Source organism: Asparagus officinalis, chromosome 10 (assembly GCF_001876935.1).
Source record: "Asparagus officinalis chromosome 10, Aspof.V1, whole genome shotgun sequence".
NCBI classification, from domain to species: domain Eukaryota; kingdom Viridiplantae; phylum Streptophyta; class Magnoliopsida; order Asparagales; family Asparagaceae; genus Asparagus; species Asparagus officinalis.
The window spans coordinates 4,646,096-4,709,767 of NC_033803.1; the positions used below are offsets into that span (position 1 = coordinate 4,646,096).

The 63,672-nt window shown below is 37.1% G+C and overlaps 3 protein-coding genes across 3 annotated transcripts in view; 2 read left to right on the top strand and 1 right to left on the bottom strand.

Annotated features, from left to right (window-relative positions):
* LOC109825524 (10 kDa chaperonin 1, chloroplastic-like) overlaps positions 1-3,896 on the top strand; it is a 5,966-nt gene extending 2,070 nt beyond the window's left edge. The window contains exons 4-7 of the mRNA XM_020392375.1: positions 1,959-2,024; positions 2,114-2,161; positions 3,183-3,212; positions 3,605-3,896. Coding sequence (XP_020247964.1) covers positions 1,959-2,024; positions 2,114-2,161; positions 3,183-3,212; positions 3,605-3,673 — 213 coding nt within the window. The 3' untranslated portion in view covers positions 3,674-3,896. The remainder of the gene's footprint in view (positions 1-1,958; positions 2,025-2,113; positions 2,162-3,182; positions 3,213-3,604) is intronic.
* LOC109826250 (26S proteasome non-ATPase regulatory subunit 2 homolog A-like) lies at positions 12,055-33,404 on the top strand. The gene is made up of 23 exons (XM_020393259.1): positions 12,055-12,257; positions 12,355-12,455; positions 14,070-14,190; positions 14,267-14,326; positions 14,604-14,671; positions 18,019-18,061; positions 19,186-19,251; positions 19,405-19,443; positions 19,518-19,600; positions 27,992-28,106; positions 28,196-28,270; positions 28,559-28,717; positions 29,520-29,627; positions 29,720-29,821; positions 29,904-30,044; positions 30,453-30,557; positions 30,633-30,854; positions 31,040-31,153; positions 32,420-32,635; positions 32,811-32,870; positions 32,937-33,050; positions 33,142-33,228; positions 33,303-33,404. Exons 1-22 carry the CDS (start codon positions 12,147-12,149, stop codon positions 33,184-33,186), a joined length of 2,268 nt encoding a protein of 755 aa, XP_020248848.1. The 5' UTR covers positions 12,055-12,146; the 3' UTR covers positions 33,187-33,228; positions 33,303-33,404.
* LOC109825010 (regulator of nonsense transcripts 1 homolog) lies at positions 35,444-60,154 on the bottom strand. Its single transcript, XM_020391672.1, is given in 30 exon segments — positions 35,444-36,114; positions 36,187-36,303; positions 36,448-36,573; positions 37,306-37,377; positions 37,468-37,530; positions 37,615-37,991; positions 38,155-38,260; positions 38,397-38,471; positions 39,719-39,853; positions 40,656-40,733; positions 40,807-40,905; positions 41,005-41,118; positions 41,226-41,381; positions 45,260-45,388; positions 45,473-45,544; positions 45,626-45,768; positions 46,146-46,212; positions 46,300-46,371; positions 50,984-51,055; positions 51,138-51,260; positions 52,202-52,310; positions 52,651-52,769; positions 52,859-52,909; positions 53,075-53,170; positions 53,309-53,401; positions 53,545-53,595; positions 54,231-54,401; positions 54,478-54,729; positions 59,520-59,827; positions 59,830-60,154. Coding segments are annotated over 30 exon segments (3,744 nt in total). The 5' UTR covers positions 60,005-60,154; the 3' UTR covers positions 35,444-35,991.

Here is a 63,672-nt window from a genome sequence, read left to right on the forward strand (position 1 = left end):
GTGGGTGGTTGCAACTCGGGTTTTAAAAAATAAAGCTCAAACCACTTTTAAGTAGCGGTCAAAAAAATAAATTTTGCTGCAATCGCCTACTATGCTCCGCTATGGCGCGCTATTGGCCGTTTTGTGAGCGGAAAGTGCATATTCTGTAATATGTCACCATTGTTGGGCGATAGCGTAACGAGAAGGGACCACTAACGCTATTAGCGTCGTTGTGATATTTATCGCTATTTATAACTGTGATTTGTTCATGTCAAACTACATAGGACCGAACAATATTGTGGGACGTTGATGTCGACATACAACAAGGTGGAATATGTATCTCGTAACTATTAATCAAAATTAGAAGAATATTTGGAACGCTTATTTGATCTTTCATAATTCATCTACCAAGATCTACCTGAAAAATTCAAAGCTTCATCAAGAGAAAAAACCTCTTAACTAAAATTAACCCGTCACTGAAGAGGAGCAATAATAAGAGATATGTTCTCAATTTCTATTTCTCTTATGTTATTCTCTTCTTCTCATAAGGCTATATATGAACCCTATATATAGAATTAGACTTGCCTTATAAATTTTTTTAATTTCAAACAATTCTTAAATGTTCAAAACTCTTTCCATAACAATTAAAGAGAGTATTCTTTTTATAACAATTAAAGATAAAATATTCTTATCATAACATGAGATTTATTATTTATAGATGATATCTTAAATTCAGCCCCTCCATTATTATTTATTTTAGGCAACTCTTTTGAGCATGACAATTCGCCTATTTGCTCATGCCTAAATTGCAATTACCATGAACATAAATAAAAATCATTTTCAAACATCAAATTATTTTATTTTATAGGAAAATAAAATTAAAAAAATATTTTCTAAAACCACCCTCCGGTGAGAATTTAATAATTTTTTAGGAATGCATAATAAATTAACTCATCATAATGAGCATACTGGATTCTATCTTAATATTCATCATTTTCCTAAATAAAATTTAGCAACCCAGTATTTCAAGTTGTGTAGGGTTTGCTAAACAAGCTTAACCATCACATCAAGGTATCAAAATTATCAAATCAAAAATAATAATATCGTCAAGTCAAAGGGGCCATGTAACAATTTGAATATTCTGTCTCCTAGGTTACTTTTTCTAGAGAATTCAAATACCGTCTAGTGCTACACACATCACAATGTATGCTTATGACATACACTCAGGGCATCTCCATTCCCGGTGGTTGAAACCTACCACCACATCTCACATGTCGGTGTCATGCATAATAACCTGTTATAACAAAGTTATCATGTATTAGTTATAGGTTAAGCACGAATTTAAGAAATTTCTAAGTTAAGATCACATCTGCAAGCAAGTGACGTCACAGTGCATGTCTGACAAAAACAATTTCTAGGGATATATAACAATTATATAAATGAAACCCAAATTACATGTGCAACAATTAAATAATTTTATATTACAACAATATTACATAATTTGTATTGGATGTTCAAAGGTAAATTATTACTATTCCAGCAGTTTAACCACATAATTAGCATGTACAAATGCCATCTGTTTCTGGAGGTGTTTGTGTCTATAGAATAAAGTTGCACTGCACAAATGAAATTTTGGCGATAAAGAAAGTATATTTGCCTCCCAATATGGTTCCTTTCTTAATTCCCTTTTAATTATTCTGATTATTCTTAAGGTATATGAAAAAAGAGTTTGGAAGAATTATCTTACCAATGTGCTCACTCGTTACTAGTAGCATTGATAGCCGTACTCCACTTAATATTGCTGTTTGACGAACTTAGAACCTTGTCAATGATCAAACTCGTGATATATCATTTGATGTGTACATCAACACCTACACAGCTTCCATAGTTGTCATTAGAGAACTTAGTTGAGATACTGTCAGAAAGATAACTTCGTTTTTCTCATAAGCTATTTACCAACTCAAAGATTTTGTGCACAGAAATCTGCTGGTGGAGTATTGTTGCCTAAATCAGCTGTCAAATTTGAACGGTATTTGATGGGTGAGGTAAGGATGCAGGGGAATAATGTTTTATGTAAAATTATGCTGTCTGAGTGGTATTTGGATTTGATTGATGTTAATTTTCTTTCTAATAGGTTCTCTCAGTTGGTGCTGATGTTGGCGAAGTTGAAGCTGGAAAAAAGGTATGATCAAGTACTTGCAGCAGTATCTGAATCTTATTGTAATCTTATATTATAGAAAGTGTACATGTGATTAGACGCTCTTTTCTTTTGGGTAATTACATCACATCTGAATGGCTGTAGCCCAGTAGACAGAAAATTTGCATAAAGGAAGATAGTAAAGGGGGTAGATATTGAGATAACAACTTGTCGGTTGACACGTCATTAGTGGCCCTACTGAATGTAATCATTTCGGATAACTGAAGCATATAAAAATCTCTTATTTAGTTCTTACCTAAAAATTGTAAAGATACTGAATGTTATTTGATGGCCCCGTGTTAGTTTGTAATAATGTCAGGCTGGAGCTTGAGACATTATTCTGAACTAAATTGGTTACGATTGGACCTTTGCAGATGTTAAAGACTTACCCCGATTATTATATTCAAATGGGTCAACTAATAACGTTGCATGCATGAGATCCCTCGTTTAATAACCTGTTCCAACATGCTTATGATTTGTTTAAATTAGGTAGCTTGAGCTTAAATAATTTTTTGACTGAAAAACATTATCAAAATCTGGTCCGAAGTAGGCAGGAATTTCTTTTTTCAAAGCAAAGCTTGAGCATGTCTAGTTTCGAACGAGCCTTCGTTCATTCGCCATCCCTTTGTGCACACTTGATACTGTGTGTTTCAAGGATTTATTTCCTGACACTAGTTAAACTGCAAGAATATGTGGATTATGCTAGATTTGAGTGGCACAGTTATATATCTAGACCTTCGAGCTTCCTTTATGTTTGTTTTTATCAACTCAGGTTGAAGTATGGAGTTTTATTTTAGGGTTTTCCAGGGTCTGGTAACTGATGATTTTAGTAAGTCCTTCTGAATGTTGCTAATGATTTCATCAAATACATTTCAAGCGTTTCTCTTCGGACCTCTTATTGTGTTACTTAGATTGGGTGTAAGAGAAACTGCATATAATTCTCAAGTGCCTGCCTTTGTTCAAGGTTCTGTAAGGTTTATATTGATGGGCTTTGTTTTACTTGCAGGTTCTATTCTCAGATATCAATGCCTATGAGGTAAGCTTAAGTTGCTACAAAGTAATGCGAAGAGAAGTGCCCACCATTGTCACTCACAAAAGAGCATTTCATACGTTTTTACGTTGTTGAATGTGCAAAATCCCCTTTAGGCAAAATGCCCCTCATCCTAACTTGCATATGCTTCAAGTTTATCATAGAAATAGAAACTTTCCAACTTTGTTTAACCTTCCTACTTCATAAGGGCCACGTAAGAACGTGAGAAAATGAATTAGCTATAATTTATTTATTCTCCAAACTTAACTGTAGCCTAATATTTGGATTTCAACTGACTGGGACAAGTGATTGTGGTACAAACATCTCTAAGCTTATGTTCTTTGACAAATCCTCGTAGATGAATAAAGCCTGATATGTGTCGTTATTTTCTCGCGCAGATTGATTTGGGGACAGACGACAAGCATTGCTTTTGCAAAGCAAGTGAACTCTTGGCTGTTGTTGAGTAGGGTCAGTTCATAATCTCACCCAAAGCGGGAGCTTCTACTGAATCATTTGATAGTGGATGCGACTTTAGTTACGTGATGAAGTATGAAATGTTATTAGCAAGTTTTGTGGTGTTATCTGTCTTATTGTACTTTCTATTGTTGCGACACAAATTTTGACACTTGAATGATCTCTGAACATGGGAGGTTATCTATGCATCAAGGTGAAAAAGTTCGATCGCGTGACTGCAAATTCTTTTTTTTTTTTTTGCCTTTTTCCTGAAAGCACCTGAGTTATGGGTGAGGAGATAGTCTTGCTATTTGCGTTTTCATTTTGTCACTAATATGTGGATCAACTTATGTTGTAATTACATGGGTGGTTCTCAAAGTGCTATGGAATCTGTTTATTTTTTTCCTTCTCATGATATAATCAGGAACCTCAGGTTATTTGTATAGATATGTAGGGCTCAGTCGTGTAATTATACTATAGCTCAGGATATCTGAACGTAATTAATCCTTAATATGTTGCAGTGATCGGCAAAGGCTTGCGTCTGAGAGTTTCAGTATCTTCTCTTATTAATTTTTCATAATAGCATCTGAGAGATTCAGTGTCTTCTCTTATTAATTTTTCTTAATAGCTTTTTCAATGTTTGAGGATTTTCTCAGCGCCTTTTTTCTTTTAAATAAGAGTGAAAAACCTTTTGGCCATCTTTAAATCGCTTCAGCTCTGTTATATGTCTCGAAAAAATTATTCATCTTTAGTTTTTCCAGCGTTTGAGGATTTTTTTTTTTGAGTCTGTTTATTTCTTTGCATGATTTTAACAAATTATGATAAAGACCAAATTCTTATGCCACTTGTGAAGATTTTTCATATAATTTTTTAACACACGATTTGGTTTCTAGTTTCATCCTTTTTCATCTTAAAAATTCAATAAATAAATAAATAATTAAAAACGTACATGGATCTCCACCTTTATGGTTTCTGTGTGAGGAAGTTTAGGTGGTGTTTGTTTCACAAAAAAAATTGGCATTTGGTATGGATTACAAGTATTAGGATTAAAAAGTGGGTTTTTTTATTTTGGGATTCCATATATGGTGTTTGTTTTAAGAAATTTTTTAGAATATTGAATCCCAAAAGTAAAAAAAGTACCCAATTTTTAGAATTTGTTAAATCCTCTCAATTAGAGATGATTTTGACAAATCCCATAAACGAGTGTGCTTACATCTCAATTGGAGAGCATTTGAGAAATCCTAATTTTGTCTTTTTGTGGGAGGCAACCTCACCAAGATAGCATATTTATCATATTACAAAATTTTAGCATTTGGTAATGCTACAATTTGAGCTTGAAACAAATAAAATATTACAAATTGTAGTATTTTAAATCCTAAAATATTAATGAAACAAACAACATTTTAGAAATCCAACCCATAACAAAACATCTATAGATTTCAAATCCCATGGTGAAATTTATATCCTAAAATTATAGGATTTGAAACAAACACCATCTTAGGGGGTGTTTGGTTGCATTGTTTTTGAGAAATGTTTTCTCAAAAGTACTGACGCATGGCATTTATGTAATTAAGAGTTTTCTATACATTTCTATAAACTGTGTTTGACTCCAAAAAAATTTACAGAAATGTTTTCTGTAAAGTGTCCAAAAGTACCAAATTTTATGGAAATTGATTTCCTTCTAAAATGGGAGGAAATCTCTTGGAAATCTGACGTATTCATTATTTAAATATTAAAACTCATTAACTCTTTTCTACAAAGTTCTCACTTTTCTATAAAGTTGGTGGTGTTTGGTTACATTTCTATAAATTATAGGAAATGTTGCTATTTTTCCAAAAGTTATTTCTCATTTTCTTGTTTTGAACCAAACAAGCACAATACAAAAAATAAGAAAATTTGTACTTTTTAACTTCTCAAAACTTTTCCTATAATTTTTTTAAGAAATACAAGGAAATCAAATTTGGGATGGAAAACATTTCCTATAATTTATAGAAATGTAACCAAACACCCCCTTAGTGGATTACCATTGCTAAGCATCTACAAGGGCACCTCCAACAAGCTCCCACCCCACCTCCTAAGGTTGAAGTGGCAATGAGAGCTTGTTGGAGGTGTTGGTGCTCCAATAAGCTCTTAGGTGGCTTCCTTAGGCTGATGTGGCCAACGGGTAGGAAGTGGGGCTTAGTGGAGCTTCCAAGCACTCCACAAATTTGTGGAGCGCTTGAGAGCTCTCAGGAAATAATTTTTTTTTACACAAACACCCCTATCTAGCCAGCAGCTACACTATGTTGTTCTTTGAGCAAAAGAAAAGTTTGGAAATAGCCGTTGAGATAAAAAAAATAAAAATGAACAGTAAAAAATTCTGTAAATTATCAATTCACTACACAAATCATTTCGCACAATTCTCTCATAAAAAAACGCTATATTTCCTTATCAAATTACAACTCTCTCATCGAAAACTATGTCCAATGTTTAGGAATCAAATAAAAGAGGTTTAAATATAATTAAAAGTAATGGGTAACAAAAATAAAATAGAAAAGGGTTTTTTTTTATATTGTTGGAGCTTCTAACTAGGAGTTTGTTGAAGATCGACATTAGTTAGAAGGCCTCACATGTGATATGACATTGAAAACGGTGGGCCATGGTTTTGAGAGGTCTTGAGAGCTCTCCAACAAAGACTACCAACTAGGTCCGTGTTGGAGATGCTCTGAAACTAAAGGTTCATGAAAAAAAAGTCTTTCACTGGGAAGAAAATTTTCTGACGTGTTGATAATAGTGTATTGTAGTGGGTTTTAGTCCCACATTGCTTGGGAGAACAAACCTCACACTCCTCTACTTGTATAAATATATGTGCACACTCAATATTCAATTCAAGGGAAATTTACCCAAGATTCTCTCTCTCTCTCTTACTTTAACATGGTATCAGAGCTAGGGCTATTTCCCTTTCAATAAAATTTTTTAACGCTTTTGCGTTCTTTTGCCAAATCTTGGCCTTATTGCTTTGCAGCCGTTTAATGTTTTATTTTTTTTATTTTTATTTTTAATTATTTGGCGTTCATCTGCCAGATATTTTGGCCTTGTCGTTTTGCGGCTTCTTAACGCGTTTCGCGTTCTCGTTTAACCTTCGGGTTCTATTTTAAACCTTCGGGTTTCATTCTAACATTCGGGTTCTATTTTAAACCTTCGGGTTTCATTCTAACCTTCGGGTTCTATTTTAAACCTTCGGGTTTCATTCTAACCTTCGGGTTCTATTTTAACGGCATTGTCGTTTCAAGACCGTCTCTCGGTCTCAAATTAACGGCATCGTCGTTTCAAGCCGTCTCTCGGCCTCAAACGAACGACATTAGTAACAGCATCTCGACATCTTAACGTCTCAAGATTGCTGTTATGGCTCCTTCAGAGAAGATTCCCAAACCACCTTTGCCCCTCAATGATCAAAGTGACTGGGCAGGGTGGTCCACCATTGTCACCAATGCCTTGCGTGGCGCTGGTTTGCTTGATCATCTCACCAGTACGGGACCAGTTCCACCGTCCATCAGCACTGTTGCTTCATCCAGTACTATTGCCTCTGGCAGTGGTGATGTCGATCTTCAGACTGCTCGTGCTCTCTATGTCAAGGAGAGTTCAGAGTGGCAATTGCAGGAATTTCGTGTTATGGATTATCTCACTCGCTGTGTTGGCTCTGGTCTCACTGTCGAGATTGGCTCGCTTCCCTCTGCTCAGGCCATGTGGACTCGTCTCACTGAGCGTTTCACTGAGTGCTCGGGTGCACGGGAGGCATATCTTCTGCAACGCATTTCTCTACAACGCAAAGGTAGTTCATCTCTGCAGTCCCATTTTGGACAAATGCAAGCTTTTTGGACAGAGTTACGCTCCATGCTTCCTGGACGTAATTCCACATATGAAGACTGGCTAGCCTGGTACGAACGGCATGAGGTGCATCAATTGTTTCAGTCCCTTCCTGAATATTCAACTATGGCTGATCAACTACTTCACCAGCCTCAATTTCCGACTTTGGCCTCAGTTATGGGAGCTCTCACTGCTTATGAGACCCGGCAGCAGACAGCACGACTCAATTTGTCAACAGACACTCCTACCTCTTCACTCGAGACTGTTTTGTCTGTACCTGTCACTGCTCCTGTTATGAATTATACTTCTCCACAGGCTCCCTCTCCACAGGCTCGATCTAAGCTCTCTTGCAAATATTGTAAGAAGGAAGGACACCGCATTGAGACATGCTTCAAGCTTCATCCTGAGTTACGTTCCTCAGGTACTGGACGTGGTCGGCGACCCCCTCAGTCTCAACCCTCTCGTACACCAGGATTGTTGGCCAATGCTATACCTTCTACTACTTCAGACTCTACTATTCAAGCTATTGAAAGTCTTCGCCGTCAACTTGATGCTTTTCAACATATCACCTCTACATCCGCCGCACAACTCTCTGGTATGCATTTTGCTGGTTCTTCAGCTAATCCTTCAGTCTCTGGTATGAATGATCTCTGGATTTTTGACTCTGGTTGTTCCTTTCATATGACTTGTAATGCCTCACTTTTATCCTCTGTCTTTACTTCATCCTCTCTTCCTCCTATCTACACAGCTGCTGGACAACCATTGTCCATTACTCAGTATGGCTCTATTACCCCACAAAATGATCCATCTGGTCGTCTAACACTTGGTCCCGTCTATGTGGCTCCACAATTGTGCTTGAATTTAATTTCTATTAGCTCTTTATGCATGGCGGGCCTGTTTGTCTCATTTTCTTCTGATACTTGTATTGTGCAGGATCCACAGACGGGCAAGACGGTTGGGGCGGGTCGTAGGAGGCACAAACTGTATTTTCTGGAATATCTTCACCTTCCAGAGTCCATACGTCCACGTTCTCTTGTTGCTTCTCTTTGTTCGTCAAAACCCTCTACCTCGCTTCCTGCCAATTTATGGCATAGACGACTTGGTCATGTGTGTAATAAAAGGCTGGAGAGTCTTATTCAGTCTGGAGTACTTGGTCCTGTATCATCTAGTTCTAGTATTGAGTCATGTGCTGGTTGCAAATTGGCTAAATTCACTGCTTTACCATTTAAAATGAGTACATCTGTATCCACTTCCTTATTTGATTTAGTACATTCTGATATTTGGGGGCCAGCTCCTTTGCCTTCTTCATCTGGCTACTTATATTATGTTAGTTTTATCGACGATTTCTCTCGTTTTACATGGGTTTACCTACTTAAGAATCGCTCTGACGTACTTACTGCTTATCAAGCCTTCACTGCTATGATTTTCACTCAATGGCAATCTCGTATTAAAGTTTTTCGTTCTGATTGTGCCAAAGAGTACCTATCCTCTGCCATGCGCTCTATCATGTCCTCTCATGGGACTATCTTTCAACAGTCATGTCCCTACACTCATGAGCAAAATGGTGTTGCTGAACGCAAACATCGTCATATCCTCGATACTGCCCGATCAATGCTCATTTCTTACTCTGTTCCTCGTCGTTTCTGGGCTGAGGCTATTCTCACCGCGACTCATGCCATTAATATCACTCCATCTAGCTCTCTTTCCGGTGCTACTCCTTATAGTCGTGTTTATACTCATCCTCCCCGTTATGATCTAGTTCGCGTTTTTGGTTGTCGATGTTTTGTTTTTCTGCCATCTCACGAACGTGATAAATTGTCTCCCAGAGCAGTTTCTTGTGTTTATTTAGGAATTAGTTCAGAACATCGAGGTTATCGTTGTTATGATCCCGCAACTCGTCGAGTTCATATATCTCGTCATGTTCAGTTCGAAGAGGATTCTCCATATTATTCTACTTCTGATGACTTTAATTTCCTCCACTCTACCGATCATGCTTCCCCGTCCACTGCATCACCCACTTCTTCACCTCAATTTTCCTTTCGAGATCTCCCTGACATCTCTCCCTCTCCTTCTGTTGACTCTTCCTCACCTGAGTCTTCTCTTACACCATCTAATCCATATCCTGTGGACACAACTCTCACTCCAGAAAATACTGTTGATCTTCATGCACCTGCGCCAGCATCTCCCCCGCCTGAGGTTCCTCTTGCTCTTCGTCGAGGCAAACGCCCACATGTCATGCCTGCCCGGTATGCTTCTGTTACTTCTTATTCACCTATCTTTCATAACTTTCTTGCTGCCATTCATACTATTGTTGAGCCAAAGTCCTTCCAAGAGGCAGTTCAAATTCCAGAGTGGCGACAAGCTATGGCTGAGGAATTTCAAGCATTTCAGCAAACTCATACCTGGGATATTGTTCCCTGTCCTCCTGGGATCTCTCTTGTTGGCAGTAAATGGGTTTATAAGGTCAAGTTTCGTCCTGATGGCACCATTGAACGTCGAAAAGCTCGTTTAGTGGCTAGAGGTTTTACTCAGCAACAAGGTATTGATTATGAGGAGACCTTTGCTCCTGTTGCTCAGATGCCCACTGTGCGTACTCTCCTTGCGGTCGCTGCTGCTCATCGTTGGCCCTTATACCAGATGGATGTCAAAAATGCTTTTCTTCATGGCTCTTTATCAGAGACCGTATATATGCAACCGCCTCCAGGGTCAAATATTCCTCCGGGACATGTATGTCTCCTTCGTCGTGCTGTTTATGGTCTCAAACAGGCACCCCGCGCTTGGTTTGAGTGTTTTCGCGATGTTGTGCTCAAAGCGGGCTTTATAGAAAGTCATCAAGATGCTTCTCTGTTTGTTCGCACTACATCGCGTGGCAGGGTTTTATTACTCATCTATGTAGATGATATGATCATTACAGGTGATGATATGACAGGTATACAATACGCAAAATCTCAGTTGCAACAACAGTTCCACATGAAGGATCTTGGATCTCTTCGGTATTTCCTTGGTCTAGAAATTTCTCAAGGCCCGCGGGGTGTATTACTGTCTCAACAGAAGTATCTCTCAGATATTCTAAATCAAGCTGAGTTAACTGATAATACAACTGTCGATACTCCACTCCAGCAGAATGTCAAACTTTGCTCTACTGACGGTGAGCCTCTATCTGATCCTACCCGATATCGACATCTTGTTGGTCAGTTGGTCTATTTGTGCATCTCTCGACCAGATATCTCTCATGCTGTTGGTATTGTCAGTCAATTTGTTAGTGCCCCACGTTCTGTACACTATGCTGTCTTATTACGGATTCTTCGGTACCTCCGGGGTACTAGCACTCGCTCACTTTTGTTTCCTGCTACATCTAAGTTAGAGCTTTGTGCATATTCTGATGCTGATTGGGCTGGTGATCCAACTACCAGAAAGTCTACCACAGGTTATTGTATATTTCTTGGTGATTCCCTTATTTCCTGGCGAAGTAAGAAACAAGATGTTATTGCTCTTTCCAGTACTGAGGCAGAGTATCGTGCAATGTCCACAACAGCTAAAGAGATTATTCATCTTCGTCGCCTTCTCAGTGATTTCGGTATTTCTGTTACGACTCCTACTCCTCTCTACTGTGATAATAAGAGTGCCATCCAGATTGCTAATAATCCAGTATTTCATGAAAGGACCAAACATATTGAGATCGACGCTCATTTTGTCCGTCACCAAGTTATCAAGGACAAGACAATTCTACTTCCTCATGTTTCATCCGCTGACGAGCTTGCAGATTTCTTCACAAAGGCCTTACCTGTTCATCGGTTCCAGTTTCTTGTACGCAAACTCACTTTGTTTGATCCAACATGAGTTTGAAGGGGGCTGTTGATAATAGTGTATTGTAGTGGGTTTTAGTCCCACATTGCTTGGGAGAACAAACCTCACACTCCTCTACTTGTATAAATATATGTGCACACTCAATATTCAATTCAAGGGAAATTTACCCAAGATTCTCTCTCTCTCTCTTACTTTAACATGACGAAATTAAGAAAGCATTCCTATTTATTTTCACATTGATATCCTAGGGTTTACCCTTTTTACATTTTGATGCCGTAAGTGTTTTTTCAACAATTTGATACCCCAAGTTTCAACCCTAATCCATTTGATGCTCTTCTATACATGTTATTAGCTTTTTTGATAACTTAACATCACGTGCTTTCTGTTGAGCATGCAAATATCCCGTTCGCTACTACCGGCAACTTTTGATCGCTTGTATCCTTGACATTTGGTTAAAATGCGCCTCAATGCAACACAAGTATAACAAATAATAATAATAATAACGAAATTTGGACTAAGGCATCCAAATGAAATGAAATTAGAATCTTGGGCATTAAAGCGATTAAAATAAATGTTACGGAGTATTAAAGTGCAAAAGAGGTAAAACTTTTGGGTGGCAAATTGAAAATAAGCCTAACTTCGTCATTAGGATATTTCACTATATGTCCCAAAAATATACCTTTCTTGATCTTAAGTCCAAACCGACTTATAAAAGCCCACTCCAATAGTCTCCATTTTTAATTTTCCTCTTAATTAATTATTACCCCTCCATCGAACTCTGTTAAAAACCTCTCTAGGGTTTCGTCGTCTCTTCGTTCATCTCCTTCAATCGCCATGGCCGCTGAACAAAACCCTAGCAACTCCTCCAACGCCGAGCAGGCCGGCGCCAAACCGCCGGCGAAGGATCTCAAGAAGAAGAAAGACGAGAAAAAAGAGGAAGATCTGGTGAGTAATCGATCCCTTCTCTTGAAAGATTTTCATCTTTTTGTCTTCTCGTTTCTGTGCGTCCTTATCAATTTTGGATCTGTGGTCTCTTTTTCAGTCGGATGAGGATTTGGCTTTGAGGCAGCAGTTGGAGCTGTATGTTGAGCGAGTTCAGGATTCGGATCCTGGGGTTCAGAAGCTGGCTCTTGAGAGTATGAGGTATTTTTTCCCCATGAATGAGTTCTAGGGTTTCTAAATTTGGCAATTTTTCTTTCTAAGCCCTAACTGCATTTTGTTGAAGTAAGGATTATGTTTAATACCGATAGTTTCTAAGGATTATTGTTGAACTTAATTAAAGAGATCGTAATTATTCGTGCCTCTTTCATTACTTGTTGGTTGGGAAAGTTAGATTTACAATACCGGGAAATAATAAAGCTGATTGTTATAGGGTGCATTTTGATAATTTCACAACAATTGATGTTTTAGTATTTAGATTTTGAGTTATCATGTTTTCAGAAATACAATTCACTAACTGTTCGTTTGAAGTTGTTAAGCTATAATAGGTTAACCTAGCATAGCATCGTGGTACGATAGTGGTTAACTTAACAAAGGAGGTGACCCAAAGTAGAACGGAATGGAAGAATAGGATTCATGTGGCCGACTTTAAACATTTGTGATAAGTGCTTTGTTGTTTTTGTTGTTCCTGTATAGACGAGTGATGCAACAAATTCAAAAAAATTTCGAACACATTATCTCACAACTCACATACAAAAACTAATAATTACGATCTCTTTAATTAAAGGCGGCAGTAGTTGCACACATACAAACACACACCAAAACCATTTAATTTGTTGAACGTGAACTGAAACAGGTTATGTTTTTCTCTGGAATATGAGTTGACCAGGTACAATATTAGGATTTATAAAAGTGGACATATCGGGTATCACATCACAGGCTTAATATACTAAGAGATTATACTGGCACTACTTGTTACCACAGTGGAGGAATTGAAGTTTGACATATTTCATCAATGCAATAAGGTTTATACTATTCGTTGCTAGAGTCTCTTTAGTTGCATCAACTCCCATCCGTGTCCTCTTCCACTTCATCAAATTAATCATGGAATGTCAATTCCAGTGCACCTGGTAGGTTTCTATCAAGTCAGATGCATTTCGAATTACTACAATACTTCTCTCCATTTATTTGAACATCATTTATGTCATAGTTACCATATCATCTATTGGAAGGTAAGGTTGCCTCCTAGATGATCTTTTAACTACGTAATAATTTCTAGGGGATTATTAATATCTTGTTCTTTTTTTCTTCTTTTTTTCTTTTCTTTTTTAGGCAAACTTTTTCTTTGATTGTTAGCTTCTGAGAGCTAGTTATTAACGTGGATGTAATTATCTGTTTTTTGTTTGAACTTTAAATTGCCAAGTTAAGTCTTAGAGAGGGGAAGTAGGTAGGAGAAGATTGTGGGTGCGTGAAGAGATGTTTTTGACCCATAATTTGGTAGATTCTATGAATGATAATTCATTTAGCTTGAGAGTCACTTCCACTTTACACTGCAAAGTAACTCAAGTTCATTATGGAACTCAAACCCCTCATTTCAAACAAACAAATAGTGGACTTGGGAAAACATACTACTGTAATTCGTGGAATACAACCCTTGCTGTCCTTCACATCATTCTCGATTTCATGAATTCCATAATTTCATTATTCTACAAGGAGAGTGAGTAACCAACTTGTCTAAAGTTCGAAGCTTGGGTCTATCTTTATGCTTTTCTTGATTGACACTTGATCTCAGTTGTTGATGGAGTTGTGTTTCATCAGGCAGGAAATCCGTACCTCAACTAGCTCAATGACGTCTGTTCCTAAACCTCTGAAGTTCCTCCGTCCCCACTATGGGACTCTTAAAGCATATTTTGAAACTATGGCAGAATCTGACTTAAAGGTACATGGTGTTTTAGTCTGAAATTTGGTGTGATATAATTACTTGGTAATCACTAATCATCTGTCTTTAATTGCAGAAATACCTTGCAGACATATTATCTGTGTTGGCATTGACCATGTCCGCTGAAGGGGAAAGGGTATATGTCCTGAATCTTCTCTAGAGTTATGATTGTTATTTATTATTAGGCTTGAGAGAAGTGAATTTGGTTTATATTGATTACTATGAATGTAATGAAAAACAAAGTTACATTTGTTGGACTTTTCCATCTATTTAGTGACATTGTTAACAGCTTCATGAGGTATCCACATAGAACACGACAAACTTGTGCAGGCATAATACATCAGACATCTGAGCGTGTTGCATTTTCTTTCTATTTATATCTCAACTCAATTTGTTTTTCATGCCTCTTTCAGGAGAGCCTGAAATACAGGTTACTGGGTTCTGAGGGCGATATTGGTTCCTGGGGTCATGAATATGTGCGGTAAGCATCTCCTCCCAATTTTTATCTGCATTGCACATTGTTTGTTATTAAAGCACTTCTCATATCTTCTAAAAAAAGGGAAAAAAGAAAAGAAAAAAGAAACTATCATAATATTTGAAATACTTCTATTTTTTGGTTATAAGTAGTGAGGCATACTTAAGAATTGAGTGATAATTAAAACTATTTATTTGGAAGGGGGTTGTAACATACTATCTGTTGCAGTCAATGTTGAAAATAACGAAAATGAGTTGTGTAACGCTTGGCCTCCCGTTAAGGGTTAAGGAAAAAGCGAAAAAAATGTAATGCATAACGTAGGTTATATTGTTGATTAATTATTTAGATATTTATACTAACAATTCATAATAACTTTAATACTTAGAGTCGTCAAATTTTTCAAACATAACATCACAATTATCAAATATAAAAGTACAATATCACAATTTCTTGACAAAAGCTAGTCATATATGACTAACAATCATTCCAAAAAGCATCATAAAATGATCAAATACGTTAACCTTGTCAAGTTTAAAGCAATAAGAACAAGTCTAAAACCTTCTAACTCTTTGAGTTTTTAACTTCACAAAAATATTCTAATTCCCGATCAAGTTCACTACATCAACCAAACTGAACGTGATTATGTAACAACAGTAAGAAATTTGGCATATACAGAGATTGCGCGTGAACTTAATTTTACAAACTCTAGTATTAACTAAAAACTAAAAACTAAAACCTAATCAAGATCAAGTAATAGCTGAAAATAATTATCTAACCAACACAATTAACCCACTAATTAATCTCGGTACTATAATTGTGTAACAGATCTTAAAAAATTATGTAGAACGATAGAGTAATGGAGCAACAAGTTCGATATGATAGCAAATTGTCAATATAAAAGATAGGAATTTAGAAGATAATTTCAGAATCACTATTTATTTAAAGGATATAAACTGAGATGCCCGATACATAACTGAAAAATAAAAAAATTACTTCATCGGAGTCACAAAAGCTGCCAATAGCCGGAGGAGTTTCAGAGGAGCAAAGAGCTAGGGTTTGGATTGGAGGAGGCGAAGAGATTGCATATTTGCAGGAAGAGAATAGGATCATGGGATTAAAAGGGGTAGGGTTTAAGTGATTTGGACGGTGGATATGCATCAACGCGTTGCAATCTAACCTAAAAAACCTATGTTAACTGGTTATACAATGTAACACACATTTAACGCAATATAACATGTTTTTCTGGGTTAAGCAGTTTCATGATTAAATGGGTGTGTTACCTAACAAGAGGGCACCATCAAGTTACAAAAACAGGATATAACGGGTTATATAACGAGTTTTGTAAACACTGGCTGCAGTTAATAATCCACTAGAGAGCAAGCTTATGGCTTCTAGTATAATTTCTGGGATAAGCCACCGTCTGTTGTTAAGCTTGGTGTAGCTGATACTAGCAATGTGGTGATAAATTGTTATTTCTTTTGCTTTATTTAAACAATAAACAATATGCAATAAATTGTGAAGTTGCTTTTAATTTACTTTCTATATATACTTGTAACTAACTGTATACGAGTTTAAAGCAAGGTCAGCTGGCTTTTTTCTACATTTTGACATTTTCTGCAGGAGTTATCTTATAGCACTAATGAATGTTTTTCCGTATTATATATTATACAGACTGAATTGTTGCTTACTAGTTTTCATTTGACAATCGACCGTCAACATTGTGGTCATCATTCTCAGTTTCGTATCTGAAAAAACAATGAGTATGTCCCTTTGCGTTACAAATGGAAATATATGTTAAAATATATATATAATTTGAGCTAGTGATTACTGTAGCTGGAGGAAGGATTTTGAAATTGATGAATTGCAATACCTTCAATTTGAGGGTAGTTGGTTTTTTTTTGCGGTGGGGTGGGGTCGGGTTGGGTGTGGGGGGTGGAGGGTTGCAACTTCCAAATTAGGTATATTGGCTGCAGTATGCTGCAATTGAGACTATCTATGTGCTGCTCTTTTCTGAATGATAAATGGGTCTCTTAATGTCATGGTTGATCCGCTAAACTAAATAGAGAGGGGATTTGGCCTTCTTTCATTATTCTTTTCGAAAAGCTATAGCTGTAGGTGGTGAGACTGATGACAACAGTAGATGAAACTTGTGATGAGCTCAGTGTGACAGTGTTGAGCTGCTGCAGGCACTGTGCAGTCAACCCTTTCCCCTAGATCCAATTCTCTTAAAAGGAAGTCTTTTTCTTCTCACTATTTTCTTCTCCTTTCCTTCTCTCTTCTATACTTCTCTTTTTGCGAGTTTTCTGCGGTTTTTTTTCTTCTTCCTTTTAGTTTATTCATTAAGTTGTAGACTTGTGTGAAAGCAGAGAAGCAGTGCAGAATAAGTACTTATTGTTATTATTATTTCACCTGTTTAACCCCAACTTGCGAGGGGTTTAGCAATCAGACTGTAATTTTGTTTGTTTCATGCGCACTTGCCCAGTAAGTCATATCTCAAAAAGACCTACAACTCTCCTTATCTAGATTAGCTAAGTAATACCCTTAATTACGTCCTCTAACCTTGAAAGGTGAATTTTTTTTAAAACAACAGTATATCACAATCAAATGAATAAACATGTAGAATGTGCTTCCTGCAAAACTGTGGTCCCACGTCCACAGAACAACTTAATGCAGAGCAATTGTCGTTAAAATCTATGCTGTTGCACAGTTCAATATTCTTGTGTGTAATATGTGTAAAGAACTTTCTCTTGTAATGAGTGAGTACTGAGCCACAACATTAATTCTTTTAATGCATGAACATTCTTTTCCTTTCCCCTTTCTTTTGAGGAATCAGTATAGCCTTTGTGGATGTTGTTCTGAACGCACGGGATTTGAATTGAGACCAACCTCATCTTAGAGAGCCCCCTCTTCTGCAATTTCCTTGTTTTCTTAATTCTCCTATCAGTCCAGAGAATTTCAAGTTCTTTTATTATTCTAGCTATTAAGAAACTGTTGTATCTATTAAGAAACTGTTGTATCTTGAGACATAAGTACTTATTTTAATCATGCATGTGCTTCATCATCCATTTCCTTGCACATTTTTAATCATACATTTCTTACATATATATCCTCGTAATATTTTGTTCTGCACCCAGTAGAGAGTATAACACAAACTTACATGATATAGTCGGAAAATCTCGAATATTTCATCAGGGAAGTACTAATGTTAAGAACTAGTTACAAAATAAGTATGAAGCCTTGTTCAACTTTTCGATGAGTATCTTCTGTGTTGTGAATATTTGATCACATTGATGAAAATATGAAATATTGTATATACATTTCACCTTTCTAATATTGAAATATTGATATATTAGGAACCTTGCTGGAGAAATTTCACAAGAGTTTGCAAAGCGTCAGGTTTGTTTAAAGCTTTTGGATATTTTTTGAAATTCCGTTCTAATTGTACGCATTTAACAGATGGGACAGAGCTTTATGTTACTCAATTGGTTTCGTGACTATGAAGCTCGAACACTTGGCAGTCGTTCTGCTTTTTTTTGTCCAATATGTATTGGACATTGAGAATTGCAGGACACTTAATGCATATTTTACAAATGGAGCTTCATTGAACTCTATTCATATTTTCCACGTGTAACTTACATATTATTCTCACGTCCCTTGATATTCAGATGCATATTCTACATTTTTTGCTTCATATTAAACACTTGAACTTAATATTTTGCTTGTTTCTAGTTCCTTAGAAGTCATTTTCCAGAAACACTTTGTTAGAAGGGCAAGTTTCACACTTAATTATAATACCACGGGTTGTTTAAACGCTTGAAGTTTTAGACAAATTGAAAATGTTTAAAGACAATGACATGTATTTCTGATTCTTTCAGTCACTTGGACGCCAGACAGACGACTGTGATATGTCAAGTGCACTTAAATTTTTTTTTATCTCGAGTAGACATTTGTTAAGTTTTCATCTTTTTTTGAGAATGGTATGTAAATCTTTTGTATTTGTCCAACCTGACGAACTCTTTGTTGACTTTTTCCTCTAACCTGCGTAGTCTGTACATTTTCCTGATTTGATAAACTTTTATTGACATTCTTATTTGCATCCAGTAACTCAATGACTATTCATGTACTTGGGTACGAGGCATCTAAGAAATTTCAGGATTCGAGATATTTATAAATCACAATATTGAGATCTGCCATGGTGTTAATCCTGGTAGGATGTATTTTTTAGCTCCAAAGAGCGTGAAAGATGAATATCTGATGTACATGCTTTAGCTTGTTTGTCATGGTTGATCTAATTTATAACTTATTTTTTACAAAGAGAAGATGTACATTTCACCACTAATGTTTTAGAGATGATGTGTTATATAGACTAGCCAACATACATCCAGAAAGAAGTGCAAATAATTTAGTTCCATATTCCATTCTTCATGGTATTTATTCCAAATAGGTTGTGTCAGTGTCTGTGAACTCCAGATATCTGAATTGCGTATGCTGATCACCTTTCTTCTTCTTCTTAAAAGCAGTATGATGACATGCCCATAGATGCTTTGATGGAGCTTGTGCAACAGATTGTTGCGTTTCACATGAAGGTACAGCCTTCTTCTGGGTCTCAATTGCTTTTAACTTCATCTTTATCAAGTTTGATAATCTTGTTAGTTTTTATAGTCATTAGCCATTCAATTGGCATAATTAGGCCAGCCGGTTGATGATTCATTTATTAATGGTTTGTTAAATATGTGCAGCATAATGCAGAGCCAGAAGCTGTAGATCTTTTAATGGAGGTAAGTACATGCTTTTTTGTTCATTTTTATGTAAATTCAGCTGCATATATTGAACTTATTTTATACCATTGCAGGTTGAAGACCTTGATTTGCTAGTTGAGCATGTAGACAAAACAAACTACAAGAGGACTTGCTTGTATCTTATAAGCTCTTCTAGGTATGTGATGACACATATTCTCAAATTGGGCGTTATTTTTTCTCTCTTACTATTACCTGCTTTGCTTATAGAAGGGTCCGGTTGAACTGTGTAGTTTATTAATTTTTGGCAATGTTGCTCTTCTGACTTTTGACCTGCACATTAAAATATTGAATCAGTAAAATGTATCTTCACCTTTAAAGTATAGAACAAATCCTGGATCTGTTCACTGCAGGGATGTCTATGTTGCTTGATAAATAAGTGCATGATCATCTGGATGTTATTATTTCTTAGAGGGATGCTGGATAAGGTACCAGACTAGATTTGTGCATCTGAAACAACACAGTATCATTCTGTTCCTTGGCTATAACCAATAATTACTGTTTTAAGAATTTTATAAATATAAACTTTCTGATTTTCTTATCTTATGCTTTAAACTAAAGACTAAAAGGTAATGCTTACATGGAGCTTTTCTTGAAGGGAGACCTTTTGTTGAAAAGCTGTGGAATTTCAGTTGAGAAATTGTTTTGAGTATTCACAGTTGAATTATATGTCCCGTCATGAATTGGATCTACGTACTGCATATGCAGACTTTTTGTGCTGAGACTACATGTGACTTCCTGAAGCCTGTGAAATGTGTTGGAATAATGATTGTTCTTTTGCATGAACCTTGATAAGTACTAAACGTGTAATAAAAGCTTTACATCCATCTTGATAGGGAAAAAAATCCTGGTATATTCAGATTACCTATCATGCAAAGGAAGCTCTAAGAGAAATCTACGACTGTCCATGTGCTCCTTCAGCTTGTTGTCATATCTTTTCCTGTTGAGATGGAAGTGGACAATTGTCAAACAGTCATATCAGTGGCAGTTTGTGTTGAGTTAATTAGTTAATGTTGTAAGGACTTTTCTGTAAGAGTGCATTAATATAAAAGTGGTACCTCTCTATGGGAGAAGTAACCCTAATATTTTCCCCAAACACTACATGGTATCAGAGCTAAGTAACTAGCCGCCTCCCTCTTCAGCTCCAAACAAATCCGAGGGAGCGTGGACGAAGCTTACCTGTTCGAAGGTCGAGGTCGATCTGGTGTGGTGCGGTGAGCGTGGAAACCAGTGGTCGCGGTCGTCTGCACTCGGGATTTGAGAGAGGCCTTCATGATTAGTCTTCCTTTTTTTTGGGGGGGGGAGAGAGTTTTTGGGAGAGCAATTTCAGATTTGGGAATTTTGTTTAAGGAGAGAAGAGAGATGAATAGTGATTAAAAGATGGGTCTGTATTTTTCAGATTTGGGAATTTTGTTTAAGGAGAAGAGAAAGATGAACAGTGATTAAAAGATGTGTCTGTATTAGGTGATTGAGTAGTTTGGTTCCGCTGTTAGATCTATTTGGTTCTTGATTTGTAATAGTTTACTTAGGTTCCCTCGACAGGTCAGTCTTAGAACTGATGAGAGGAAGAGCTGATATCTCACTTTGTTGAGTTATCTTGCTTCTGATTCTTGTTTCCTTGGTGAAACATGAATTCTTGTTGATCTATCTATCTTGTTGTGCTGTCGAAGTGTTGTCGAAATTTTCGCTGCGCACAACAAGAATACAAGTTGGATCGATGACGGAGACTGGCAGAAATTCGATGGAGGAGATCATCAAGAAGTTGAATCCTGAGGAGATCTCAACTCTGATGCAACTGATGAGGTTGTCAGCGGGTGAGGGCTCGACAAAGCCACCACTGAGGAGGACCTACGATGTGGTGGGGAATAACCTGAGGGTATTCCAGATCGAGAAGGAGATCAGTGCTATAGTCCAGGGAGAGGACTATACAGGAGTACGCCACAGAGCTAGAACGTTTGTGGCTCGATCACGATCACTTCTCGCCCCTAGCGAGCTGCAAGGACCCGGAGTGCAAGGAGCGCGAGGCCTCTTTGCAGAAGAGGACCATGGTGTTTCTCCGAGGCTTGGCTCCAGCGTATGAGCAGAGGACGACGTTGCTACTAACTCAGACGAAGATCCCACCACTGGAGGAAGCAGTCTCGGCCATGATACAGGAGGAAAGCCGTATCAGACTACAGGTTGGAACAGGTGGACTTACATGGGAGAAGTCTGCACTGGTGGTATCCAACCCGAATAATACTGGATTCAGAAGGGAGACTAGACAGTGCTTCAACTGTGGAGAGGTAGGGCATCTGAGACAGATATGCCCTAAGCCACCCAGGGAAAGGAACTGGGGTGAACGTGGTCAGACTGGTGGCCGTGCAGGTCGAGGAGGCAGGGGGCGTGTAGGCCAAGGAGTTGCTCACCTAGCTGTGGCAGATGAGTCTCAGACTACTGCTGGGATGACTGGAGCTGAAATAACAGAGCTGGAGGAACTACGTCTGTTCAAGCTTCAGGCTGAGAGTTCGAAGGGCAAGGGACAAGTCACCCAGGATCTGGCTACCACTACATGCTTTGGTAACTTTATTGGTTATGCTCATGCGAACAAAGGTACACAGGTTCAGGCACTTGCATCCACTAAAACTCATGTTGATTGGATCATAGACTCAGGTGCATCTAGGCATGTCACAGGAACATCTAGTGAGTTTGCATTATATTATCCGAGTAAGCATATGCATCCTGAGACAGTTCAGACTGCTGATGGGACATCCCAACCCATCAGGGGTACTGGCTCGGTCCATTGCACTTCATATGTTACCTTGTCATCAGTATTGCATGTTCCTTCGTTTCCAGTTAACTTACTCTCAGTTAGCTCTCTCATTGATCAATTAAATTACACCGTGTTATTTGATCGAGATTTGTGTGTCTTTCAAGAGAAGGAAACGGGGAGGAGGTTTGGGACTGGTATCAGACGTGATGGTCTTTGGTATTTGGACAGGGAGACAGCAATGATTGTTGCTGCTGTTAGCGGAGGGTCAGAGGCGGAAGCGATGCTTCAACATTGCCGGTTAGGGCATTTATCTTTTGAGAGTTTAAATAGATTAGAACCTGAGTTAATGAAGAAAGTGGATAGAAAAGAGTTATTTTGTAATGCATGTGAACTTGGAAAACATACTCGTTCTACTTATAGAATGATTGGTCTTCAAAGTTTTGAACTATTTGCACTTGTCCATTCTGATGTTTGGGGACCATGTCCTACTACCTCTATCAGTGGTTTTAGATGGTTTGTTACTTTCATTGATTGTTATTCACGTATGACCTGGATATACATGATGAAGCAGAAATCAGAGGTTTACAAATGTTTTCAAGATTTCTCGGCTTATGTGAAGACACAGTTTGGAGTGCAGGTGAAGATTCTTCGAACAGATAATGGGACTGAGTATGTCAATAAGGAGTTTGCAGCTTTCATCTCTAATCAGGGAATTGTTCATCAAACCACCTGCCCAGACACCCCTGCTCAGAATGGGGTGGCTGAGCGTAAGAACAGGCATCTACTGGAAGTGGCACGCTCATTGATGTTGACAATGAATGTGCCTAAGTTTTTATGGAGTGAGGCTGTTATGACAGCAGCTTATTTGATCAACAGGATGCCATCAAGAGTATTAGGGATGAAGACACCATGTGAGATGCTTTTAGGCTCAAATGTTTTTGTTGTTCCACCAAGAGTGTTTGGATGCACATGTTATGTGAGAGATCACAGGTTGATGGTGAGTAAACTGGATCCGCAAGCAGTTAAATGTATCTTTGTTGGCTACTCATCAAGTTAAAAAGGATACAAGTGTTGGTGTCCCACTGAAAGAAGGCTGTTTGTTAGCATGGATGTGATTTTTCGGGAGTTTGAACCTTTTTATGGGGAGAAGACGGAGTTGAGTTCCTTGTTTGGAGATGACTCTACTGATGCTAGTAGAGAGGGGGAGAATGAGAATAAGAATGATATTGTGGTCGGGATGATTCCATGTCCTCTTGAGTCACCGAGTAGTGATGGTACATCGACGAGTAGTGGTGGTGACATAGGAGTTGGTAGTCAAAGTCAGGGGGAGCTGAGAGTATACACGAGGAGACAGAAACAGACCCATGAGCCGCCTCCCGTGCCTGTGTCAGTACCCACAAATGTTGATGACCCAAATCCCTCCTCTCCAGTGCCTTGCTCTTCTCCTCCACCTGAGTCGATAGGTAACGATTCCTTCCCTGATACCTCTGATACTCCTGTCTTGCCCCGCAGAACCTCTAGAGTCAATGCTGGAAAACCTCCAGCTAAGTTTGGTAATTGGGATACTGATATTGCGAATTACATTTCATATGCATCCATTCCACCTGCATATAAGTCATTCATTGCATCGTTGCATTCAGTGCCTGTACCTAACAACTGGCAGGTAGCTAAGCAAGATCCTAGGTGGTTGAATGCCATGCACGAGGAACTCCAGGCCTTGAAGAAGAATGACACATGGGAGTTGGTACCTTTGCCAGCTGGGAAGCGTGCTGTTGGATGTAAGTGGGTGTATACGGTTAAGCAAACTCCAGAGGGCAAGATCGACAGATACAAGGCCAGATTGGTTGCTAAAGGTTACAGCCAAACATACGGCATTGACTATGATGAGACATTTGCTCCAGTAGCAAAGATGAGTACGGTTAGAGTGTTGGTGTCATGTGCTGCAAACTTTAATTGGCCACTACATCAGCTAGATGTCAAGAATGCCTTTTTACATGGAGATCTTCAAGAGGAGGTATATATGGAGATTCCACCAGGCTTTACTACTTCTCAAGTAGCTGGGAAGGTGTGCAAGTTGAAGAAGTCTTTGTATGGGTTAAAACAGTCTCCGAGGACATGGTTTGATAGATTCAGGTTGGCAGTCTGTGGTATGGGGTGTACAAGCAGTGCAATGGTGATCATACTGTATTTTACAGGCACTCCAAAACTCGTATCACTATCCTGGCAGTCTATGTTGATGATATTGTAATCACTGGAGATGACGCTGAGGAAATCCTACTGTTGAAGAAGAAATTGGGAGAGGAATTTGAAGTTAAAGATCTGGGACAGTTGAAGTACTTTCTCGGAATTGAAATTACAAGGTCACGAAAGGGTATAGTGCTTTCTCAGCGGAAGTATGCTCTGGATCTTCTCTCAGAGACAGGGATGTTGGGGTGCAGAGTTGCATCTACTCCTATTGAGCAGAATCATAATATGAGTGCCGAAAGTGGGGACCCTGTAAGTAAAGAGCAATATCAAAGATTGGTTGGACGACTTATATATCTATGCCATACGAGACCTGATATTACTCATGCAGTGAATGTGGTGAGTAGATATATGCATGATCCCAGAGACTGAGGCCGAGTACAGAGCTATGACAGTTAGTCTGTGCGAGTTGATGTGGGTAAAAAACATATTATCTGAGCTGCGCTTGTTTAGAAGAAGCTCCTTACAACTTTGGTGTGACAACAAATCGGCGATTAATATTGCAAACAATCCAGTTCAGCATGATCGCACCAAACATGTGGAGATTGATCGGTTCTTTATCAAGGAGCAACTGAATAGAGGAGTTCTGACTTTGAGCTATGTGAAATCAGAAGAGCAGTTAGCTGATTGTTTAACAAAAGGATTAGGTTCTAGAGAGTATGATATCTTTTGTAACAAGATGGGGATGATTGATATCTATCGCCCATCTTGAGGGGGAGTATTGAGTTATTTAGATAGTAATTAGTCAATGTTGTAAGGACCTATTTGTAAGAGTGCACTTATATAAAAGGGGTATCTCTCTATGAGAGAAAACTTAACCCTAATATTTTTCCCCAAAACTCTACACTTACCTACCAAGATGCACGGTGTGTTATGAACAATCTGTTACATTCACATCAATCAACAGATTGTTAATATTACGCGCTTTGTATCTTACAATTTATGGAAAATGATATTCTTTTAGTTACATTATTAAACGACATGCATTTGTCATCACTTGGTGCATGACTAAAAGGGAAAAAATGCACAGTTTTTGGTTGAAAAAACTTTATAACATGTAGATCAATGTGAGTGGTGCAGCAAAATCCTATGAATATCATGCACTTTCATAGTAAGCATAAATAAGGAGCACTAGAGCCTCCACGTCTAGATGAGTTACCCACAATAATGATCTAACCTACATCTTGACAGGCCAAAACAAATCATAATTTAGCCCATTCTTCTATGAAATCCAAGATTCAACTGTCAGCTATTTTTAAGGTTCTCAGTAATGAGATGAGATATTTCCCCGACTGAAGAAACCGTTTGAATACTACATTCATCTGATGCACAATTTGTTCCAACGTAACATTCTGACCTGTTTCATTCCCTTGTTACTCTTTATCTTCTGAGAAGTTTATGTTGCCTCCAAGGATTAATACAGTTCTAGTAAAATTCCTTTCTATTTCACCAAAATCTGAAAACCAACCTAATGCAAAAGGCCTGTTTCGAACAGGGACCTTTTGTCCCCATTGTAAACAATTGGCAAAGAGTATGTATCAGCAATGTTTTTCACATGTTCCTATAATTAACAAAAGGTAACACATATATGTAATCCATAGCTTCACCTGTCTCCCCTTCATCTTGACATGATGATAGTTGATGACTAACCTAAGAGGAGAGATTTCTCCCTTCAATCACTTTCCTCATTACGAAAACAATTCATACTATCTAGGCGGTGGCGATACATTCCAAATTCGACTACAGTCATGTCCCCACGAATCACATTCATTCTCATTTTCTCTCTCAAGAAAATTATAACCCTCAACAAAAAAGGACAAGCAGTGACCAAAAGCAGATCCTCCACTACCTAGCTTCAAATCCGAGGACCAGAATCCATAATTTTCAAACAGTTTATCTACTTCAAGGAACATACTTAACCTGAATGAAATTCTATTAAAAATTAATGCTTAATTGCCCATAAGGATTCGCTGAATGGGAGCAAGAAACTGACCTTCAAATGGTGTCCTATCCATAACCGGAATATGCAAGCACCAAACATCAAATATCCTGCACTCAAATTTAAATTTTCATAAAGGAAACACATATAACTACTAATATATCAGAGTAAAAAAAAAGAAACAACAGGTTCCTCATGTTCATGCTTACTTTCCCAATCTTTGATGATGCCTAATAAGACCAAAACCAACGCCATCAATACCTACAAATCGTTGAAATAATAAGCAATCAAATCAGCTTCTCACTGAGAAAAGGTTCAAATCATAACTAAATGAGGAAACTATGGGCATAAATTTGAAGATGCAAAACTTATGTGGTTCCCAATTTCTGAAAGCCACAAAATTGTGATGCAGGATTAGGACCGGCAGGGGGAAACAAAGAAAAGGAGCGGTTTTTCAGGAGTGAACTGTAACAAGCAATTTTAAGAAACACGAAAAAAAAAGGTAACATCTCATATTTAATTTAATACTAGAAAAATCTCGTATCTTGGCGTAGCAAGAAGCAAGATGTGGTGGCTAGGTCTACAGCTGAGGCCGAGTACAGAGCTATGACAGTTAGTCTGTGCGAGTTGATGTGGGTAAAAAACATATTATCTGAGCTGCGCTTGTTTAGAAGAAGCTCCTTACAACTTTGGTGTGACAACAAATCGGCGATTAATATTGCAAACAATCCAGTTCAGCATGATCGCACCAAACATGTGGAGATTGATCGGTTCTTTATCAAGGAGCAACTGAATAGAGGAGTTCTGACTTTGAGCTATGTGAAATCAGAAGAGCAGTTAGCTGATTGTTTAACAAAAGGATTAGGTTCTAGAGAGTATGATATCTTTTGTAACAAGATGGTGATGATTGATATCTATCGCCCATCTTGAGGGGGAGTGTTGAGTTAATTAGTTAATGTTGTAAGGACTTTTCTGTAAGAGTGCATTAATATAAAAGTGGTACCTCTCTATGGGAGAAGTAACCCTAATATTTTCCCCAAACACTACAGTTTGAAACCTTAATTTATTGATAAGTATGCCTTAATTTATTGGTAAATATGACTTGCAGAATATTATTTCACCATTTTGGGTTCTAAATCTCATTCGCAGGATGCAAGGAGGAAATTTAGCAAAGTGAGATCATGTGCATTTCCATGGTTGTTTTGCACTTTGCTGACCATTTACTTTTTAGCGGCTATTAGGACTAGCCAGTTTGCTGATGTCAAGACTGAAATTTATAATGAATTTAAATCAACACACACTTTTAAGTTTGTTTGCTCAAGAAATGTCCCACTTATCCTAGTTGCTATTTCCATGTTATATTCTTAAATTAAATAACCTAAGGATAAATTCCCCAAACATCTTCATATTGTTTGATTAGGTAGTTAACTAGCTGCACATGTTTACTGTTTTTTCTTAATTAAACTTATGATAAGATCATTCACAGTGTCCTGCCATGTTTATGTTAAAGTATGACATGTACCGTTTGAATATTGTGATTGTTGAATACATTTTTCTGTACGAATCATATGTTTAATTATTTGTGGATCATCGAACAGCTTCCTTCCCAGCCCAGATGATATGTTAGCACTTGACATAGCATTTACAATTTATATAAAGTTTGAAGACTTGGCAAGTGGCCTTCGTATTGCGCTCTTTCTTGACAATCTCCAGGTCAGCTTGGCATTTTTTTCTCTACTCTTCTTGCTGCTGATAAATTTCAATGTGATGAGAAATGATCCCCTAATTCTGTCTTATAACAGTATGTGAAACAAGTATTTACATCTACTGAAGATCTCTTGCTGAAGAAGCAATTTTGTTATAATGTGGCTCGACATGTAAGTATAACACCATTGATTACTACTAATATTGAGTTCATCTGCTTTCAATCCTCAAAAATTCTTTTACCTAAAATTTATTCAATGGTATCTATATTTTGAGACTTAATGCTGATACTATACTGTACCATCGCACGATAAAATTGTGTCAATTAGTTAATTTCTATATTGATCATGTTGTATGTATAAACATAAATCTTTGTTATGGTTAAGCACCTGTCTGTTTACTTCTCATGAAGTAATTATTTGATGCTTTTGTTCATTGACGATGTTTTTTGGTGATTCCAGGGTTTGGTGCTGGAGCTTGATGATGAGATGGTTGCAGATGATGATGATAGAGAAGCACTTCAGGATATAGTCAACAATGTTAAATTGAGCGAAGGATACCTCACCCTCGCCCGTGATATTGAGGTCATGGAACCTAAATCTCCTGAAGACATCTATAAGGTACTGGATATTATACAAGACTGATTTTACTTTGGCTGATTTTCTTAGTGAATAGTGAGGTCAAGTTTGGCTGTGATTTCTGCAGAATGCTAATGCATACCGCTGACTAGTAGGCAACATTTATTAGATGGATATTTTATATTTCTGTACGCAATATACATTATTAGTATAGAACTGTGCCTTTTCTGGTACTGTACAGAACTGTTCTTGTATTTTAGCATTATTGGTCTAAAGTGAAAAACATCCATGACATGTCACCCTTTGTACATATCAATGATATCATGGGTTGATACTGTGCATGTGCCACTCTTATGTTTGCTTAATACATGTTACGTTGCTGAAGGGCAATAATCTCGGTTTCGTGGTTCGCATTTTGGTAATATTGATCTGTTCAGTTAATGTTTACTGATTCATGTACAGGATCTTCTGTAAGTTTAGTGTATGTTTGATTATTGATCTATATTGTTGTTTATATTTTTTTATTTTCTTTTTAGATACTTCTAATAAAATCCAATATTTTTTAAAAGATATTTACTGACACTATCTATTAAAAGATTACATATATATACCAGCCAAATTAGCTAGTGAATAATGATATATTTATTAATACTACCATTTTGTTAAAGTGCATGCACATGCACATGCCAGAATATTTAATGGGAAGTTCTATTGGAATAATGAAGAATAAATGCCTAAATGCACAATAGAAATGTATGTGGTTTTTGTATATCGAGATTCTCTGTTTTTCACTCTTTTGCACTGATGCTCTTAATTTTGGGTGTTGACACATTCTAAATTTTAGGCTCACTTGATTGATGGCCGTGGAAGTACAAGTTCTAGTCTAGATTCAGCGAGACAGAATTTGGCAGCTACTTTTGTGAATGCATTTGTGAATGCAGGATTTGGACAGGTAGACTTGATTCGGTTAATTACGCGAAAATTATATAGCTAAAACCAAATATATTGAATCATCCATCAATCCTTTTTAACTCCTACGTGCAGGATAAACTGATGACTGTTCTGTCAGAATCTTCAAGTGGATCATCTGGAAGTTGGTTGTTTAAAAACAAGGAACATGGGAAGACAAGTGCAGCAGCTAGTCTGGTAAGGATTATGCTTTTGTATGTCATATGATATTAAGCTCTCAGAAATACTTGGAAATTAATGAGCTTTGTTATTGTAACAGGGAATGATTCTTTTGTGGGATGTTGACTCTGGGTTAGCACAAATTGATAAATATCTTCACAGTACCGATAACCATGTTGCGGCTGGAGCTCTGTTAGGTGTTGGAATTGTCAACTGTGGTATCAAGAACGACTGCGATCCTGTGAGTTAAATTTACTTCTCTACAGGCACAAATGACCTTAGGCTTGGTTTGGTAGGAGATGAGGGACGGGAGGGGAGGGTCAAAAAAATATATGTTTTGTTTGGTAGAGGGTTTTTTGAGGGGAAGGTATAGTGAGGTGAGGTGAGGTGAGGGACATGTAAAAATGAACTAGACATGAGGAGCGAGAATAATCCCCCCAACTAGGTGGACACGAGGAGAGAGAAAATGAACTCGAAAAGGATGCACCCACTTCACTCCACTTCCAACCAAACATGAAGGCCTAAAGGGATGTCTTTCCCTGTAACTCATTGCACCTCACTTCTCATACCCCCAACTAGACCACATGCATAAGCCTAAGTTCACTTCTCACTTACAGGGTCCTATTACTAATGCATATATCTTTTGCAGGCACTGGCACTTTTGATTGACTATGTTCATAAAGAAGATACAGCCATCCGGATTGGGGCAATTCTGGGACTTGGCATTGCATATGCTGGTTCACATAAAGAAGAGGTAAAGCACCTGGAATTTCGTTTGTAACTGGTTTTATTTTTATTATGGGCTGACTATTGTACTTTGAAACAACAGATTAAAGTTCGGCTTACACAAATCTTGGGAGATCCAAAAACACCTCCTGAAGTTCTTGTTTTTTCTGCAATCACCCTGGGATTGGTGTATGTTGGTTCTTGTAATGAAGAGATTGCTCAAACTATTATACTAGCTATAATGGAGCGTAGTGAGGCTGAGATGGCTGAGCCCCTAATTCGCTTGCTCCCTGTTGCCCTTGGCCTTCTATACCTTGGAAAGCAGGTAAATATTATTTGCCAGCCAGTATTATTGTTTTTATTTTATTTTTTCATTTCACATTTTATCCCATACATTGATGCTTGGGATCTGCTTAAACGTGCTTACTATGAAATCTTGGCTTCTGCTTTTTCGTATTTGGTTCTGTTATTTTCTTGATGGAAAGGATACATGTTTTTGGTATTCTGCAGGAGAGTGTTGAGGCTACAGCAGAGGTTTCTAAAACATTTAATGAGAAGATTAGGAAACATTGTGATGTTACCCTGTTATCTATGGCATATGCAGGGACTGGAAATGTACTCAAGGTACATTCTTGAACTTAATGATCTACATTGCACCGCATGGATATGTGACAAGTTCATGACAGTTTATGGATATGTGGGTAAAAAGAATGTTAAGTAGAGCTAGGAGTATGGATATATAGTAGGTACTATCTGTGTGTTCGACAAGTAACAAAGCAAATCCTCGGAGATTAGGACATGACATAGTATTAATATATTATCTTCTTACGTGACAAATATCCATATGTTTGTGTAGAAACAGTAGTTGACAGCCTTTCATTTCGTGTCTTTCATCATAGGAGTCTAATAATTTCATGTTACATTTAGACATTGTTATTTATATATATTCAAATGTTATGATTTAACATGTAACTTGTACAAAAAGATCCAGTACATCTACAAATTCTACAAGGGTCAAAAATGGACGAATTTTCAAAACGAACCTATTTCCACATTAATCAAAAAAAAAAAAAACCTGTTTTGAACTTATTTTCAAAAACCGACCTGATTTCAGCCCTAGCGCTGAAACCAGGTCGGTTTTTGAAAAAAAAAATTCGAAACTTCACGGGAGTTCGACTCCCGTGAAGTTTAGTAAACTGCTGAACTTCATGGGAGTTCAACTCCCGTGAAGTTTCATAGTTAAAAAAATTGAACTATGAAACTTCACGGGAGTTGAACCCCCGTGAAGTTTAACAGCTTTACTAAACTTCACGGGAGTTCAACTCCCGTGAAGTTTCGGAAGCTTTTTCACAAAAACCGACCTGAGTTCAACTCCCGTGAAGTTTCGGAAGCTTTTTCACAAAAACCGACCTGGTTTCAGCGCCAAGGCTGAAACCAGGTCGGAAGTTTCGGAAGCTTTTTCACAAAAACCGACCTGGTTTCAGCGCCAAGGCTGAAACCAGGTCGGTTTTTGCAAATAAGTTCAAAACAGGTCGTTTTTTGGGATTAAATGTTCAAAGAGGGTGGTTTTGAAAATTTGTCCGGTCAAAAATACCTTTTAGAATTGTCAGCAGAGAGTCCGGAACTAAATACACATTAGGAATAATATCGTTGTATGTCAAATATGTGGTGCTCAATTGTAGACACATGGCAAAGATGTCCTTAGGACCTTAACTTAGGACACTCCAAAGGATTGTCCTGCAAGGATCCAATGGGAGCCTGAGAGGTGTCATGTAAGATGCATCAACATATGATGGACACTGTCACAGTAGAAGCACCAGTGCAATGTAGCTGATGACTCACTTCCGAAAAAAATATTCAACATGACATATTAGTAACTTGTCCTTTCAGGTTCAAAAACTTCTAGGATATTGTGCTCCACATCTCGAGAAGGGGGAGACCCATCAAGGACCCGCTGTTCTTGGAATAGCTCTAGTTGCCATGGCTGAAGAACTGGGACTTGAAATGGCTATCCGATCACTGGAGCACCTCTTGCAGTATGGAGAGCAGAACATCAGACGAGCAGTGCCTCTTGCTCTTGGCATGCTCTGTATATCCAATCCCAAGGTATTACTTGAAGTTTAAATGTTCATCAATTTTTATTTTGGTCACGTTTTAAATTTTTAACAGCTAATTGGAATGAGTGAGAATTTACGGATATTACACAGGGTATTCTGTTGCTAATAACACCTCAAAGTTATGCTGACGTTTTAAATTATTTATTTGTAACTTGTTTTATTAGGTGAATGTAATGGATACATTAAGCAGGCTGAGTCATGATGCAGATGCAGATGTGTCTATGGTATGTTTTTCTACTGGGTGCATTATTTTTATTTGTCAATACTCAAATCTAACTTGTGAGCTGCAGGCTGCCATCATCTCCTTGGGTTTGATAGGCTCCGGCACCAATAATGCTCGAATTGCTGGCATGTTGAGAAACCTTTCAAGTTACTATTACAAAGAAGCTGGCCATCTCTTCTGTGTAAGTATATAATCAGATTCCTTACTTTTTCATGAAATCATCTATAATCTTCAAGTTATTCAATTGTTTTGTTACTTATTTATATACACAGGTAAGAATTGCTCAAGGGCTTGTGCACATGGAAAGGGGTTACTGAACTCTTTCCCACTAACCACTCTGACCGATTCTTACTATCTCCGTAAGTAACTTTTATTTTATAATCCTTCAAATACTATTTCAACCCATCAGAACTTATATGTTGTTTCTTTACAGCACGGCGCTTGCTGGTTTAGTAACTGTGTTACATGCTTGTTTGGATATGAAATTTATCGTCATGGGGAAATATCATTACATGCTCTACATCCTTGTGTTGGCTATGCAGGTCTGAACCCAACACTTGTTCTCAAGTTTCACTATCAATAAAGATTTTTTGTAGTCAACTTAGTGGTTGCAACCTCTTTAACTTCCTGTAGACACCGTCATGAAGTAATAATATTATAACCTATGGAGAAAGGATGACTGGAGATAGCCTAGGAGAACTTGGATGGAATCAGTTGAGGAGGATAAGATAATGATTGTGGTTATTTTTACTTTAAAACCCCCAAAGCGTGCCCATTTTTTCACTTTGATACCACAAAGTTTATCCATATTTTCATTTTTATACCCCCAAAGTTTACCCATTTTTTCACTTTGATACGCGTAAGTATTTTTTAACGCTTTGCATACCTCCAATCCCATTTCACTTTGATACCCCCAAAGTATTTCTTTGACACCTGGGGTACAATGTTTCAATCGCATTTCACATAGATACCATCTCCAGTTTCTGTTAGATTTTCTGTTACAATTATTCATGGACTTAGCATGTGATACATTTATAACCATTTTACCTGGTTGCTAAGCGCATGATACAAATTCAACAAAAAAATCTAATGGGATCTAAACAGGGATATCAAAGTGAAAGAGGAGGGTAAATTTGGGGTACCAAAATGAAATTAATCCTAATAATTAACTTAACGGAGGAGGTTGCCTCAACGGAATTGAATGAAGGGAACAATGGGATTCATTTAGCCAATACAAAAAAAAATTAGGATGAAGGCTTTATTGTTGTAACTGTATCTGTTGATTTTATATTGCAGCCAAGGATGTTGATGACTGTAGATGAGAACCTGAAGCCACTCTCCGTCCCCGTACGCGTCGGACAGGCCGTCGATGTGGTGGGCCAGGCTGGACGACCGAAGACCATCACTGGTTTCCAAACCCACTCTACTCCTGTATTGCTCGCAGCAGGGGACCGAGCTGAGCTGGCTACTGAGAAGTATGACATGTCAAATTGGTTATTTTTTTTTTACTTTTTTAAGTTGATTCCTTTCTAACAGCTGGTTTTGCTTTTCAAACTTTGCAGGTATATCCCGCTCACACCTATTCTTGAAGGATTTGTTATCCTGAGAGAGAATCCGGACTATCAAGATGATCATTAGAAAAGGGAGGTATGCTGGGTGCTTACAGCTGTTCATGCTCGTGAAGAGCAATGCTCCTTTGGCGCCTGTATGCTTCGCGCGGTGCTTACATTAGTTCAAAACCATGTTGCAGGTTGTTCGGCGGAGACTGCGATATAAGATTTAGAGATGTACTGTGATGATTAATGTACTATGCCTAACTCTTGAAAGGGGTTAATATTCACTTATTTACGGACTGGCCTTTTCTTTATTATACTTTCAGCTCTTTGACGTGTATCAGAAAGGACATAGTGAGCTTTCATTCTGTGCGTTTTTAGCTTTTGCGATTATTCAGCATGACAATATCAATGATGACTTAGAGCAGGGATGTCGAAGCAATTAGAATGAAGTTACCGTTACCTTGAAGTATTAATTCCTTTGTTCCCTATACTGTTAAAAAAAATGTATGAGAAATTCTAATGCGTTCTCTCTTTTTGCTAAAATTAGCAAGTCCCATGTTAACTGTACAATCCACATCTTATTGCTGGGACGGCAATGGGTGCAATATTGGCAACAGTACTGGCTAACCGAACAATACGTGTCAATCATTCCTTTTAGTTGGCTCATTTAATTGCATATATTGTGAGCAATAATTCAAACCTTTTGTAAGACTCCCTAAACTTATATGGATATAAAAAATGACCTTTATTCTCTTATAAATACTTTCTAGGACGTTATTAATTGCTGAGCATCATATCCGAGCCCAGCGAAAACTTCAAGTTCCCTCTTCTGACTATATGGAGTATTGAACAATCTAGCAGGAACGGTGGCGTTCACACTGCAGTGAGCTTATATATATATATATAACCAAGCTTTGCCAGCTGAACTGTGTTTTTTTTAAGTTTAACCAGGCATTTTATTTGCCAAAATAAATTTTAGCTTACTAGAAGAGGAAAATCATTCAGCCCTCAAACTCAATAGACAAACTGCCGTTACTCTTTTTAGAATTCAAAAGTAGAAAGAGGATAACACCACATATAACGAATTCCGCTTGCTATGAAACACACCCCCCAAAAAATCTATCTCGACCGATCAACCAACCTTTGCTATGTGCTGAATAATGATATTAGATTATGTAAGTATATGGCAGCTCCTCTTGACTGTATACCACACAAACTACTCCTATATGTGCACAAAATGACTGACCATCTCCTGCTCAGCCTATAACGTTTCTCTATACAGGATCAGAAAGAATTCAGAGCCCTTACAGTTCTTGCAGCGATCCTCAAATACCTGAAACCTTTCGATGACAATGGTGATATCTGTTTTGAGACTGGTATAGTATAATCCTTTCCTCAGCTTTAGCTTTACAAGCCTGTCCCCATTCAATTCCTTGAATATGATACCATAGGATCATGGGGGAGGCCAACACCGAAATCCTCCTCCTCCTCTGGACATTTCCAGAACCATACCGAGCGTTGCAAAAATATGGCCCAATGCAATCGAAATAACTTACTTAGTATATTTCATCCATTATAGCGAACTTTCTGCTTTGAAGAGCTCTGGTTCTGCTGCTGTGGAGGCTGAATATTGATAGGTTGAGAGTTGTATTGAGGGAAGGGCTGAGAGTAAAGAGGGTTCATGTGGCCCTGGAAAGCTCTTTAAGTGTTAGTTCTTCTTTTTCTTTATTTATACCAAAGTTGATGAGACTGCAAAATTACCTGCGACTGAAGAGGAGGTCCCGACACACCAAAATGGCTCTGTGAAGATTCATCTTGTGATGGACCATTAAACCCTGCTTGTGTAAATAAACCTTGCGATCCATGAGACATGTAATCCTGAGTAGAATGGTTGAGAAAAACTAAGCCAAGGTAATTTTTTTTTTTTTTAAAAGAAGAGGAGGAGAAGAAGAACACAATATGTGCACTCATACAGAACTGCAATTTGGTGTGAAATATGTAAAATCTTAAAGAATTTCCCACCTGTGACATGAAATCATTTCCACTGCCTAAATGGGAATATCCTGGTTGTGAATTCTGGTTTAGGAAGCTTCCGGTAAACCCTGTATGAGGTCCCGGGTAATCAACACCATATCCACTTTGTGACGCCTGTAAATAGAATATCGAGTTGTTTCAAGTTTTTCCATACACAAGCTAGTTGATAGAGGTATGCCAAATGGCATGAAAGAGAGACCAGCTAAACGCGATCTCATTTTTTAAAGATTTGGAACCATTATCAAGAGTTGTCATTCTTTTTCTTTTTCTTTTCTCTTTATTATTGAAGGGCAACATCGACCATAATCAAAGAAGCCCTTGCAAATATATTAATCATCATCATTAGCATATACAGTTTAGCAATACTTGAAGAAGGAAACTGGGTCACGGACAGGAATCAAGAGGGTTTCCAAGGTGAATAATGAAAAATCAAATGCCAATTACAGTACAGGAATAGTCTTGGCATTTATTAGATAATTTCATAACAGAACCACAAATCAGATAATGACAAAAGGTAAAAGTGAATAACATAAAAATATAAACCATACGACTTGCTGAGTGCTAAAAATCTTAAGACATCAGCATTTTCCTTACAGGGTAATATAGCCGATTTCCTTCAATTCAGGGAAAAACATGTATGATTTTCTGTCAATTTTAGGCATTAGTTGTTGATCTGTCTCTTTGCAATAATAACATGTGGTGAACATGGCTAGTGAAAATGCATTAGAACTATGAAGAGGACAATGGAATTTATTCTAGTAACTTGAAGATCAAAGAAAGTCTATTAACAGTCACAGTAAACTAAGAGGTAACAGGACGAGACATAGCACAAAATGACTGACACACCTGAGTAGAAAAATCAGCAACATTATATGCAACATGTGATCCCTGGCTTTTGAAGTCATCGCCAAGGAATTCCTAATAAATAAAGGAAATGTCAAATATGACATAATTAGTCTCAAAAGTAGATAAGAAAGGGAAAAAAATAAATCATGGAACGGATAATACCTGAGACATACTATCAATAGGAAATCCTTCTGGAAATGTTTGGCTAAGCCCATGAATTGGCATCTGTGAAAGAAATGAAAGCATGTCAAACAGCCATCACAATATATTTGTAATTTAACGCTGAAATCAAAATAAAAGCAAACAGACCTGTGTCATAAATCCAGTTTGGGATAGGGGACCTCCAACAGAAGGCTGACTATTAGCGTTGTCCAAAGCAGGGAAATTAAATGCAGAGCCATGGTTACCCGCAGCTTGTTGAGAACTTTGCTGATGAGTAAGGTGACCACCAATAGGGCCACCAGCATTACCACTCCCAGCCCCAAAACCTCTATTTCCTGGATGAGGGGCCTGCGGAATGGCTCCAATAGGTCCATGAAGAGCTCCACGAGTCGGAATTGCATACGGCTGAGAATGAGGGCCTCCAGGGAAAGGAGGGAGAGGGATTCTTGATAGAGGATATCCTGATGGGTGCACTCCAGGCTTATGGGTGCCATTTGGGGGAGCAAATGACATATATGCATGACCTGGTACAATTTAATAATAGATTAGCAAAACAAGCATAAAAGTCACATATTAATGTCCTCTTACTTGATCTGAAAGCATGAAAAAGATCTGGATAGCACTGGTGGCTATGTCAGAGATGAACTTTTTCTATAGTGTATATAAAGTCAACTGACGAAAAAATACCTCTATTGCGGCTTCCTCCCTTATCGGGATTCGAACTTGATGAGTTGACAGGCCCAAAGTTGTCACCAGGAGCTGCTCCATATAGAAACCTACGATCATTGTAAACCTGCTCAATGTGAAAATATCATCCAAAGGGATGTTAGAGATGAAGAAATATCTATATAAGGTTGTAAATGGATGCACCCAGTTAGAGAGGAAACAAAAAAGCATGCAACAGAAAATGAACACTGCCAGCGTTATACCTTTTTTGGCTTTTGAAACTGTACCATACTTTGCTTCAAATTGTTCAAAGGCCCTTCAACGAGGCATTCATGTTCCTGAATGTAAGGAATAAGGAAATAAAATAACAATTATATACAGTATTTTGACAAATTGTTATCTAATATCCAAAATAAGCCATGCCAATTCTTTAGTAATCTAATGATAGCAGAAAAGTCCTCATGGATTAGGAGTCAATTGTAATGAAAAAGCCATGGTGATTATGTTACATCTCCTTAGTTAAGGGTGTCAAGTTTCAGTTTTCAGTCTCTTCAACATTAACCTATAATTTTGTTTGTCCATCTGTCTTCCATGCTCAGACAGAAGCCATTATGCAAGATTTGTGGAAAGAGATATAGCCACACAATACACAAACATAATATTGAAGATTGAAGCTCCCTCTAAAATCAAACATCAACGAGAAATTTTCATATTTGGCCATTTATTCTAAAACCAGTAATTTTTAGATTGTTCTCTGATTGCAAACCCGAGAATAAAAGTACTACAATGATTTACAGTTTAGTGCATGAATGAATATAAAATTAATAAAAGAAAGCTGAGCAAACATATAGTCATCTCTCCACTGAGACCTCTATTCTTCTCATCTTTCACAAATTTGCCCCATCTAATATGGAGTACACAAATATCTATTATAGTGTGACACTGTATGAATCCATAACCTATCATGATCCAACCAATAATTGATATTGTAGACACCTCATGGGATCTTATGGTCAATCAGCCTATAAATTCGAAGCTACCATCCAACATGGTTAACTTGTGATTGGTGGATAATGCGATAATGTCAATGTACCATACATGAACAATGAAATAAAATCCATACATGAGTACAAGGCAATGTGTGGATCAGTGTTTCTTTTTTCCTTAATAATATCAACCAGTGTCTTCACTATATTGAACCCTGTATTCAAAATCAATCATCTCTTTAGTTATATGTACTGAGCTGTTATTTGTATATGAATAAAATTAAACGTGTAATAAAAAACCATAAAAATTATGTTCCGACAAATTGCACACAGAACACATCCATCCTCTTAAGGTGAAAAACATTGCAAATTCTTCAACATACTTCCATACGTAACAGGATGACTGTGCAGTCAAGTTGAGCATTCCAATTAGTGTTGGGAAGTAATTTCTATACATTGTAATTATAAATTACATCACATGAATTTCCAAAAAAAACAAGATTCAGAAAATCAGAAGTTAACTGGACACATGTTGAATGCTGATAACAGAACGAGTCAGTCATGTAGGAGAGCAGATGCTGTAATAAAAATATAAGTACCTTATAATGTGTTAGTAAGCCATTCCATAGTGGCTGCTTGCTTAAGACTTTAGGATTCCCCAAGATAACAATGCCGTAACGAGCTCTAGTCAAGGCCACGTTTAACCTACGTGGATCATTAAGAAATCCAATACCCTGAAAACAAACGTAGCAAGTGACTTTTTGACCAGGTCTTTGAATATCATAAAGTAAGATTATGAAAGGGCATGATAGACATTCACAGGCAGGCATAAAGGTATGAGCAAGTGACATTATCCTGAAGATTCTAATTAGCGACCTTAATAGCAATCCTTTTCCTCATAAACAACAAAATCTTATTCCAGTGATCATTCTTCTTGTCAATTCTACTGGAGAATAATCCAGATTATCTACCTTCATCTTTGGACCAGCCATGGCATCAGAATCCCAAAAAGCTTTCATTTCTTCAGAAACATGATTTTTAGTTTAAAAAGGAGGGACATATGAAAAAGGTGAAGATTTATGTCATATATGATTTTGAATTACACTAAAAACATAAATACATATGTTTCAAGCTAGCTAACCATTGACTTTCTTCAGGAAATATTTCCATTATAAGAAAATACTTATGGTGTTCAATATAGCATCCAACAGAATGCAACTTACAGCTAACTTACAGCATCAAACAGGAAATGTTTCCATTATAAGAAAATACGTATGGTATTCAATATAGCATCCAACAGGATGTAACTTACAGCTAACAAACTATCTATTTGGCAAATATGGAACTTTAAAGCAGCTACTTCCTCCCCATTCGGCAAATATTTTTCAAGGTCAATGAATTGAATTTAATTCAAAATTATTGTGAATGGTTAGAAAATATAACAGGTGCCTTTCACATACAGTGAGTCAGGAGTAAAATTTAAGTAATAACAAGTATAATGCACACAGGCAATTATATTACAACTATGAGAAATACCTGATGCTCATTGCTCCGCACACAAGACAAGATGATGTAATCTTTCTCTCTTCCTTGGAAAGAGTCAACACTGGCAACCTGCAACAAGTAGACAGAATTGCAGTAATAATATCTAAGAATAGCTACTAATACAGCTAAGTTAGAGTACAACCTCAATTTCCTTATACAGCTGTTGTCTCAGAGAGCCATTCCTCGACATATAATTTACAATATATGCTCTCTGTCCTTCATATGGTGTTATGACTCCTATCTGCAATGTTCAAAATTTTGCAAGGAAAAGATGCAAGCATTACATATGCAACAAAACAAGTATGTAAAAAAAGTGAAATCACAGCACATCCAAGGGTACCTGACTAGGTATGACACCACTCCTCAAAAATGTCGTTACAATCTTTTCAACGTTTGAAGCCTCAGTTCTATTCAAATATGATGTTCCACTTGCACTAATCTCCTCTTGCCCCATCTTCCATGATCAATGGAAGCATAAGCATATATACCACAGAAGGAATTCATATGTACAAGTAGGCAGAGGATAAGAAAAGACAAATTAAGAAAGAAGATGTCAGATACCTGGACATAGAAGAACATAGGACGTGTAGGAACTGGCCAAGGAAAATCAATGCCAGATGTTTGTCTTTCATTTACGGTCACCCCATTCTGAAGGGTACCTTCATAGAAGTTATTTGAAGGAAATTCAGATAGGGAAGGATGCATGCGATACTGGACCTGCAAGTTGAATGATATTTGCATGTGAATGATGGATTATCATGAACAAAACACAATAACCTGAAAACATATAGGACCTTTATCTACTGCCAAAGAGAACAGAACAGATCTACCAAAGAATAACATCATAAGTAACGTTTTAAGTACACAAAACCAATTTGAAAATAGCGATAATGCATAGCGTAACGCTCACCTCCGGTTAACGTAAAACGCAAAATAGCATACTCTTAACGTAGGTTAAATAATTTATTATTATTTAAATCTTTTATAGATACATACTATTCAAAATCAAATAATATGAATAATCATCACAGTTTTCGAGCATATCATCATAAAAATACTATCACAAATCAATATATCATCACAAATTCACAACAAAATCAACCATGTATGCCTTAACAGTCATTCCAGAAGCATAGTCATTAAAAAAATATACATCACACATTATCACAGTAAGTTCTAATAGGTAATAGTACATCATAAATCTAAAATATATATAATAGTAATCCAAGTGAAGTTACAACTTTATTTTTGAAAGAAAAGTACCAGTTTTTATTACTTCTAAATCTAATTAATTAGAAAAAAAGTAATTAGTAATTCCTTGATCTCTTTTTAATGTTTTTCAGTGCAAAATCTGATTAATTAAAAAAAACTCAATCATAGCCATCAAAATTCTTTTAAAAATCAATCCCAGCCCTTGAATAATTTAATCTAAGCTATAGAGCGCTACGAAGATGTGTTACAAAGCGTAAGCTATTTGTAAAATAGCGTACGTTATTTTGTTTCTGCGCTATTTTCCAGCGCTACGTAACGACAGGGTGGCGCTAAGTTACGTTATGCGCTATTTTGCGCTACAGAACACGTTATTTTCTACACTGCACAAAACCGATCAAAAACGAAATACACAAAACACATAAGGGATCGGCAGTCACTTAGTCACACAATATGGAATATATGCTTCAAATTCAACTCCACAAAAATACCAATATATAATTATAATTCCTTGTATATTAGGTCATGGCCCATGCATTGATAATTGGTATCAAAAGTACAATGCATATAGAGAGCATTTCAAAGACATCTCAAATGTAACTCCATGACAAAAATGAGTAAAAAGTCCATTTAATAGTCAGTAAACATAGAACTATATACTATTTGGACCAGATTGAAGGAATAAAGAGAAGATACGGTAACGAGAAAAAGAATACAGTGGAGGAGATGATCTTGGTAAAGAAATTAACTAGTTTACTCAACAGGTTATGACACGAACTAGAAATTAAGTGCTAGAACAGTTAAATGTGTGCGCTCTGCAAACATATTTTTTATATCAGTCTTCAAAATAAACGATATTACCCCATAAGTAGGCTGCTTAATATAATTATACATGTTGATGAAAGAAAAGCTGACACTTAACGGTGACCAACTAAAATGATAATACTTAAAATTACTGCCCACCCTTTTTCCTTACAAATCCTTAGCATTTCAAAATCTCCTAACACTATGGTTATTTTAAAAATTTAACCTAATTCGTTGGCAATTGGTGAATAACAGCTCCATTAGTTGTTTTGTGACAAGTAAATGAAGACTGAAACATTTCCCTAAGGTTGCGTTTGGGAAGTGGAATTTGGATTTCATGCCTATATTTGAAATCAACAGATCTTAGATCTAAGATTTCAAATCCATGGTTTTAAACTTTTAATAAATCATGTGTTTGGATACTTTGCTAGATGAAGGAATTTTAAATCCTACATTTCGATATATTTTTCTGACAGACTAATTATATCCAAAATCAATTAATATGGGTTTGTTTGATCCTTCCGTTTTCTTGTTCATTTTTTACAACTTCAAAGTAACTGTCCGTTCTTCACCTCAGGTAGAATTTCCACTAATCACGGAAAGTTCGTAATTAAATAAGCACAAGGAAAAAGAATATGGGCACATTTATAAATACATCTCTCCGTTGATATAAACAAAATGCTGATATATGATCATACATTCATAAGAATAAAAGTGACTTTGATTCTTAATTACATACATGAACAAAGTCAATAAGGTTTCATAAAGATTATTATTGAAGTATAACACTCGCAAAATGTCAAGAAAAGAGGTGATTCTACATGGATAAGATTCCATCGCACAAAATAATCAAACAATACAGATAGCATGCTAAATTTAGCCACAAGCTCAAACTACAGTTTTAAAACCATTATCTTCCAAATTTGATCCTTTCATAATTTAACCCCTAAAAGTTCCAATCTTGGCAAAATTATAATACTCCATATAAGAAAAATCCCCAACTTTCTCAAAATTAAACAACTCATATCGTCGACCACAAGCATGAAAATGATGCAAGCTCCCCAAACACCGCCAACAGATTGCCTGGTATATATACAAACCTCAATTCAGAAGTCCTTGAGGATTATGGAAAATCAAGGGTGCGACACTCGAGCATGGACTGCCTCTTGAAGCTGAAGTAATTAGCTCGAGATTGAAATCAAGAGTTCAAGGCGATGGTTCGGGGCTGCGAACGGCCGGAGACAAAGGAAAGAGGGATGATAGGTTCGGAGACAAAGGAAAGAGGGAGGATAGGTCGCCGGAGAAGAGGGGCCGGAGTCGAAGGCGAGGCGTTGGCTGGAGGTGGCAATCGACTGGGTCTAGGGTTGTGTGTGTGTGTATGTGTGTGTGTGTGTGAGAGAGAGAGAGAGAGAGAGAGAGAGAGAGAGAGAGAGAGAGAGAATCAGGATTTTGAGGAGACAGAGATCGATGAGATATTGAGATGAAGGGGATTGGATTTGATGAATCATAAGGGTCAGGGTGAGACTTCAAATCCATAATATTGCGCTTCAAAATCCAACTCTACAAAATCATCTAATTTAAAATATAAACCAAATTTGAAATCCAAACGAGATATTTGGATTTGGGCTGCCCTGGATTTCAAATCCAGGCCCAAATCCAAGTTCCCAAACGTAGCCTAAACAACTTAAGTATGGTTTGTAATCCATACAAAGATATAAAAAGAAGAAACACTTTCTGTTTCTTTTTTAAATAAAATAAAGTAAGAATTTTTTTTATAATTGCACATTTTTTATGTAACAATACCCAATAGAATCTAATGGATTTTTTTCATGCAGCGACATCAGTCACATAAGTAACCGAAGCATTGTCATAATAATGCCAAGTAGCCACTGAAAATCATCATTTTGTATAAATGGATCTTAAGCAAAAATGACGACTAACAAACAAACAAACAAAAAATCTTCAAGCAGACACCATCATTCGAGTTAGGTCAATCATCAGGAAACTACACTTAATTGTCAGAGAATCTGAGAGCTAGAAATACCAATAACTATATAGTCTAGCTCCATAATTATTCAGCAGCAGCATTTGGTTAAATATTATATGGCAGCAGCATTTACTCCAGTTGATTATGAAGAAAAAGGTAAGGTAGGTGGCTTGGCACATTATAGATTAATTCCGTAGGTAGATTTGAAGCTTTCCCACCTTTTCTTCCGCATTACAAGTTAACAAACTCCCTTGTCTTCATAATCTAAATAGCATTCCTTTTGTATTATATTACATACTGGCTCTGCAAATTCTTATTTTTCCTGCACTCCATCATGTGCTCCAAATTTTGAGTATTATATGTTCCTTCTTCACAACATAATAAAGCATAATACATGAGCATATGCAATTAATGACTTCTGCACAATTAAGCGCACATTACAAAACCATACACTAGGTCTAACTTGCAAGTGCATTGAGGTAATCAGGTGCATAATAAAGATTGATATCTGATGACTAAGAAATTTATGGCTGCCTAGCTGCTAAGAGAACTTTTCAAGATTAGAGAAATATTAAAGTAAAAGCACAGTTATCACCTGAAGTCTTATGGGTTTCAGTCCAAGAAGAACAAGGCGCTCAAAAAGAGATTGAGCTAATCCAGCACGAGCTGCTTTCTTACACATAATGACTGGGCCAAGCTGGCAATGGTCTCCAACAAGGACAACCTGATTTAAGATAAACGCCTGATCAGACAACAACCTCCAACAAAGAACAACATAGTTCTACAAAGATTTTATGGCACCACCTACCTGTTTCGCACCAAGAACTAATGGAATAAGACATTCAGGTTCTGTTGCCTGAGTAGACTCATCAATAAGAACCTGCAAATAGAGTTATAATCTTTAGTAAAATTGAGAGAATCTCAGTTTCGAGTTAAGGCTCATATTTTATAAGTTATCCACCTGGCGGAATCGGAAATTTGATAGTCGAGGATCGCCCGCACCAACACAGGTGCAACAAATGACATCAGCATTCTGTAATATCTCTCTTTCAGTGGCCCTTTTCAATGCCTTAAACTTCTTTTCATCATTGCTTGACAATTCACCTAAAAACGAGTCATATTACTCTTTTCCCTTAGGAACCATATGTAATTGAGCCAATACAATAAAAAGCAAGAAACCAAAAGCTTAAGATTGAAGGAAAATCCAGCTTTCCTCTCTAAATATTTTTTTCCTGGAATCTATTTAAAACATAGTATGGAAACCAAAAAATATAATTCAAAGAGGGACGGGTCTATTCGTATCATTATCCAATGAATTTATGACAAGAAATATCATGACATAAGCCTAAACACGATTCAAAAAAAGTAAAGGGGAAGGGGAATTATCTAAGTAGGAACTAAGATCCTAAATATCATAATGTTGTCCTAAAAATGGTAAACTAAAAACAACTAGTGAGCGTTTGGCAAGAATCATTAAGTACCCTGTTCATCTTTTAATTGCTGGAGTTTGTGAAGTTCACTTTTCTCAGATGTATCTAGATGTCGAACCTGAAATAGATATATATGCCATCAGTAATACAGCTGGGACTGGAAATTTACATGATATGTGTACAAGAGATTAGAAACCCATGTAACCTGATAGTGAAGTGTTAAATGCTCCACAGGAGAACTGACAGCCTCTCTTGATTTGGCACAAAGCCTAACAACCTGGAAGGTGAACAATAGAAAGAAAATAAGCCTATGTCGTGAAACAGGGAATAACCAAAGTCCTAATTGGGGAAAATATATAACCAAACCTACAAACCAATATTCACAGGATGGAAAATATTTAAATATAATGATAAAGATTTTTGAATGTTGATACTGTAAAAAAAAACAATGTCTTAGTATTATTGTGATATGTTTCATGATAACATATATTATGCGGTTTGTCAAAGTTCCAAAATTTTCTGATGAACTATAAGGGGTTCTATGGTTATATGTCCTCTTCTTATATTTATACATCTTCTGTTAACATGGTGGCTTAAAATGAAAGGTTGTTCCAACCTGTACACATTCAACATGACAGGATAATATTTACAATAGTAAGATCATAATTGCACTTTGAACTAATCAGAACATAGCACCATTTATGCAGCAATCATCCCCTGTTACGGTGTCCTAGTTTCTTGAGCATACCACAGTACAGACAAATGTATCATAAACTTTGATGTCTACCAATGATTGCATGTTGCTTCTGCTGCACCATATGTAATTGACAAAACTGTTCATGGATCCTAGCAGGTGTGTGATATATTTTTCGTTTCCTTGAGACAAACCATGTCCTGATCTACAACATGTGATTTTTTTTTTTGTTTCCCTTTTCCTTGAGACAAACCATGTCCTGATCTACAACATGTGACTTACTGTCAACTAGGGATGTCAAATGGGTGGTTTTGGTTGGGTCTTGGTTGGGTCATAAATGAGTGGGCACATTTATGACCACTTAACCATTTATGACCCATTTAGCATTTGCTAAATGGGTCGGTTCTCAACCACCCATTTACTAAATGGGTGGTTCATGGGTGACCCAATAACCTATTTAGTTATGATTATGATACTTCTATATATATGTAAGTTTCAGGGATCTACTTGCAAATTTTTAGGGGGTTTTGGCAAACTTTTAGGGGGGGTTTCCTACAAACTTTCAGGGGGTTTTTTGCAAAAAATTTAGGGGGTTTTTTGCAAACTTTCAGGGGGTTTTCTGCAAACTTTCAGAGGGTTTTCTGTAAACTTTTAAGGGTTTTTTGCAAACTTTCATGGGGTTTTATGCAAACTTTTAGGGGATTTTCTGTAAACTTTTAGGGGGTTTTCTGTAAACTTTTAGGGGTTTTTTTGCAAACTTTTAGGGGGTTTTTGGTAAACTTTTAGGGGTTTTCTGTAAACTTTCAAGGGATTTTCTGCAAACTTTTAGGGGGGGTTCTGCAAACTTTCAGGGGGTTTTCTGCAAACTTTCAGGGGTTTGGTAAACTTTTAGGGGTTTTCTATAAGCTTTCAAGAGATTTTCTGTAAACTTTCAAGGGGTTTTCTGCAAACTTTTAGGGGGGGTTTTACAAACTTTTAGGGTGTTTTCTGCAAACTTTTTGTGGGTTTTCTGTAAACTTTTAGGGGTTTTTTTACAAACTTTTAGGGGGTTTTTGGTAAACTTTTAGGGGGTTTTCTATAAATTTTCAGGGGGTTTTCTACAAACTTTCTGGGGGTTTCTGCTAACTTTCAGGGGGTTTCTGCAAACTTTTAGGGGGCTTTCTGCAAACTTTTAGGGGGTTTTCTGCAAATTTTTAGGGGTTTTCCTGTAAACTTTCAGGGGGTTTTCTGTAAACTTTCAGGGGTTTTATGTAAACTTTTACTGGTTTTATGTAAACTTTCAGGGGGTTTTTTGCAAAATTTTAGGTGGTTTTCTGCAAACTTTCAGGGGGTTTTCTACAAACTTTTAGGGTTTTTATGTAAACTTTCAGGCGGGTTTCTGCAAACTTTCAGGGGGTTTTCTGTAAACTTTCAGGGGTTTTTCTGTAAACTTTCAGGGGGTTCAAAATCCATGAGCTATGAGCGTAATTGTTCATTTCTTCATATTTGTTGTTGGTTAAAGTCTATTATTTTTTTCATGTTTGTTCTTAATTACAGAGTGTCCCCAAGTAATTCTCCTTGAAATTTTTTTATCACGCCGGATAACAATACACGCTCTCTTTCTCTCCTGTTTCTCGCGCAATAGACACAAGTTTTGCAAATTACACTTGGCCGCACACGCATATATCTCCTGCCGACGAAGAATTGTGAGCGCCTACTTTTTATATTTATATATCCTTGAGGGTGTTTTTTGCAATTTTTAAAAGTTTGAGGGTGTTACTTGCAAATTTGATATTTATAGGAGACTACCGAAATTTTTTAGATTTCATGTTTCATTTGCAAGTTTAGAAAATTCTAAGATTGTTTTGTAGTTTTGAACTCTTGAGGGTGCTTTTTGCAATTTTTAAACTTTGAGGGTGCTTTTTGTAAATTATAAATTTATAGGGGGCTGCTAGTAATTTTTTGATTTCATGTGTCATTTGTAGGTTTTGAAATTTCAGGATGGTTTTGTAATTCTAAACTATGGAGGGTGTTTTTCTAAAAATTTAAAACTTTGAGGGTGTTAATCGCAAATTTTAAATTTATAGGGGACTATTGAAATTTTTTAGATTTCATATATCATTTGCAAGTTTAGAAAACTCTAAGATTGTTTGGTAATTTTGAAGTCTTGAGAGTGTTTTTCTCATTTTCTACAACTTTTAAGGGTATTTTTTGCAAATTATAAAATTTCAGGGGGCTGGTGGTAATTTTTTTTGGATGGTTCATTTGGCGGGTGGGTATGGGTGGGCAATTGGTTTTGGGTCCATTTTGCCATCCCTACTGTCAACCAAAAATCCTTGAGAGAAACCATGTCTTGATCTACAACATGCGCTTTTTTTCCTTTTCCTTGAGACAAACCATGTCCTGATCTACACCATGTGACTTCCTGTCGACCAACAACGAAATTTGCCCCTGAACCAGATCATGGTGGCTATGAATATACATTTTGCTTGTGCAATGGGTACCTATTGATTGTTTAGATAAACCAAATTCATATCCTGGTCTAGAACATGTGAATTCCCATCGACCAACAACCAAATTTACCCCTGAACCAGACCTTGGTGGCAATGGGTATATATATATTTTTCTTGCGAAATGGAAACTTATAGAATTTATAGATATTTCAGATTCATATACCATGCTATGGTCTACAAATATTTCCTTGTCCTTAACCTGGAGTACTGCTTCTCTGTCATGGTTGCAGCAATGCAAGTAATGCACGATTATAGGGCAACAAAATATATACAACTTAGCCCGTATTTCATACTAACCATAGTTAAAACCTACAGTGTACATGAAGAAGGGAATAAAAAAGTAGACAAGAATTCATTGTACACATCACTTAAGTCTAATTACCAACAAGCTAACCTCCAAAAAAAACAAGCTGAAAATAGTACCAAGTCTTGTAGAATGTAGAATGCATAAGTGGAATAGCAGAGAAGTTCTGCTAAATTCTAGTTTTCAAATGGAAGCCAAGCACAATAAATTTCCAATAAAACTGAACTAAAAATCATTAACCTAGCTCGTACCTCACTACCAAGCTGTGACTTTGCAATTATGCATGTAAGAAGAAACCTTATTACATATTATTTTCATTTGCAGTTAAAGAAATATTAAACGACTACAGCAGAAAAATGGAAATATCAATACTGTGAAAGATTTTTTTTTCCTTCTGCAATCTGTTTTTCTTGGCATATATGCCCTTATTTACATATTTTTCTGCAATAGATATTCTGGACCAGATCTTGGTTGCTGTGTTATACTTTTTGCTCAAACATCCCACAAACCCCCCAACAACCCCTCCCCCCCAACCTAAAAATAAAAAAGCCGCCGCCACCTACCTACCCACGTCTTTGTCAAGAAAATACCACCAAATTAGCATGTAGGACCATAACATGCAGATGTGTAGCCTAAGTTGCATGGGTATGGGTACAGGTGCAGTTATGGCACACGGCGAATTTGCAAAAGGGGTGTGTGTGTGTGTGTGTGTGTGTGTTATGTATATTATATGTATTGAAATTAATAATTTATATAAGATCAATATATAAGAAATAGATGTGAACATACATCCAAGAAGTGTATAAGGAGAGTTTTATATTAAATCAGATATTATAAAATTGAGTATATGACCGAATAAACAAATGCATATATTCAAAAAGTGTCCAAGAGGTTTGGGTACGGGTACAGGCACGTGTAGGGTACAGGTACGGCTTCCTAATAGAAGTACCCAAGTAACATAGTGTGTAGCAGACTATCAGACTTTTTTGCGTGCTATCAGATAGGCATGCTCCAATTCTCCTAGATTGGACCAAATAAGGTTCATGTGTACAAGTATCAGTGTCTATTTTTAAAACATTGGGAGAGTGTGTAGCGTCAAGCAAATTTCAAGAATAATTCAATGTAGCATTTGCCAAGATTTATGAGAATAAATTCATTAAGATCACTAAATTGTGCTCTTTTATCAAGTGGGTTCTTCTATCAAGTGGATCAAGAAGCGAACTGCTTGACAAGATATTATCCATGTAAAATTTTCCAATTTTTTTATCCTCGAGAATCATTAAACAGCATCAGCAAAGGTGAAAGAGAAAAAGCAAACAAACACACCAATATGAAAATAAAAATGAAAAACCAATACGGGATAGAAATAGATGGAAGTAAACAGTCCCAAAATTATTACCTTTAACCCAGTTGAGCTTATCTTTTCAGCCAGTTGGTCCACAGCCACATTGCTCGGAGCACATACCAAGACCTGAAAAGCGATGAAAGAGTCAACTACGCAGGGTATACGACTTCTAACAATGTGATATAGGTTCTCAAAATATGCAGCATACCTGTCCTTGTCCTTGTTTAGCCATGTGGTATACGATTGCTGCAGATGTAACTGTTTTCCCAGTGCCAGGAGGCCCTTGTATCAAACTAATTGGTTTCTGAAGGACAGTCTTAACAGCAAAAACCTACATATTAACCAGGCCAAGAGGTCATTTCTTAACAGACATAAAAACAATACTTCGCCTAGAGATCTAGATTGAAGAATTACAATATTAGCATCCTATGAAAAAAAATGCAATCTCTACACATAAGCTAGTTAAAAAGAGAGTATCCATGTAAATAAAAAGAGCGCAGCATAAAGAAAAGAAAATCAGCACTCTTAAAGAATTTAATGCTGAAATTTCAATTGAATAGGACGAGGGCAAGTTTCTGAAAATCATAAATTAAAAGGATTTGGACATTAAAGGCCACAGAAGACCAAAAATCAGATAGTGAAGAATAGGTGAAAAGCACTTATCAGAACTGTGATACAAGGAGAGTAAAAGTATTGTTATACAACCATCAAAACTCAGTGCTGAAATGACAAGAATTATTCAATCTCTTGGCAAGGTCTTTAAGATGGCCATTGCCGAAGGAATGTTCATGTTGTTTCACAAAATTCCAAACTATTGACCTCAGTTAGTTCATTGCTTAAATGAATGATTTCTCCCAGACATATATCTGATTCCATATTCTAATAAAGTGGTAGCTCAAGAAGAAATGAAGAAAACATACAATCAAAATCAGGTGTTGTATCTGACTATCTTTCTACATGGCATTCTAGTCCATGTCAAACATATCCAGTGCAACCTCGAATACAATATTTCAGAAACTCCTAATTATCATTTCTGGGAATTTCCATGACATTATATCAAATGAATTTGATTGAAATAAAACCACACGACAATGGTTATATCATCAAATATGTGACACACATCCAAGAAGAGACTTAAAAAACCATTGCAAAAGTGGCTAGAGAGAAACTAAACATTATTTTCAGGCCACACACAATCAATAATTTTGATGTTATCACGTACTAGTAGACAAATACACCAGAAAGGGGAAAAAAAACTATAGATGAACAAACCTGAGATACATTTAGTTCAGGAAGACCTGGAGCACCGAAACGACGAGGTAGTGTATTGCGTACAACTTGAAGTTCCACTTCATGTCCCAAGAGGTGATGGTATATGTATCTGATTGTCAAGATGGATCAGCAAATACATTAATAACATAGGTTGCCACACATATCCATGATAATTATTCACCGCTATTGCTATTAACACTACATGATGTTTCAGCGCCAAAATTTAAACAAAATTAGCACAGCAGGAACATATGTTGCCCATAATATCGCAAGCCAACTCTATCTTCTGTTTATGTCTGTACATTAAAAGGCCATGCTTCGGACTTTCACTTTTTAAGTGTGCAACAGGGTGAAAATCAAGTTACGTGCTTCACTAAACATGTGAACCTAATATCTCACTCAAGGCATAATCATGCTCAAACTCATCAAGGTTCAGACATGTAGCTCACCCGCTGACACTTGTTTCATCCACAGCAAAAGTTTTCATTGCACCTTGCATTCGATCAAAGCTAGTACTCTTCCAAACAAAGTCCACCTGGAAACCATGGGTCAAATCTACAGGGACTCCCTGAAGACAAGGAAATAAAAGTAAGCATGTTATCCTTCTGACAAAGCTAAAACAACAACCAATTCATGTGCTTAATCCAATGATATTACCTGACTTGCACGGAGTTCCAGTGCTACTTCCTCCTGAGCAGTTAGCTTGATCTGACATTTTTAGAAGGAAACAAAACTGTAGTGAGCAGACTGTTAGAAGCAAATATTAATTGACTGCTTTGAGAAATAACACTGAACACCAGACAGGCAGAAGCTAAAGAAAGGTCAACAGAGAAGAACTAGACTATGAAGTTGTTGCATATACAACATGCATACCACATGCCCCACAGACTGCCATGCGGGATGAGATGCATCCCCTGAATATCTCAGACGCAACTCATCTCCTGGAACAAGCCTTAGTTCATTATCCTCCTATAAGTTATATAGTAAGTCACATGTTAGGAAAGAAAACCAGGGAGGTCTGCCTGAAACTTACAAAATCAATAACAAAGTCAATTCAATAATAAAGTTTCCTGATATTATAGATAGAAGTCATGTTCACCACATAACCTTGGGAAACACAAAATAGGCTACTCGTTTCTTGTTAAGCCCTATATCCCATCGTATCGTCACATTTTCCTTGGTCTGTGACTCCTTCATCGCCTATAATTGAATTTAAAAATAATGAAATTCAGCAAATTAATTAATCGTAGTGTACCACTACATGAATTAAACGTCAGGTAATAATCAATATATGTTGGAAATTACAAAAAGAAACTTCAATAACTCAACAATAACAAGCACACCTTATCATAATCAGCTTCAAGTTTAATGAGGGGTGCAAACACATTTTGATACTGCCAAAAAAAAGACTCATCAGTTATTTAAATGAATACAATGCTTGATAAAATAAACCTCTAACAAAGGCCATAGTACGCATAGATGTGGAAGTAGAGGTCGTGTTCAAGCGTACTACTAATAGTTAGATACATGGGCTAATGGGCTTGACTATAACCAAACTTATCATTGCAGGCCGTTGTTGCTTGACCCATACCACCTACTGAGTCAAACCCCCTTCAACAGCTTATTGATCTCCCAACCTCTTCATTCCTTAAACCTCTGAACCAATTATTGATTTTTAGCACTCAAGCAAAAAAAAAAGTCTGTTAAATCATCATCAACAGGAGTCCCAGCAAAACAGTTGACAACAATAAATAATGAATATTGACCATAAAATCTGCCACATCGCATGCAACAGGAATGGACTAGGGTCATGCATAGAGAGGATTATACGTCTATACCCATAGTTCTCTTACCCAAGTCGCAATTCTGTATTCCCAAGCCATACCCATCCAACAAATGGAGTATTTATTGCAGTCACATTTTGCAGGTAAGGTCAGCTTAATAGGTTGGATCAAAAGTTGCAATCCTGTACTCCTATTGAAGTTAATTTGAATTCAAAAATTGAATGTAAATCAGTGAAATCCAGAACCTGATAAGCATCTTCATACTTCAAGGATACAGGCTGGGGTTCATCATCCACTCCTGGCTTCTCAAGATCCTCCAAAGATGCATCCGGATTTGTTTTCCACAGCTCTTCAACCTTGTTGATCTGCTGAGCGCTAATGTGGCATGCTCTAAGCTGCTCCTGTTCAGAAGGGACCTGTAAGAGATGAATAATTTAGTATTTAGTAGGCATAGCCATGCAAGAAAAAGATTGTGAACCAAGAAATTCGAACCTTGACCAACCAAGGGAGAAAACACCTATCATCAATAAGGGGACACCATTGGCTGAGATCCCAGTTCATGTCTTTCAGTGCATTGACATTCAAGCAAGGTTCTCTACACAAGAGAACAACAACACTATCTGTTTTCGCGGAGATAAATCCGAGAAGAAAGACATTCCTGCAACCGCAATTATAGCACTCAAGTATAGTCTCCCCCAGTGGGCTATCTTTATGAAGGCATACTTCCTTATGTTTTGCTCGAACCTGGAAAGAAAAATCACCTGATTCTTAATGTAGACAATAATAAGAATAAGCATGCGAACAGATGTATCAAGCGCATGAACATTTCCAACAGAAAATTTATAAACCATCTCGCATTTACAGGTATAAGTTCCCTATGACCAGCATTTGATGACAGTATTTTTATGTCATGATTGACTAACTGCACTTCATATAGTCCCCTCTCCCCCTCAAGCCATTACGCCCATATCCATGTGCGTTCTGCCACCGTGGGCCTTGCTCCAGGATAGTCTTGCCAAAACATCAATTTGCTCTTATTATTTGCTTTCTTCCCCTTCTTTTCTCTACTTTTCCTGCTGCTTAGACGTTATATTTGGAACTGGACACATTTATTTCGTCAAATAATATTTATAGTAAGAAGTGACACTGAAATGACGTATCTGGGATCAGGGTTGTTGACTTGGGGAATAATATAGGGTCAAAGGTACTTGAGAGATAGAAGAACATAACAAATCCACTAGCCGACACAACCAGATCAAGATCCTACAATCAAATCATATATTGGGCTAGGATAAGTTATGAAGATTGTGCTAGCTTTTGGCTGACGTGGAAACATCTGATCCTCAGGCTCAAGGTCTGAAAGCCAGGATAAAATCAAAATGTCATTCAAAACTCAATTAAAAATATCCAAAAGGAAAAGAACACTTAAGAAACAAGTCTCTAGCTCCTTGCACTCAGGCAAACAGAAAGAAGAATGAAGGGGGGTCAAAAAGGTAAACGACGGAGTAAATTAACAGCTATGATGGTGCCAATTTACAGTCAGCACTATTTGATTTGTTGGCATGAGCAATAAAAGAGTAACTGAAAAGTCAATACAAAGTAATTTTGAATCTTTAGTAAAACTTTGACTATGGAAGGGTGTTTTGGAAAAAGATTCCATTGGATTGGAATTGAAAGGCTTGATGAAGCATTTAACATTTTGTGCTCTCACATTTTCTTTTAAATATGATACTTAGCATGTTTTTCCTGCTCATCATATGGTGATGCAGCATACACTCAGGACTTTGCAATAGCCAATAATAGAGAAGTAGGTTGCATTTTTTGTTTCTAATCAGATCTTAAATATTTTGGCATCCGTGTTAAAGCTCCCATAGGTAGTGGTGGGCAGTGGGACATGCTGGTTCGTCCCACGGGCTGTCCCGCGCGGACCCAGTGGATTGGCAAGTCAACTCATGGCTCACAGCGGGACCAGTGGGCCGTCTTTGGGCGCTTGTTTTCAAGCCTAAAGATTGATCCAGCGCACTCACTGGTTCAGGAACAACAGGACAGACCATAGCACGAGCTGGCCCACCCGTGTCACTATGTTTTGGTTTTTTATTTTTTTATGTTACGATAGTTTTCAAAGTATTGTTTAAAACTTAAAAACTACATGTAATTAACAAACTAACTATCTAACGATTATAAGAAATGGAAAAAAATAATTTTATTAAGTAAAATTGTATATGTATTGATAGAGGAAAATATCGAAAACATAGAGATTTAATATCATTCGGAGCAAGTTCTATGTCCACGAGTAATAAATAATTGCTCCACGAGTTTTAAACAATACAAGAATAAAAGAAACTATAACAAACTGTAACCACAGTTTGTACAGTAAAAAAAAACTTAATTTGGACGAGCCCACGGGACGGGTCTAAGCCAACCCGCCCACATACGGTCCAAGCTTGCTCAGTGGACTTCATGGATCAAGTGAGCGGTTAGCCCATATGGGCTAGGGTCCAACCCATCCCGAACCTGCGGCCCGCTATTGTAGCGGGTTGAATCTGATCCACTCTGCATCGGGATGAGTTTGGTTGAGCCAAAATGCGGGTTGGTCGAGCCTAAACACCGATTACGAATATGGTTATATAGTGAAATATCTGGATTCGTATATGAAATATCTGAATATAAGTTGATCATACAGTTGCAATTGTTTCAATCTAAGTTGCATGGAAACGGGCACGGGTATTGGTACGGGTGCGGATATATATATATTGAATTAATAATGTACATGAGATAAAAATTTTCCGCTTCATGTGTCATTAGAATTCAAATTCCGATCACATTTTTGAGTTTCTTTTATCATATTGATTATTGTGAATTGTACACTACTCATTTTTTTACTAGACATCTAAACGACCCATTAACTATATAGTTTTAAACTTGGATATGGACTGAAACGAACCCGACCCGTATCTCATTAGTTTCAAAAGACGGATGTGAAGTGTAAGCTCTATGTCTAGGAAGTCTTTGACAAGTGTTTTAAATTAACACATATATCGTATAATTGAGTACATGTTGTAATACATATATGCATATATTCAAGAAGTGTCCATGAAGTTTGGGTACGAGAAAGTGTCGGGTACGTGTCCGGTACGGGGTACGGCTTCATTATAGAAGTACCCGGTAACATAGTTTCAATCCTTAGATTAATGGAATTGAGACTTAATTTGATGATCAAAAGATATAATCTTAGTTTTTCAGATTTAACAAACATATTAATTAACTCTCTTGTCTCATACGAACTATTTTTCAATATTATTTGGTTTTCTCGCATCCGTTTTGTATGTGCATACATATCCACAGTGTTATCGAAGCAGGAGGCGCAATGCGGGGCACAAAGTCTCTTTACGCGTACATGCGCAATGTGCAATGTGATGCGCGTGCCCAAGTGAAGCAATGTGCACACTGAACACATAATTTTTCAAGATAGATAATCAAGCATGAAAGAACATGTTTGTGTATTTTCACATAAAAGCATGTCAAGATAAACAATATCTACTACGAAATCACAAAATAAGGACTTAATTCCTAATGTAACACATCCAACATAGTAGCGAAGTTCATAATTTTCCAAATCAAAAGTCAAATCATAATATTGAAGTAAAACTTAGGGTCCTCAATCCGGTTACTAAAACCATAATGGCTTTACTTTGTTTTTTGAATATGGATTATCGGGTATAAAGACCCGATTGAAATTTTAAAAAATAAAAATATAAGAGGCAATGTCTTGCAGCAAAGGTCATTTGTGAGGCGCAAAATGTGTTGTCGCATCAAATGCAGGGCGCTTCGCCATTGCCTTGCATCACATGGAGCATTGATGCGCAGTGAGGCTCGCACCTTCGATAACACTGGATGTCCGCATGTGTGTCCATATCATATCCGATTTTAACGGATACGAAGAGTTCTCCTTATTGAGACATTTGTATCCATATCCGTATTTGTGATTTGTAAGCGAATATGGGTATCATACCCGAGTCATATCCGAGCCGTTAACACCCCTTGTCCTATTATTGTGGGTGAGTGTTGAGACTGCAATTCGTTGACCATAGTATCCCTATGAATATCCATGCTATCCTCATCATGTCCAACCAACTATTGATGCTATCAATTAGTGAATTAATTTATGCATGAATATACATGTTACCTTCCTCGTGTCCAACCAACTATTGATGTTATCACGTTACGAAAGCTCATCAACTAAGATGTATGTAGTATCATGAGAATAGTAACACTAAATTTTCATACTAGTACACACTAAATAACCGTTTCCTTGAGCATTTTCTTAACATATGGTCATGATGTTTACAGACCAATGTTATTTTCACATCTACATGATGCTGAATTAATTTTGTGCAATTTTCTACTGAAGATATATCATTAAACTACAATAAACTTTTAATTTGGGACACAACTTAATCCTCCAAAATCATTCAAAAGGAATTATGTGACTGCTACAGCACTGTGATAAGGCATCATCACCAAAGAAGGCACCTAGTTTAGACAATTAACCACACTATTTCTTACTAATATGCTTTTTAGACGCTTGATCTCACAAAACATCGCTATGGTCATTTATAGCACTCAGATTTATCCCCAGAATGTCAGTGAACCCAGAAAGAACTTCCCACTGTTGCCATACATGTATACAGTCAACGTGAAATTCAAAAGCACCAATTTAAACCTTTTAGGGTCTGGTATTAACTTCAAGAAAATTCAAGCAAGTCCAGACGAGATCATGTCCTTAAATCTTCTCACAGAAACATTTGTCCCAAGCATCTCTTAAGATGAATAGCTAAACATTTGGGGTAGTAGCAATATGGAAAACTGACTATATGTAACTAAATCTCCTATTTTACTATATCACACTTATATCAACAATGTTGGCACCTTAGGCAAAGCTACTATGAATCAATTAAAAACAGCTGTGACCCAGAGAGGCTGACTCTAAAATAGATCTCCTTGTGATCGGAAATTTTCCTCCTAGAATGTTTAATCAATGGTCAACCTCCTAATAAATGAAAATTAATCAATTTAATAAATGAGATGTCATGTAGCCCTAGATCTTTTCTGTCCTTAAGCCTCGTAACCAATACTGAAGACATTGTGTCTATGAAAATGATGAGCTCCACCTCATGATCAAGCAAGTTGCGCAATATAGATAATGGGAAAACTATAACATCAAACCCACAAATCCAATGTGAAAGAAACTGTAAACTAAGTACATGGTTTGTGTCTCTTCTCCGCCACATAAATCATCAACACTAAAAGAATCCGATTTCAAAAGAAACTTTTTTCTTTGCATGCATATATCTATGTACAACAATGAGATTTGACAGCCGTTATAGTCTGTAAAATAAAGTCGCACTTCTACATAGGATACGTACAGACTGAATAATTAATAAATGTTGAACTTTATTCATATTCCCAGAAAAATTCATCCACAATTACTAATAAAACAACTCACAATTAGTAAAAAAAAATTCACTACTCACCAAATGATTCACAATGTGCGAGCCCGAAGTATGCCCCCTCGAATTACAGAACCACTTTCGGCACGAAGGAATGTTGCACCGAGCAACACAAGCCGGGTTATGAATCCCACAATACCTACACGCGTGCTCAACAAAGCTCCCTTTCCCGTACTCAAAACCCTCATCATCGCCCGTCTCCTCGAAACTCAAGTTCCCAATGCCCGCCATCAGCGGATCGACGTCCGGCGCCGATCTCGCTTTTCCCGAGGACGAAGGGGCAGGGCTCACGTCGGACGGCGGTCGGTCGGAGTGCGGAGGGCGACTGCCGGCGGCGGAGGCCAGGCGGACGAGCGGGGAGCCTGGGAGAGCTCGCGGAACTCGGGGTACCCGCCAAATTCGTCGTCTTCGCCGTCGCCTTGGGTGTTGAACTCGATGAAGGTGTAGGCATCGCCGGCGGTGGTGTCGGGCTGAGACGCGGTCTCGTAGAGGTTTGATTGGGAGTCCATTGCTAGGGTTAGGGTTTGGGATTTGGGGGTTTTTCGGGGTGAGAATTAGGGTTAGGGTTTTTGTTTTCAGATTTGGGAGTTGTTAAAATTGGGGAGGGGAGGAACGAGGGGGGAGAAGAAAAGAGGGAGAGCAGGAGTTAGTTAACCGCGGTCGTACGAACGAGGTTTTTTTTTTTTGTCAGTTTGGCGAGTTAAATATTGTGGTGGGCCATGGGAAGGGATTGAATGGGCCTTGGCCTGTGTCTATTCCAGTTAAATGGGCTGGGGGGAGTATTAATTCCAATTTAAACGGGCTAGTTGGCGGCTTTAGTTTGATGGATATGAACCTATTTAGTGTATTGCTCGTCACTTTTTAACTTGGGGACCGGTTCTTTTCAGCCTGTAAAGTTTATAAAATAACACCCACTAACTAATAAGACATAAAAAGTAACGTCGGTGGTTAATACCTATAAATTTGTATACTTAACCGTTAACACCAACTCCGGTCATCGAAGTTTTAATTTGAGCGGGAAAATTATGAATTTTTTCGTATGTACCCCTCACATCTCTCACACTTACAAAGTTTCCCTCTAAAATTCAAAATATTTAAAAAAAAATCATATCCACCCCCACCCCTCGTCTCCTTCATCTTCCTCTTCTGCCTCTCTCACACCCTCTCCACTTTCCTCCTTCCAAAAATTACTCCATGTCCCCTTTCCTCCTTCCTAACCACCAAAAACCAACCCCCCCACCATCCCACCCCCTCTAAAAATTATATGCTTCGTCTTCCTTTTCTATCATCTCTTACTCAACATTCCTTTTCCTCCTTCCCAAAATCCTCAACCTACCCACCTTCTCTTCCTCATTCTCCATCCACATTCCTCTCCTCAACATCTCTATATTCTCTCATCTTAGTGTTCTCCTTTCCTTCCATCCTCTCCTATCTCCCCTCAAACATTAACTGAAAAGCGGAGAAGGGATGAGGGAAATGTGGGAAGAGGAGATCGAGGTTGAAAGAAGCTGAGAGCTAGGTTTATATACAAATATTTTAATTCGGAAGATAAATCTGTAAGTGTGAAAGATATGAGGGGTAATGTGCAAAAATAAAAAAAAAATCCGCTCAAATCAAAACTTTGGCGACCTTAGGTATAAGCGGTTAGCTGCATCAAATTATAGGTGTTATTGTCACTGGCGTTATTTTTTAAGCCTTTATTGTTTAAAGTGGTATTTTAGCCCTTGTTGAGCTGAATATATATCTAGTGGAGTTAATTTTCTAGAAACCCCTTTAGGGTGTTTTGCACGTATCCCTTAAAACGCTTTTAATCTCACAAAATCTCTCTAAACTTTGAGGTGTCTTTATAAAATTCTCCTGATGTTTAAATTTTTCTCACTAGATCCCCACCTATAACTGTAATTGTAACTGCATACAGAACCAGATACTGTTGGAAGTGAGGGGAGGCTGTCCTTTTTTACTACAAGTTTATGTTAAGATAGTGCATTCCCTACTTATAGTCTCTTTGCAAAACCCCCCCTAAAGAGTTAGAAAACAATGTCAGCTTACGCTGGTCAAAGGAAACAAAAATAGTAAATTTCACTTGAGTAATAAACGTAGCTTATGCCAGTATTATGCATTTAATCCTAAAGTCTCTTAAACCTCTAAAACCGCATTTATTTTACGGGTTTTTCTATAGAGTGCCCAAGGGCACTCTATAAGACAGGAGAGAGATAGAGAGAGGTGAATAGTAAAGGGGTCCACTATTTGTATTTATTTCCATTCCCACTATTCACCTCTCTCTCTATCTCTCTCCTGTCTTATAGAGTGCCCTTGGGCAATCTATAGAAAAACCCTTATTTTAGATATACGCGCATCTCGTGATTCTCATCTCTCAACTAAGATCCAAGAAATCATTAATGGTCGACTCCTATGGGCTTGGGCTTCTATTAATGTCTCTGAGTCTGGAACCACCATTATCAATGCTGCAACAGGTCAACATTTGATCAAGTCAACCCCCAAAAAAGTCTCTCGTCGCTGATGGGCATGAGAAAGTACCAAAATCTTTGCTCCACCAACCAGCTGACCTCACCTTTATGTCAGCAGTAGCCGCAAATTTACAAAAGGGGTAGGATCATTAAATTATATATCTAATTATGTAATTATATACCTAAATTAGAGTTCACCAGCTCTGTGAAGATACTTATGATAAGCTTGAAAGTGATGATAATTAAAAAAAAAAGAAAAAAAGAACTGACTGTTCTTCTAGAAAGATGCAAACATTTTTCAAAGGAAAAAAAAACCTTTAAAATAGGTTGATCCTATAAAACTACTTTTGATTTTCAAATTATACGTTAATCGTCGGTTTTTTATTGCAATAAACCACCTGAAAGTACTTTTCAGTTAAAATTTTTTGTGGAAATTGATCACACTTATAACCTTCATTAAGAATCATCTCTCTAACTTATTACGTATTTGACAACTAATTATTATAGCAAAACCATAAAATCTTAACGTAAAAAGTGAGCCATGTTTAATTGTAACAAAAGAATATTTAATGTGATTTATGTATAAATTAATAATCAAAGGGGATTTATGTAGGATCTCTTCGTTTAAAGGTGGTTTATGTATAATTTAATAATCAAAAGTGATTTATATAGAATAACCCTACTTTAAAGATGGTTTCTACGGGGAAAAAATCCGTAAATAATGGGAGATAGAAAGAAAAAAAAATTCTATATCATAAAGATAGATACTGGTGGCAGAGCCTATCATCTCTTTTGCAATCAAGTTCCATATTAATGGATGCCAACTACCAAAGCCACTTGATGCCATGTTTGGGACTAGATGTTAACAATAAATGTAGATAAATTTAAACACTTGAAAAGAGGATTTATTCATCAACTATCAACAGGAATGGGAACTACATGTTTCGCAATTTATTTGAATTCTGAATATTTTGCTTGAGTTTATACCGATTATACTTTAAAATGCTTGGGAACCGCAGGCGACCCAAATAGTTGAGAGGTTTTAATATGACTTACAAGATCTTGGTTTTAATTACCATATATTAAAAAATAAAAAAGTTGTGCTCATATGCCAAGAGGATATATTACTAGTCAAAAGTAAAATAGCCAGATAATCTAAATACAAGAAGTATATTCCAGATCAGCCTGACGAAGGTAGATGATTAATGTAGAGATTTAAATGTTTGCTTTCTGAGTTTTAGATTACCAAATTTTCATATAAAATATTATTATAAAATTTGTATTTCTAAAAAAAATAAGTACAAATTTTATCAGAAAGGTTACATTCGAGGGGAATGTTTTGAACCATTCAAGGGCAGGTTTTTTATGGTTCGGATGAGTCCATATGAAGATGTTCAGACCAAAGATTTGAATTCTAGGTTAATATCTCAATCAAATTAAGTAAATAAAATTAGAAAAACGTTACCAAAAATAAAAAAGTTGTGCTCATATGTCAAGAGAATATAAAAGTAAAAAAAAGAGGCGGATCACCTACAAAGTCCACAATGGGAATTCACCTCCTATAAAAGTCCAAAAACCTTACCAAAAAAAGTCCTCAAAAGTTCGTTCAAAACCCAAAATAAAAATTCCAACCACCTCAAAGAACTCCACGATAAATAACACACGCCTTCAACCCAACAAAACATTCACCTCTCTCAAAAATGAACATC

What these genes read in the sequence shown, in the direction of transcription:
- LOC109826250 (XM_020393259.1), top strand. Translation starts at nt 12,147, where the DNA reads ATGGCCGCTGAACAAAACCCTAGCAACTCCTCCAACGCCGAGCAGGCC. An exon ending in CTGTAGATCTTTTAATGGAG is followed by an intron (nt 19,444 to 19,517) that starts GTAAGTACATGC and finishes ATACCATTGCAG; the next exon opens with GTTGAAGACCTTGATTTGCT. An exon ending in TGAATGCAGGATTTGGACAG is followed by an intron (nt 29,628 to 29,719) that starts GTAGACTTGATT and finishes TCCTACGTGCAG; the next exon opens with GATAAACTGATGACTGTTCT.